Raw genomic sequence first — 72,089 nt, 5'->3', positions numbered from 1 at the left:
AGGTAGCAAAAACTACTATTGGCTCCCGTTCAGATCTTTTGGCTATGTCCAAAAAATTATTTTCTGTTATTGTAAACGCACAGTGGTGTAAAAAAGTATTTGCCCCATTCCTGATTTCATATTTTTTTGCATGTTTGTCACACGTAAATGTTGCAGATCATCAAACAAAAGTAAATATTAGTCAATGACAACTGAAGACAAAATGCAGTTTTAAAATTAAACTTAAGTTTCTTAACTTGTTAAGGGAGAGCCATTTTTAAAGCTTTGGGACTCCAGCAAACCACAGTGAGAGCCCTTGTCCACAAATGGCGAAAACATGGAACAGTGGTGAACATTCATAGGTGTGGCCGGCCAACCGAAATTACCCCACTTGCCTCAGTTAAGGTCAGTGTTCATGACTCCACCATAAGAAAAACACTGGGCAAAAACGGCCTGCATGGCAGAGTTCCAAGACAAAAACCACTGCTGAATGAAAAGACACTAAGGCTCGTCTCAACATCTTGATGATCACCAAGTCCTTGGGGAAAATACTCCGTGGTCTGATGAGACAAAAGTTGAACTTGGAAGGCATGTGTCCCATTACATCTGGCGTAAAAGTAACGCCGAATTTCAGAAAAAGAACATCGTACCAGCAGTAAACTATGGTGGTGGTAGTGTGATGGTCTGTTTTGCTGCTTCGTGACCTGGAAGACTTACTGTGATAAATGGAACCATGAATTCTGCTGACCAAAAAATCCTGAAGGAGAATGTCCGGCCATCTGTTTGTGACCTTAAACTGAAACCAACTCGGGTTCTGCAGCACGATAATGATCCAAAACACACCAGCAAGTCCACCTCTGAATGGATGAAGAAAAACAAACCAACCACCACTTCACTTTAACTTAAACATGTTAATTTATATACATATACAGTATATTTTGATGTATAAGTTGCACCTGACGGTGAGTCGCTGGACCAGCCAATGAAAAAATTATGACCGATAGTCTGGAAAATCTGTTTTTGTTGAGTTTAGTTCCAAGGCAAGAAAGGAGTGACGGTGGTTACATGTCCTTGGTCTGTCCAGGCTCTGGCTGAACTGGTCCAATCTCACCTGAAGTCCAATGAGCCGTGTTCCCGCCAGCTGACCCTGCGCTGCCCGCTGTGCACCAACCCCACCTGTGGAGAGACCAAGGCCTTCTTCGCCAACCAGAAACGAACATAGTAACACACGCACACACACACACACGCGCACACACACACAGCGTGAGTGTGTGCTGCCTGTGAAGACACATGGGGGCTGTGTGGACGAGAAGAGCGTCTCCCGTAAGAACATCGAATGTGAAGACGGAAGGCAGATGATTCCTGCAAATCCACCCTGACATCTTGGTTCTTCTCAACACATTTTTAAGGAAAAACATGGAAAATGAAAAGGGGTAAATAAGCTTTTTTTTGGGGTCTGTCATAAGTGTGAAGTTTGTCTTTTGTTTACACGGACAATACAACTGATTGCCAATGTTGCTCCTTTCTGGGATCAGTAGAAAAGCGGAACACCTTGGAATGATCAAAGTGTTGCTAATCATCAATAAGGTGCGCACTGGCACAGCATCATGAATGCAACACAAGCCGCTGGAGGGATAAGTGCTTGAAAGTGTGCGTAGACGAGCGAACCGGTAATCCACAGAAAGCCGTCATTCAGACGACATGAAAATGTATTGTCATTTTGGTTGAGTTCGCTTTTACATTGCATCATCAACAGTCCTGACACATCCCCCCCCTCCCCGCCTCTTGTAGCGATCCAGATTTGAGCACCGCATCCTTGCTACTTCTCCAGCAGTCAATGGGTTGAAAAATGAAAATGTTGCGTTTTGGGAGGGCACCGTTGTATGGCTCAGGTGGTAGAGTGGACACTGAACCCCCAGTTGGTGCTGACGCCGCATCATCAGCAGGTGAATGAGGAGACGCTGGCAAAGCACTTTGAATACCTTGAAGGTATAAAAACGTTACACATGTGAAAGCCCAGTTACCCATTTTTAACAGGCTGGGTGAACATAAAAATCTAAATAAATATGGCCCTGTGCCCTGCTGTTGTTTTTTTTTTTTGTTTTTGCCATAACAATGTGCCTTTTACACTGGTTGCTTTTTATTTAGATTTTTCAAATGAGGCGACGATGTTTGACTTGCCTCAGTCCGGTAGCTCATCGAAACCACCGGCATACTAGCATGACTTTACCAGATGTTTTTAATTTCGCTTCTATATCGACCATCTTCCACTGAAATGCATTTAGGATTGCACTTTACAGCCACGACTCTCACGTCACTTTGCTCCTGCTTCTGCATCATGTTGCTCAAAATTGCTCAAAACCGAGCAAGTCGTTAAACGTCATGGATATTTTATTTTCATTTTTTTTTACCTGATTGTCAGTGTATACTGCTTATGCAGTGTTTGTGCGCAGCAAAATCCGAGAAAGATGTGCTAAAATAAGATTAACAATTAAGTTATGGTCATTGAAAATATAATTTTCACATTTTGAAAAGTTCTTTTTAAATTGTATTTTTTTAAATATATAATTGAATAATTATAGTATTTTTTTTTTTTACTTTTAAACTTAATAATCAAACTCAACCCAGAGCAGTTGCAAATAACTCTTCACCTGTTCCGCTGCCAAATATTGGGTTTTTGCTGTGCACCTGAGAAGTACATTGAGCTCCATTTATAATTAACATCACCCCGTTTTTTTTTCCAGCACTTGTATTTATTTGCTTTTGATTTCTTCTTCTCCGCTTCGTGTTTCCTATATCATTGAGTCATGGGGTGTCAGTATGTCTTCCTGTATAGTGAAACACAATAAACAGCTGACGACGAAACATGAAACGTGTGATTTGTGATGATTGAGAGACAACCCTCATAAAAAGAAAACAAAAACACCCAGAAATAAAACGTATCCACGAGCTGACCAATGTGAACTGCCACTAAAATGAAACTAATAAAATTCCTTTTATGATTTTGCCTCGACATACGCCCGCAATTGATTTGAAATAACCCATAAAAAAGTACAGTGACGCCTGGGTTTTTGTTATTAATTTATTCCAAAAGTTAAAAAAATTGTTTAAAAACATGCATTTTATACGGAATTATAGTTTTACATACAGAAAAAAATAGTTATAAATAATGAATAAAATGGATAAATGAACATTTAAAATCATGCTTACCTTTTATTTAAGCCTCTGACTGATATTATTGGCTGATATTGGCATAAAAATCAGGTATGGAGTCATACTGATATTGTTTTTTCTACCAATAATGATACCAGCACGCAAGCGATGATGTGCTCCACACAAGTTTGCCAGCTCAGTATGTACAGTATGTGGTCTGGAACTATTTCCAAGTTTCGCCTTTGGATTGTACAGTAAATGTGCAATTTGTTATGAAAGTACTGCTTATGCAAGGGGGGAGTAGGGTGTCTTCCTTTGCTAATGTGCTAATTAGACTAATTTTATAAGAGTAATTCCTGGTTTATTGCAGTTAATTGGTTTCAAATCCGACTGTGGTAAGTGAATTTCCGGAATACTTTTGTAGTTAGAGCATAGAAAACCTGTTTACAACCTTCTAAATACAGTTTTTAACATTATTAGAGCCCTCTAGACATGAAATAACACCCCTATAGTCACATTTACATTCATATGACCCAATATAGTTGACATAACAAGAGTAAATAAGGCTTGTGCTCGTATGTGTTGGTATAAATCTGTTCTGCTGTGGACAGGAAGTGACGAGGCTTTTAGTTTGGCGTTGGTTACGGCCGCAGCAGTAGTCAATGTTAGGGATTACAGTGCCTGTTGTGACATCATTCAAACCTGCAATAAAAGCTTGTCGTTCCGGTGATCAAGTCTGGTGCTTGCGTGTCTCACGGAACATTAGTAGCGTTACTGACACCTAGTGACCAGTGTGGAGTACTACTAATTTAGGCAAAAAATACATACAATTTGCTTAAATATACATATAAAAAAACACATATATTAGTTTGAGGGAAGAGCTGCTGCCTGTATCTGTACTGGTTGATATCCGTATCGGTAATGAAGTCCTGGATGATATCAAATATCGGTAAGAAAGCCAATATGGAGCATCTGCGATTAGTCTAATAGAATGTGGCCTATTTAGACATTTAGTGTTATGGCTTGGATGAGAGGATAGAAATAAATCACTTATATCATCTTGTCTTTCATGTTCCTCCATTATTTTTCAATGGCGTTCATTATTTTTAGACTTGATTAGGTTTCACAACCTCCATCTCTCCCTTTTTTTGCATCCTTCCTTTCTACTCTTACATCACTCCCGCTCCCGCTATCACCCTGATGTCCTATTCCTTCCTTTGTCCTCCATCTCCATCATCCATCAGTCCTCATCCCCCTTTTCTTGGTCCTTTCCCAGGCTTTCATTTTCCCCCTTTTTGTCTGTCCAATCGTTCCCACATCTCCCAGCGTGCCCGCCACACCTTTCCATTCATTTCTATCAGCTTTTCTCCCTCTCACCATCCCTCTGTGTGTGTGTGTGTGTTTTCTCCCCAGCAGCCCCCTGCGGTGTTGCAATCACCTCTGCTGCTGTTGATTAAGCCGAGAGAGATTGGCTGTCCACGACCCAATAACCCCTGAGGGCGCAGGGCCTGGCGCCCTCTCCCCTTTCCTCCCCCCATCCTTCCATTTTGCACACCCCCTCTCCTCCTCAGCATCTGAGCCAGCTATGGTCTTTTTCTTCTTTTTTTTTTGTGGTTCTGTTGCTGTCTTCTCTTGTCTTGCGTCATCCATCTACTGTCCTATGTCTCCACCTTGCATCTTTTTCTTGATACCTTCTTCGCTCCCATCTTTTCTTGTTGTCTCAGCGGATCATCCTTCTTCTTATTGAATCCCTCATCTTCTCCTAACCTGTCTCCTCCTTTCACCCGAGTCTTTTCCTTTTATTCCCAACCTGACTTTCCTGGTCATCTTGTGTGTTTGCCTCCTCCATCTGTCCTTGTTTGCTTTCCTGTCACATCTCCACTGACCTTCTTCCTCGCCTCTGCCATGCGTACTCGCTAACCCTTATCCGAAATCTATCTACGGCAGTGTTCCCAACCATTGTTGAGGCAAGGCGAATATTTTACATGATAAAAATCTTACGGCACAGCACCAAGCATGCCATGACTTCTGTCAACAGGTGGATACACAAGTTAACTGTCTGCCTTCTGCCATCTAGTGCAGAGCATTTCATTGTTCCGCATGCCACTATGCATCACCGGCGCAGACAGATGAACAAAGATTCATAATTTGGAGTAAATAATAATTCATGTGCCAATTAACTCATTCAATCCCAGCCATTTTTTGAAAAGACAACCTCAGTACCGGCCATTTTAACAATTGTGTGGATATTGTGTGTGAACATTTAAGGTTATGTGCGCCTTCGTTGAAGACGTGACTGCTTCCAAAGACACGATGTGGCAGCAAGAGCAACACAGACACCTTTGTGTTTTGTCATGAGTTGTTTCTTGAACTCAATCGTGTTTTTCACCTCCTTTATTGACAGGCTGGCACTTGCAACTTTCTTTGTCTCCGTTGTGGGTTATTTTGCAGCCGTGATCACAAGAAGAGCAGACGCTTCAGGTGAGAAACGCCATGGAATTGAAGAAGTCATGGCAAAACACGAAGCTGCTTTCAGTGTTGACCTCGCTTTGTCAACATTCACATCTCCAATGAAGGTAAAAGTAAGCTTATTATTTAGTATTTTAGTGTTTTAAGCATGTAAAACTAGAATTGTAAAACAATTACAATGTGTTTAGGCTAGTTACTGAGGAGCGAATGAAGAACTAATGAGTAGAGTAGTTACTGAGGAACTAATGAGGAACTAATGACTAAGGCACATACATTTAGACTAGTTACTGAGGAACTAATGAAGAACTAATGAGGAACTAATGACTAAGGCACATGAATTTAGGCAAGTTACTGAGGAGCGAATGAAGAACTAATGATTAGAGTAGTGACTGAGGAGCTAACGAATGACTGAGGCACATAAATTTAGACTAGTTACTGTGGAACTAATGAAGAACTAATGAGGAACTAATGACTAAGGCACATAAATTTAGACAAGTTACTGAGGAGCGAAGGAAGAACTAATGAGTAGAGTAGTTACTGAGGAACTAACAAAGAACTAATGAGGAAGTAATGACTAAGGCACATACATTTAGACTAGTTACTGAGGAACTAATGAGGAACTAACGACTGAGGCACATAAATTTAGACTAGTTGCTGTGGAACTAATGAGGAACTAATGACTAAGGCACATACATTTAGACTAGTTACTGAGGAACTAATGAAGAACTAATGAGGAACTAATGACTAAGGCACATAAATTTAGACAAGTTACTGAGGAGCGAATGAAGAACTAATGAGTACAGTAGTTACTGAGGAACTAATGAGGAACTAATGACTAAGGCACATAAATTTAGACTAGTTACTGAGGAGCGAATGAAGAACTAATGATTAGAATAATGACTGAGGAGCTAAGGAAGAACTAATGAGGAACTAATGACTGAGGCACATAAATTTAGACTAGTTACTGTAGAACTAATGAAGAACTAATGAGGAACTAATGACTAAGGCACATAAATTTAGACAAGTTACTGAGGAGTGAATGAAGAAGTAATGAGTAGAGTAGTTACTGAGGAACTAACAAAGAACTAATGAGGAAGTAATGACTAAGGCACATACATTTAGACTAGTTACTGAGGAACTAATGAGGAACTAACGACTGAGGCACATAAATTTAGACTAGTTGCTGTGGAACTAATGAGGAACTAATGACTAAGGCACATACATTTAGACTAGTTACTGAGGAACTAATGAAGAACTAATGAGGAACTAATGACTAAGGCACATAAATTTAGACAAGTTACTGAGGAGCGAATGAAGAACTAATGAGTACAGTAGTTACTGAGGAACTAATGAGGAACTAATGACTAAGGCACATAAATTTAGACTAGTTACTGAGGAGCGAATGAAGAACTAATGATTAGAATAATGACTGAGGAGCTAAGGAAGAACTAATGAGGAACTAATGACTGAGGCACATAAATTTAGACTAGTTACTGTGGAACTAATGAAGAACTAATGAGGAACTAATGACTAAGGCACATAAATTTAGACAAGTTACTGAGGAGCGAATGAAGAACTAATGAGTACAGTAGTTACTGAGGAACTAATGAGGAACTAATGACTAAGGCACATAAATTTAGACTAGTTACTGAGGAGCGAATGAAGAACTAATGATTAGAATAATGACTGAGGAGCTAAGGAAGAACTAATGAGGAACTAATGACTGAGGCACATAAATTTAGACTAGTTACTGTGGAACTAATGAAGAACTAATGAGGAACTAATGACTAAGGCACATAAATTTAGACAAGTTACTGAGGAGTGAATGAAGAAGTAATGAGTAGAGTAGTTACTGAGGAACTAACAAAGAACTAATGAGGAAGTAATGACTAAGGCACATACATTTAGACTAGTTACTGAGGAACTAATGAGGAACTAATGACTGAGGCACATAAATTTAGACTAGTTGCTGTGGAACTAATGAGGAACTAATGACTAAGGCACATACATTTAGACTAGTTACTGAGGAACTAATGAGGAACTAATGACTAAGGCACATAAATTTAGACAAGTTACTGAGGAGCGAATGAAGAAGTAATGAGTAGAGTAGTTACTGAGGAACTAATGAGGAACTAATGACTAAGGCACATAAATTTAGACTAGTTACTGAGGAACTAGTGAATAACTAATGAGGAACTAATGACTAAGGCACATAAATTTAGACTAGTTACTGAGGAACTAGTGAATAACTAATGAGGAACTAATGATTAAGGCACATAAATTTAGACAAGTTACTCAGGAGTAAATGAAGAAGTAATGAGTAGAGCAGTTACTGAGGAACTAATGAAGAACTAATGAGTAGAGTAGTTACTGAGGAACTAAGGCACATACATTTAGAGTACTTACCGAGGAGCTAAAGAGTAACAAATGAGTAGCGTTTGGGGTTGGTTAGGTTCGTTCCTCATTAACTACTGTAATTTTGGGTACCTTATTTTAAAGTGTTACCCGTGTTAACATTTTTGGCTTTTTGGAATGGTGTAATTGTATTTGCATTAATTCTTATGGTAAAAAAAATATATTTAGTTAGAGTATGTTTTGGTTATGTTAAAAATATGAAAACAAAACTATTATATTGCTCTTATTATTAATATACTATTATATATAAACAAAACTTAAGCAATTTTACTGCCCTGCGATTAGCTGGTGAGCAGTCCATGTTATACCCTGCCTCCCGCCCAAAGTCGGCTGGGATAGGCTCCAGCATACCCCCACTACGCTAGCACTACCCTAACACACTGTTAAATCACCGGGAGTTAAAATGCAGATCCAGTTCAACACCACAAATATTTTTCTGCTAGCCATGCGACACAGGTGTGAAAGTGTGATTTTGTGTGTGTGTGTACAGTATGTTGACTGCAGGCTGCGAGTAATTGAAAAACGGCAAGGCCAACCCCGTGACCTCCTATTGAGAGAACGACCATTGATTTCTACAGAGGGAGAGCGCTATGAAGTCGTGAAAAGAATAAGAAAAAAAAATATGAAAGAAGCGAGAGGAGGGATAAAGACATGAAGGAGGGTTGATGAAAACAACAACAACATGTTTGGGACCTTGAACTAGCGGCTACCTTTTGTGCCTGCATGAGGTGTAACTACTCTAACCAACAGGTGGCAGTAACCTGTAACATCACCACCAGACTATAGAAGAATATATTATTGTGCATTTATTTACAGCAGTCTACTGCCACCCCAAACAGTGTTTCCTTCTCTAATAGACCATACCTGTCAACATTTGCATTATAAAATAAGGGAAATGTTTCGGAAAAATAAGGAAAATTCATCCACAAGAATTTATTTTCGATATATACATAATGTATTTATTATTTTATTTTTTGGTTTGGTTTGGTTTAGTTTATTTGAACATAAAGGTTACAATGGAATACATCTCATGAATCATTTTTTTCACAGTTCCACATGTCTAAAAGGAGTAGGAAGAAGCAAAGCTTATTTAATCCTACCCCCCCATCCATTCTACATCTAGTACAGTACATGTTGTTCACTTCCTGCATTCCATGTCATGTTTTCTCTGATAGTCAGGATAATACATAATAGATAACGGTAAGACACGCCCCCTCCCAAAAAATATATATATGTATACATATACATTAATAATAACAACAATAATAATAATAAATAAATAAATGTTTAAAATAACAGGAGAGACAAAGAGACAACAGGAAAGGAAGTACCACAGCATAGGACCAAAGATCGTTTCTGCTTTCCTGTGAAACACATTTTGATGTTTCACAAGAAAGGGAAAAGATAAACTTCGTAGGTAAATAAAGTCCTCTATTATCGCCCTTTCTCCTCATGTCCCGAGCGAAATTACAAGTAAATGTGCAAACGATGGCAAGTTTAGGTTATGTCGACAGCCGCTTGCGTTTGCGTGAGTCGTGATGTCATGCCATCTATCCAGTGCTCCACTTAAAGGCGTATAATCCCAATAATAAACTCTACATGTTTAAGACTGTACCAAATGAAGTGTATCATTTTCCTTTTGTGATCATTTTTCACTCAATCTCCATCACTTTCGAGGGGAGGGCTCCGCACGATCTGATGAATCACCAGCGGGATGATATCGCAGGACGGCCCACTGGGTTTTAATCAAATTCTGTGTGATGGAATCAACACCCCCAAAAAAACATAGCTTCACAAAGAGGGGCTTTATAGCAGGCTTTCTGTGTAGGAAGCTGTTTAGATCCCTGCAGATTCCTTATCAGTGTACTTACAGCAGTGAGGGTAATATTTATTTGCCACAGTAAACATCCCCCCCCCCACCCTCCGGCTCTCCTGTCACTGAAGGTTGTACGAATAAAGACAACATTTTACAAACGTTTAAACTGAAGTCGCGCTTCACTTTCCCACGCTTTGTCCTCGTTATCAGGCATCTGACCCACAGGTAATAGGAAGACAATGTCGCCAGATTTAACAGCAACTCAAAGTCCCGCTGTTTCCCTAGCAACAGAGCGAGGAACCGCGAGCGGGAGGAGGCGGTGATGGAGTGATTAAAAGGAACGTGAGGGAGGAGGGGGAGTTTAAAGGTGAAAAGTGATGAGGTGGATTGATGGTGGATGGGAGATGCTTGGATGATTACACAGACAGTGTGAAGGGAGAAATGAGAGAAATAAATGGACTGATGGATGAGGTAGATAAAAAGAAGGGAAAAGGCAAACTATTTTTAACGGCTTGTAAAAGTCCATGTAAAGTACAGGGTGGCGTCACGTTTGACAGCGACGAATAAATAATCGAGAACACGCAGTAAAGAACCAATGATTCCTTTTCACTAATACCGTATGTCTTTGTTTTTTATTTTTAATACGTAGTCTGTCTGTCTTCCATTGTTAATTCCCTTTTTTCTTGCCATTTTTGTACTTTCTCCAGTACAATGCTGTGTTCAACTGATGCTCACGAGGGTATAGTACCACAGTGTGTTCCGAACACTGTTTTTATGCAGACAGAGGAGGAAGTAAGTACTCCAGAACACGGAACACCTGGAGGAATGAGTTGCACCAACTGCCAAGGCTTGATCAACCTCCATTTAAATTGGCCTTTAAATTGGTGACCCATTTTGTGGTCCCTGAAAAGGGCCCGTGTGTATAATTCTGAAAAAGACATTATTGTTTAGTTTTGGGTAACCTTACCTTTTCTTTTCTGGCACTAAATAACTTCAAAACTTAAAAATTGGGGTGTTCTAAATCCTTTCATCGGTCATGTATATAAGACGGACTATAAGCCGCGAATGTCCACGTGTTAAACTGGCATATTGTGGCTCGCACGAGTCCATGAGCACCGGGTCGCTCTTTATTTGACAGGAGCCACTCATGAGCAATGAAAAAACTCATGCCAACCTGGTCAACCCATTGGAAATCGCAGGAGGTCATGACCCAATATAACAGTCTGAGTCACAGTGTTATCTTACAAAGAACGCTAAAATCATCACGCGGCAACTTAACACTCAAAAGGTAGCTAAGAAATATACAATATAAGTACCAAAATGAGTTTAAAATAATAAACAACTATTTTAACGGCTTCCAATCATGCATTTCATCCTGGCAAAGCATTTTATTGGACATGGTTGCCGGGGCAGAGGGAGCCAGAGGAGCCTCCCTCTGGGCTCTGGGCTCCTCTGGCTCCCTCTGGTGGACAGAGGCAGCTGATGAATCATCCCAGCACCCCGGCAGCCATGCGTATGATGGGAAGCTGTTAAAATAGATATTGATTTTTTTTTATTTTAAACTCGTATTGGTACTTGTATTGTATATTTCCTTGCTACCTTTTGAATGTTAAGTTGCTGTGTGATGATTTTGGCGTTCTTTGTAAGATGACACAGTGATTCAGGCTGTTATATTGAGTAATGACTTCCTGCGACATCCAATGGGTTGACGAGCTCGTCGTGAGCTCACTCGTGATTGGCTCCTGTCAAAGAAAGAGCTAGCGTTTCCTCACAACGGCGCAGTGTTTAAACAATTAGCAGTAGTTCTGAAGTACACGCACAGCACAGCCAACCGGAATGTGATCTCTCCTCACTTGATACACTTGTTAACCGTCACCTTTCATCACCTCTCAAGACTCAAAGTCCAAATCCACGGCATGCTCATACATTCCCACAAGTGAAAAAGACACAAAGTCAGTTCATTCATGTGATCGCTCCATGATACAAACAGCAGCGGCAGATTGTGAACGTGCGACCATGTAAAGCAGGGGTCACTAACTGGCAGACTGCGGACTGCATCCGATATGGACCTGGACCAAGAGTCAAGAAATGATTTATGTCACGGGGCACCAGCGCTGTCGAAGGTTAGACCCCCTTGAGATTTAGAGACAGACTGCAAAGTACAGAGAAAGTCTTGAATCAAGGACAGGCAGGTGTTGGTACTTACACGATTGGATGTGAAGGCAAACGGCGACAAAAAGCAACCATGTCAAAAAGGCACGGTGGAAGGAAAATACAACAGGTAACTTGTGGTTGTACAGCAGGAAACATCAAATGGCTAGGTATTTTTTTGAGGAATTTTTGCCTTTTTTTTTATTGATCGAAGATCAGAGGATGTTTTTGCAGCAGGGTGGAAAGTAAGCAGAGCCATGTCAGCCGTGTGGAAGTACTTTTTCAATTGAAAATGAAAATAGTCCTTCAGCCACTCTGCAAAATGACAGTTTCAAAGGGTGGTATGAGCAGAGCTGCATTCAATACCACAAATTTGAGGACCAAGCAGAAAGCATAACATAACATAACATAAAACAGAGTTCGAAGTTAGCGAGGCCACCGACGAAATGGCTGCTACGTCAAAGCAGCAAACTCTGGACTTTTGGAAGAAAGACATATCCAAACTAGATGAAATAATGAAATAAGCTTTATAAAACATGTGTTATTGTGTTTACAGTCATCCCTCGTTTATAGCTTCTAATTGGTTCCAGACCCGGCTGCGATAAATTCATGTCCTCCATATCGAATTCAATGTTAATACATGGAATATTTTTGTAGTTAGGGCATAGAAAACCTATTTATGACTTTCTAAATGTGGTTTTTAACATTATTAGAGCCCTGTTGACATGAAATAACACGCCTATAGTCACCTTTACCCTCCTATTGGTCATTGTTTACAACACATCACGCAACTCTTATGCTGCGGCGGCTCAAGATGGCTGCTAGTTAGCTAGCGAGCTAACAAGCTAGCGAGCTAACCAGTTAGGCTCAAATGTATTTTCTTTTAAAGTTTTTAAATTGCTCACTTCCACGCGGAATAGGAGAAGGACTTTTTGTCGGACATGCCAATGGCTGACTTTATGACTTCATGCAGTGTTAAGGTAATGTAATGCCAGGTAATGTCTCCTCAATGTTTTGTGTCATTACTTCCACCTAGCGACCAGAGTACTACATATCACTTGTATTTCAATATGTTTTGACTAATAATAGACCATAGTCTGCCACAAAACAGCGATCATTTATTAATGAATTCATTTCTGAAAAAAAGGAGATCTTGCGAGGGAGCAATAATCGAACCGCGACATTGCGAGAGACGAGCAGATACTTTGTAAATGTTATTATAGATTAAGGTACTGAAAATGCTATTAGCAAGTAACTAAAGGACAAAGTACGACATCTGCTCGGGAAAATCGTATCGCGTTGGAGGTCAAAAATGCTGATCGGGACATTCCTAAGTAGTAATCCATAATCAAATCTATGCATTCCAAGTGCGAGACATTGCAGCTCTAAATACAGAGACAGACGAAAAAGGGGAGAAGTGAATGACTTGGAAGAACAAAAGAGCGATACGAGGAAAGCAGACCTCGTTCACAGCTGGAGTGCCTTCATCATTAAAGTTAGACTTGTGTGTCTGAAAATATTTGTGACAGGAAAAACACGAGCAGGATGACTTGTACATGGGTAAGACCATCGTCATGTCTTTATTGAGTTTTTTTTTTCTTCTTTTATACATACAGTGGAACAACAATAATTCTCCAAATGCCTCCATGTCTGATCAGTTTTTTTCTCCACAAGACACATTTTCAGTCACTTCCCATTTTCTTTTCCCAACCAAATGTAGAAAAAAAAGGCTTCATTTGATTTTGATTTATTGCGTGGGAGCTATGACAAGAATGGTTAAACAAAAATGAAATGAATGGAATTGTTGGGCTCCGATGATGTGTTTTGAGTGATGCTTTGAGATTGGACACCGTTTGTCAAACTGGATGGACGAAACTGCTTGAAAAAGTAAGATGACTCTTTCAGATGATGTTTTAAGAACAGCTAAACGTTTACAGTTGAAAACAAGGGTGTCCAAAGTCTGGCCAGGGGCCTTTTGTGGCCTGCAGCTTGTTTTCATTGGCCCCTTTTCTAAAAATATAACGTCTGCATCAGGACATTACAAAGGCTCACTTTAAATCGTCAAACTGAAAACGACCTATACAGTGGAACCTCAGTTAGCGTCATCATTCCATTTCAGAAGGTCCGACTCGATTTGAAATGTACTCTAACCAAAACAAATTTCCATAAAATGTAATTAATGCGTTACGAATACCCAAAAACATTTTTATAGTTTTACAATGATAGTTTTACAGGCAGAAAAGAATTTGAAGTGCATAAAAAAGACCTAAATGAACATTTAACGTCACTTTTACCTTGATTGAAGACCTTTGTTGACAAAGACGGCTAAGACGAGCAGTGAGAGCGGAGGAGAAGGAATATCCACCTGGATGACACGTTCATACTTTGCTACGAGTTCTTTCTTGAATTCAATAAAATCCATCAATCAAACAATGTGATACTTGTGGCGTCACTGTGTTAGTTAGCAAAGAACTACAGAGCTAACCGCTGATGACATCATAGACGGGGTGACGAAGCTGGGATTTCTGGTTGCTGTTTCCATGCTAACATAATGCTAACAGGGACGTTTTGTGATAAAAACACATTACGAACACAGCTGGACTCATGCAATGTATTAATAACATGACAGGATGCTATTGTACGCTAACACGGAAATGAGGCAAATCGAAAAATACGCTAACGGAGGGTCCACTGTATGTTTAAGTTAAATGGCCCCTGCGATCCAATCCTTTTGTTTGTGGCATCAACTGATGAAATAATGACGATAATAATGTCATGTCAATGGCTAGCTAACTGTAAATACACTCATGCATAAACTGGCCTATAGCACTGCTATGGATGATGGAACTGTGATGCACAGGAAAGATACCGACAATTTAAAGGAAGTAGATATAAAAATACATTTCACTTGGTCGATTTGGAATTAAATCAGCACATAAAAGAAGCCAATATTATTTCAGGGCGGAAACACGTCAACGATGGCATCTTCTTGATCCCAAATGTTGTCAATCGGTGTGTATGCACATGAGGGGCAATGACTTGTCGAAATGGTACAAAAAGAACACATCAACACGAAGTCGAGCATAGAACAAAAGCATTTCTCATTTTTGGTTTTAGCGCACCTTTTTGACAATTACAAAAAAGTATAAAGCTTTCCCCTCCCACAGTTTTTCTTAGAGATAAAAAAAATAATAATAACAGGAAGAAGTGCGAGTGAATAACTTAATGACACGCTATTATAACATCAACATCATCCTAACGCTAGTCTCTATGAGGTATATCTGCAACAGTTCAGTAAAAAGAGCACGTTCTGTGCGCAACACGCCAACGTTGGTTTGGGTGTTTGCTCCACGTTTAAAGCTTTGCAACCATTAAGAAAAAAGTTAAACATTTAACGGGCTTGAAATACAGAATTTATTTATCCCATTAGATAACCCAGTGATTCCCAAGCACTGTGCCGTGGCGGTTGAAAAATAATGATTTATTTACTGCAAATAATGTATTGTTTATGTAACGATGCCAGCGACGTCTAGTGGCAGGCAGAACAATTACATGTTCTTCCACTCGGTGGTGGCAGGTAAATAATTAACCTCTTCATCACAGAATATGTGATTTTCAATGGAAAATACGTGCCTTGGCTCAAAAAAGGTTGGGAAACACTGAGCGAACAGGTAAGCCTACAGGTAAGAAATGGTTTGGCATAATTAGCGTTTGAGCACTAGAATCCTCATGTAATGTATTATTATTTAAAAGCAACTGCTGACAAGCTAGAATTAGTGTTTGCTCGGCCTGTCATGCAGAATAAAAGCTGATATGACGGCCAGGAATGAGTGTAGATTTGGCAGGTACAGTGAATATGTAGATAAGGGTGTTCAGATCTTGTTCACACAGGTAGAAGCACAAAAAATCCCACAAAAAACATACAAATTCTATAACAGAGTTGGAATTTGTTGCAAGGTGTCAGGGAGCAGAGAGCTAACTCAAGGTGAGGGTTTACTGTATTGACTGCAATATAAGACCGCCTGGAAAACAGTTTGAAACAGACGAGTCGTCTTATATTCGGGGTCTTCCGTAGAGCGCTCTGCCACACACACATTTACGTATTTGTCATTTTTGCATGTTTTTAGCTGTACTTTTGATGCCACTCCGTGTCTTTGGTTGATGTAGCGCTCATGGAGCGCTTTGCTTCGCAGATTTGCAGATATCGGGAGGAGACGCACAACAGCGGCGCTATGTAAAAGTATATTTTATTAGCGTTTTGTGAAATCTGGGCTGGCAAACGCAAAAGACATAACCTAGCAGACAACATTTTGTTTGCAATGTTTGAATTTTGTCACGTACATAAGTCACCAAAGCTGCCATGTCCATAAGTTCTTCTTATTTTTTTATACACGGGCTTCGACTCATGAACCAGGAAATGTGATTCATAAAATATAATTCATTTAATATGATTTAAACCACATTTTAAACAGAAAATTCATTTTGCCTTGAATATTGTCTTAAAAATATTGGAGGTCATCTAATATCCAAGGTTGTCTTATATTGGAGGTCGTCTTATATGTGAGGTTGTCTTATATCGGAGGTTGTCTTATAATGGAGGTTGTCTTATATTGGAGGTCGTATTATATGCAAGGTTGTCTTATAATGGAGGTCGTCTTATATGCAAGGTTGTCTTATATCGGAGGTCGTCTTATATGCAAGGTTGTCTTATATCGGAGGTTGTCTTATAATGGAGGTTGTCTTATATTGGAGGTTGTCTTATATTAGAGTCAATACAGTATTACTCAGTGGATAAGTACATCTAAACGATCTAAATGGTCTAGGCTTCACTTTGGCTTGAACCATCCACTCATCCTAAATTGTCTTGTACTTTAGAGAGAAAATCAGTTGTAATTCCTTGTCACAACTTTAGTCATAAAGCTTTTAATACGAGAAAGCAAAATTGCATAACTTCCTACCATGGCCTTATTGGGAAAATCAACAACTATCATGTGACCTAATTGACTGAGAGATACACCTTATGGACAAAAGTATGTGGACAAGACCTTTTCGGTTGCCATCCCTGTTCTTTTCAGGACATTGAACCAGTCGCAACGAGACTAAATCGGACAGCTCTTGTGTAGAGCCGTCCTATCTAGTCGTGATTGATTGCAACTGAACTGTGAAGGTTGTCTAGAAGACATTCCGCCTTCTCTTTGAGCATGAATTTACAAAGTAGGAAGCATGTGATTGATTAAAATGTCATTGGGAAATTGGGAAAATATATATTCAGGTTATAACTAAAGGTGTAGCCTGACTGATTGATGAAGTAACTGTGAGCTATGTCTCAATACTTTAGTCCATAGAGCATAAAGCCTATGCAGAACACAAGGTAAATAAAAAAGTAGTATGTTCATTTAGTAAAGAGATGTGTGAACAAGATCAACAAATGATGTTCTCGGATTGGGTTCCCCAATGTTTGGGGGCAAATCGACATGAATTGACATTACTGACAAAGGAAATCATTTTACAGAATACCAGGAGTCAAGAAAATTCCCATTTTATGAATTAAATTTCATACGGTTGATCAGATCATGACGGAGATCTATTTATTTTGGAAACAATAGGAAATATACGGCAAATGGCTGCCGAATTCACATAGTAAATGTGGTCTCATGTGAGGAACAGAGACCCTGCAAGGCCAAAAACAGAACAAAATCTTTGTTTTCTTTGGTTTCATCAAAACAAACAAATGGACAGTCAGTGAGGTAGCCGCTCTGGTTCTCACTATTCAAATAGATTTTGTTTTACACACACACAGACATAAAGTCATTCTTGTTTCAGGAGCGCCTCGCTTTTTCTTCCTAAAATAAAATCGGTGTGTTTGCATTCACACACTCACATGTCCTTATGAAACGGGGTATTTTAATGTGGAACTGGTGTGTGTTAGCATCACATCCTGTTTACAATAACCTGGATAAGTTCTCATACCAATAAAGATCTTTTTCCACAGAATTTTTACAAATAGAGGAATACTATTATATTTGGACACAGATGTCCTTTTCGTCACCTTTGGCCTTTCATTGAAATGACTGTAAAACGATTATTTTGTTACTTTAACACGCAAGTATTAAGCCGAAGTCTGACGACTGTATCTCAATAAGGTGCATCTCAATAAATTAACGTTTTTGTCAGTAGTTAAACTGAAAAAGTGAAATATAGAGTCACAACACATAAAGTTAAATACCGGAGAGACTTGCAATTCGTTCCAAGACTACTCACAAATGGCAAAACCCTGCCCGTTAAAAATGGCTATTTTTGTCTAATCAAGCCTTGCCTATGCTGCTAATGTCTCGATGCTACGACACGTAATATCAATTTGTTTGCATTTGCCATTTACGCACTTCCTCACACATCGCAAACCAACAACAGTTCATCAACCCAAACGCCTACATCACACAGTGCAGCCGAAAATAACACAAGTAACACATGTGGAACACACAATGTTAACGATTACACACGAATATACATGGAAAGCAGCCCTAACGTTTAAAACCCGCAAGTCATGCTGGGTCACTTCCTGTTGGGGAGGTGTGCTCATGGGCTTCCCAGCATGCTTTACAGTAATCCCTCGTTTATCACTGTAGTGAATTAGGATTCTATAATAATAAATGGAACATTTTCGTAGTTAGAGCACAGAAAACCTGTTCATGACTTTCTGAATACAATTTTTCTACCATTATTAGAGCCCTCTAGATTTGTATTATAATATCATTGTGCCTTTTGCGAGATAAGTAATTCTAAAATAATAAAAGCCTATCGTTGGCAATCAAGTCTGGTGCGTGTTACTAGTGACGCCTAGTGGCCAGTGTAGACTACAGTTCATCAACGTCCTGTATTGCCTTAAACTGTATTTATATTTTAGTTCATTTAGAAGATTTTTATGCTTGAAAATGCTTCATTTATGCCAGGAATACATAACATTTGCTTAAATATGCTTTTTGTGGACCAATTAAAGGCCGTAGTCAACCACGAAACAGCAATCATTTATTAATTTTTATTTTTTTTTTAAACGGAGCCATGTTCAAACCTTCCATGGAATGTATGAGTGTAGTTAGTGTGTACACCTTTATTTCCATACCCACACAGTCCGTGTGGTACAGTTATATTGTGTGTTCCACCTGTGTTACCAGTTGACCAAAAATGTCCCAATTATGTAGATTAGAAGCATGTTTTGATTTAATAAAGTCCGCAAATTTGCGAATTCTTAAATGCTGAATCAGGCGAGGATCCACAGGATTTCAAAAATGTACTTTTTCATTTCTTCATAGTTTTATAGAATTAAAACCCCAAATTCAGCATCTCATAAAGTTTGAAAAATTGTCAAAAAGTGGAATACTGTTAACTACTGGTTCTAACCCGCAAATGAACCACAAAAAGCAGCCCTTCATTGGTCTCTTAGTCTGAATTAAATTCCTGAACTCTTAAAACATTTGCGCCATATTCTAATTCATTGAGATGCACCTGTACACGAGTCGTCTGTATGAATAAGTGCTTAACCAGGGTATGAGCTGCATGGATGAAAACACACACACTTTATTTGCCTCTCAATGATTCCAGTTATCTTTGGTTGTTTACATCAACGTGTGGCCCTCTTTTTTTTGCTTTTTTTTTTTTGTTTAAATCGAAAACATCAGCCTGAAATTCATTGCTTGTTCAACAATGGTCAGCAGAATGCAAAGAAATTAGAGGGAGGGGGGGGGAAATCAAGTAATAAATTAGCAGAAAGAAAAAGAGATGCAGTGCTCATCATTGTTGGGCTATTATGAACTAGTCAAACTTGTTTTTATGTTGAAAAATACAAAATCAGCACCCGGACAAAGAATACTTGATTGGTAAAGAGCAAGAGTGTAGAAGTGTGGACATTCAAAGGTTTGTAAGTCTAGTCTGACATTCCTACATTGTTCTGTCATTCAGTCTAAGCAGATAGAAAACAACATTGCCTTTGCGTTTTATTTGTAAGTAAAGCTAACTACGAATAATTTAAAAGGCCTGGCATAAGCACTGCATCTTTGATGCAACTAACATTCTTAAATACATAAATATTCATTGAAAAACAATTACATCTAATTAAATAGCATTAAATTATCATCAAGTACAAACCTAGAGTGTTCTAAACACCTTATAAATAAATACAGCATCAAACGGAAAGAAAAGAAAATGCACAATGTAAACTTTGGCAAAGCTAAACTTCATCAAAAGGGTAAAGGGTTCAGTGGGAGATTTGGCAACAAAATTTGTTCGCTTAAATTAACTGACAATCAAAAAGAAAACATAAATTACATTAAATAAAAAAAAAACAAGTAGGAATGTAGTGGTAGTAATACTAGACGTAATTATTGGCAAATCATTTTTAAGTACTTCGAGCAAACAAGCAATGAAAACCTCTTTGGGACATTTTTTGGTTTCATACCATATTTTTGGTTTCGCCTGCGGTACATCCAGTCAGAATTGCAAGTGAGAAAGGAAAATGGCCGCCACCCCCCTGCCTCCACTGGGCATTGTCAACAGGAAGGGAGGGCCAGGTGGCTGGCCGCATCTCTTTGGACTAGAAGCTTTACATACAGAAATAGAGAAAATGACGGTTAAAGCTATTTGACCGATATTTGAGCAGTTTATCTCAGTGAGTGTTGATGTTGTGTCATTTTGCTTGCTTTCATTCATTGTTGTACACTACAGAGAGGCAGCAGAGTTCCCCTCCCCTTGAAGAACAAGCTCATGTGCGTCGTCCAAGCTACACGGTCCATCTCCAACATGGTAATGCGGCCATTTGTGCTAACTACTGTAGCCACCTATGCTAACCTGACCTTGAGTTTCAGTACTAGTAGCAGAAAATGCCAATGAAAAGTCAGTTTAGTGTGCTAGTACAGCAAAAAAGTCTTTGGTATCATGAACTGTACACTTCATTGTCACTCTTTTTAGCTGTAGCAAGCGTGGTAGATCAGCGACAAGTCAGACGAAACGTGAACTTTGAGTATGGATGGAAGCATATCATGAACAAGGGATTAACAAATGGCGTTTCCTATTTTTTTTCTTTTTTTCAATGAGCTTTGTCTTGCTCAAATATATCATAAGCAAGAAGGCGGGATGGATACAGTAAATCGTCCCTGCACTGGAGCCTGCGAGCTTGGAGGTAGACATGCCTTGTGGAGAAGATGATGGCTAAGGCTAATGGCTAACATTTTGCTTGGTAGTTATTCTCGTGATTAAAAAAAAAAAAAAATGCTACCATGTTGGAGCAAGTTTCTATCACCAGACAGGTATGTGGGAAATTAAGCTAAGTGCTTCCTAGCTTGCTCATACCTGTCAACATTTGCATTATAAAATGATATTCTGGAAAAATGATCGAAAATAAGGGAAATTCTGATCTCAAACGTGAATTTCCTCCACAGTAGGCGGCCTACTGTTTCATCAAAATGAAAATACTGGAAACTTAAAATGGGTGGGCGCTGGAAAAGAAGGGCAACATACGCTATTATCCTGGTGAAAACATGAGGGTTGACAGGTCTGAGCTAGCTAACGTGTTTGCTCTCCTTTTAATACTCGAAACTTGATTGGACTTAGCAAAAACCCGAAGCTTTGTCCCTAACAAATGTAGGCCTTGTCGAAAAAGTATGAAATGGAAGAAAACCCGAAGCACATCATATGAAGCACAAGCAAAGTTGTGTGATTAGGGAAGCTGATATTCCTTGACAAGAGGAGGAGAACTGCTACTGGAGTTAACAGTGAATCTTTGGTTTGTTAGCTGATGAGGTTTCTGTTGTTCGTTTCGTTTAACCATTTTTTACTTTGAAAAACTGCATAGGCACACGTTAAAGACACTCTTCAACCGTGAGAGACACATTAATGTTCGGACATTTCCGGGCCGGAGGGAAGAACGCCCTTCCCTCCTTCTCGTATGGTTTTACCCTTTTCAGTCCCAGACTTGGCGGGCCTGACGTGACCTCAGCCAGAACAAAGCTACTTCTCCACTCCCTTGATGTCACCCGTTCCTCTGTCCTCCATCCTCGTCCTCGCAATGTCGTCCTCCATCCGTGACATCGCCGCCTTCACTCTTTTTTACATTTTTTAAAAATCTTTTTGTTGTTTTTTTTTTGTAGTAATTCTCTTCCATCTTCAGTTCGCCTGTTGGAACAGTTAGGTGCAGAAAAAGGGATTTCTTTGGTTTCGATTTGTCAATAAATAGAAAAAGTCACAAGTGTCCACTTTAAATCTTAAATCGTTCTTAAGCCTTTGGCTTGCCTCTAACCAGGCTGGGACTCAGCCTGCGTGTTCTAAAGGAGCAGGGGCTGCTGACTGGCGCTTTCGCTTTGGTTTGGTTGCTTTTTTTGGTTTGATAGCTTGTGTAAGAGATGATTGATGAGGTGATTGTGTAGAACAGGCTGTTGAAACATAATAGAGGTGCTGGCGGGGGTATGTTAGTATTTACATCATATGGGAAAGGCTGTACTGAATGATCGTAGAGGATGAATGGAATTTTGGAATCCGTGGTTGCTGAGGGACATTCATATGGACACGAACACGAGTCGTGGCTGCAAACAAATTCTATTTCACATGTTGATGTAGGATCATTTTAAGTCTCTCTACACTATTCAACATGATTTGCTTGCAGCGTTAAGACTTGTCCGCTTGTTTTCCAGCCCAATGACCCACTGTGGGAGACGGACTTGCCAGGCATCGTCTTTAGATTGTCCTCTTTTACTATTACAAAGGCCCTGATTCGCCTGGGCAGTCTGCTCCCCACGGGATCGAAAGGGCTGCTGTTCTACTGTTGGTCTTGGTGGTGTCTTCCAAAAAGGCATCAAAGTTTACACCAAAAAGGAAGAACTAGAATACTTGATAGCCCTCAAGTGTACTGCGTCGAGAGCGATGAAACATATTTCTCACTGGTTGTATGCGTACTCTTCCCAAGAACCATTTCTCTGAAAAAGACATTCGACAATCATGGCCAGGGTGATGGTTCTATCAGGTTTTACACATGTAATACCTAAAATCTAGAATCTAAACAACAGCACAATATGAGTAAAGTGTGACTGCCTTTAAAGGAGGCTCCAACCATGAAGCCTCAGAGTGAAATGCGAATTTACCAGCAATGTAATAAGGTTCTTTGTCGTAGTTTAAGGTTGTGCTAATGCTAAGATGCTAGGAGTACAGCGCTGCCTTGATGTTGTGAGTCACCGTGGTAAGAGAAATGATGGGGGAGCGAAACCAGGGTAGCATAGCGGTTTAGCCTGACCATGTCGTGTCATGTTGGCTGTCATTCTGGATAAAGCGTTTGGGCAATGACTCGTAAAAGTATGTGTATGTGTGTACGTGTATACACTATTGTACAGTACAGTAAAGCGTGTGATGACTAGAACGCAGAGTGGATTTCAGCCACTGTTTAGAAAAATGGCATCCTGAGTTTTCTAAGATGTGAAAACCACTCGGCTTGGAGGTGAGCGCCGGTTCTATTGCAAAGAAAATGTGCTTCGACATTGTGCTCACATACGTTGTACATACAGTATTCATATCCACTGTACTCCACTGAAAACTTGCAGTTGTACATGTTGGCTCAAAGTGTGAGGAAGGTTTCATGTGCCTAGAAGGGTACTCGTGTATGTGTGTGTTTGTGCTTGCATATTTAGCCATTTCCTAATCATTCAACTTCTCTGCTTTCTGTATTTGGTAGGACTGAAGCTTTAAAAGATGCTCGAGAGGTTCAAGGAGAAATGACTTTGGTTTTCTGCCGCTGTATGTGAACCTAAGGGTCAAATGAACCCTGCAAAATCTATGTGAAATTGTGTTATTTTGTCAAAAACGGTTATTTCCGTGGTGGTGAAACTAGGTCACTCACTGGGATGTTGTCATTACATGCTCTTTGGTTTGGTAAGAAATAAACTGAATAAATCTGAGGAATTTCCCTCTCTCATTCCTAGCAGTTATAAAGCTTTCATTGGTCATTCCATTGGTTGGTTGCTAGCTTATATTGCATAATAGAAAACATATATTGTCCTCTCGTCTTTGGTATTCTTGCTAGTGTATCAGTTTCTTGTCCCAGAGGAGAACCCAGCAGTGAAGATTTTTCGTTTTTTTTCCCTTAAGGAAGAGCTTACCCTTCAGCTTCTAAATGGAGTCATGATGAGTTTGAAAAAGGCGGTTTGGCTACAAATAAGTCGTCACAGTGAGCAGCCCCTCTCTCAGTTTGTCATCTTTGACAAACACAAACAAAACAAAACAAAAAAATGTAAAAAGTTTGGTTTCCTTCTACGCTTGGATCAGGCTAAACCTTGACCCTTGCCCTCAATCCCCCAATCTCCGTCGCCCCTACCCTAACCCCCCCCCCCCCCCCCCCCCCCCCCCCCTCCCGCCCCCTGTCATCTCACCCTCCCCTCCATCTATCATCACGCTTTGGTACAAGTGCTGGACGCTGAAGATTGGGCGCCGGGACTGGCTCCGTCGTCTGTCCATTTGTCCAGGCTCCGGCGGCGAGCATTCATGAAGAAGTTGCTGACGGTGGTGAGTTCGAGGCCCAACTGCTGTGAGATGGTGAGCTGCATCTCCTTGGAAGGCCTCTTGTTTTCCTTGAAGATGGCCAGCAGGGTGCGCCGCTGCAGGTCGGTGAAGACCAACCGAGATTTCTTTGGTGTGTTGTTCCGCTCCTTCGCTGTGTCCTGCTCCTTCCGTTTGCACGCTGTGGACCATGGGAAGAGGAGACAATAAATTTGGTTAGTATTGCTTATACTATTTTTGGACAAACAACAGCAGTAATGTAATATTTTGCTTCCCAGCATTCATTTAGAAATCGCATTGCCCTCGGGTGTCGCAGATGTATTCTGTGAGATGCAACTACTACTTAAACATCACAGTTCAGATACCTCAAACTACTACGCAAAACTTTGCGATGAAAGAAGTATCAGCTCTCTTGTAATCACATATTTATGCTTTATACTTGGTGAGACTCTCACAAACGGAAAGACAAAAAAACCCAAAGAGGACTACGATACATGTTAATACATCACTGTTAATAAACAATACTTGTTTGAGTCTTGTACTTGATCTCATTACATTTAAGTCATGTAGTCCAGATGCAAAAAAAGAAGAGCTGGTCATTTGGCTCCTAAGTGGCTCCTCAGATTTTATTGTTGTATTAAATTATTACCAAATTATGTGTTTTGTGTAAAATGAATTACCAATGTAAAAAATACATGATCTCAAATGTTTGTTATTTAAATGGATTTATTTAAACCTCAACGAACAGCTACAAAAATATATTATAATATAATGTTATAATATAAAATACAAAAACAAAGACCCATCTTAGGTCATAATAGGTCAAATCTCTTCATGCAAATTTCTCACGACTGAATCAGCTCAGAGAGCACCACAGCGTGTTTAACCAGGCCCCTCCCCCGGCTCAGTGCGGACACAGAGACGCCGCCAAACATCTTGACCAATGACATTCACCTTTAACGGAAAAAAAAAGACGAGGAAAAAAAAAATCGGCTCCCAAATGGCTCCCAACGAAGCTAACCGGCTCCTGTTGTTCACTTCAAAGAGCCGGTTCTCAAAGCCGATTCGTTCCGGACCAACATATCACTGCTCTCCACACTTCCTCATTATCCACCTATCATGGCAAGCGGAGTGCATACACAAGCCCTGGAATTGTGAACATCAACATTACAACACAAGCAGGTCGTTATACTACCTTCATTTTGCTCGATTAATACAGGACTCTTTCATGTAGGATTAACTAGAAAACACTGTCGTAAAGGTAATCTAACACTGCCACAATTGTGTAAAAATGATCAATTTCTACTCAAAATGTGCAGAATGTATATACTTAAAATACTGCAAAAGTTTTGCAATTTTTTGCACATTCCCTGTGTTCTGTACGGCTGCAGGGTTTTGCTCTAATAATTATGACAATTTTATTTCCTATTAGTGAATGTATTACTCAGCTATAATGTTATTTACATTCATGTTATGTAGATACATCATATTACAGTTCTGTTCAATTTGCAGGTCCCGCCCCGCTCGGTACCCTATACCCTAGGTTTTAGTGATTTACAGTATGTATAGTCACAAGAAGTAAACGACTATATTAGCCTGTATATAAGCCCTAAACAACAAATACAATAACACCTTTCTCTATAAGGTGTCTGCAGTTGTATCTTAGCCAGTTCAGGAGGAGTCGGTGGAGAGGGATTTGATTTGATTAGCTCTTTGAATTAAGTATGCACAAGTCACAAGCCTCCCAATCAATACAAATGATGTTCGGGGCTCAATTCAGTAGCAAAACTCGTATGTAAGAGGAAGCACTCCCTGCGACATCCTTCCTCTTGCCTCTTTTCAGCTTTTTGTCACACTCTTCACCCAGGAGTATAGTTTTGGAACATATCGTGGTTAACTACAGAATGTTTAATCCAATGGGTTTTTAAGATGTTCCATTTACTTAAAGGAATATTTTTCACATTACCCTTGCTTTAAACAAATTGTTGTTGATTTATTGTATTAAATGATCCAAAAGAATAGAAAATGTTTTCCAGAATGTTAAAAACTGTAGTAATAGAGTAGTGTATAGCATGTATGACAAATGCTGGTGTGACAGTAAATACAGTGAATAGTAAATAGCTAAACTTGCTATTGATAAGGCCCTTTTCTATTCCATCTCTCCCCGTTTCTCTGTTAACATTTTTTTTAACACGTTACTGATGAATTTGTTTTTTTCACAGTACAAAAATCTCCTGGTTGTATGGATGAATAATAGTAAAAATTCATGGGAGAACTGTTTCGTTTAGCACAAACAACTACCTCCCTTTAGGTTGTAGTGACATATTCTTACTGAAGTGTGGCACTAGAAAGCTCTCTTTGGTGACTCTGTGTGTTGTGCCTGTTGGGACTATTTGTTTTGTGTGTGTGCTGTGTGCGCACGTGTGCATGTGTGTTTGAAAGCAACCAAAAAGGTATCTGATAATAATGATAGCGCCACAACTGTACTAAACACAACTGCACTACTACTAAAGATGCGATAATACGCAGAGCGGGACTTAATTATGTAGTGTATGTATTATTTGTAATGATTGACATAGTCCCTGTTAAAAAAAAAATAATAATTTTATTTACACCTAGGTCAGAATTTGTCATCAAAACATTAGAAATGTTACAATATTTTTACAATTTTATTTAGCATTGCAATTCTGACCTAAATTGTGACTATTTAAGTCAGCACTTTTCCATGAAGAGGTACACAACGGAATGACGTTACAGACAAACAAAAACGATATGTGAGTCAATGACATAGCTGAGCGAAGACCAAAGGTTGTCCTGTGAACAACATTCAAATATATCTGTCTATTTCCTGCGTACTTTATCTCAGTAAAAATAGCAGCTCAGCAGCAGTTTTCCCCAAACAAATGCAGACACATCTAAGTGTAAAAAGAGTGGCATCACAATCACTCAGCTACACACACAAACACAACCGCTGCCGTCACTGAAGACTGAGCACGCTTGAGTGATTCAATCACGCTTTTTTTTTCACCCGCTGATCGGGGTTACAGCGAGGATCAAATGTGCAGTTATATTATTCAAAAGGAATTTACCTGTCTGAGAACAAGGGGGAGGGTTAAGAATAAAGAGGTTGGGGAGAGTAAAGGGGAGGGGTATTTTCTTTAAAGGTGAGGCTGGGATCGATGGGATCAATAAGGCAGGGTTGCTCTGTCTTTCATCAGCTCTGTGGCGTGAATCGGAGTGTTGCTAAATGCGTCTCTAAGTTCAGATGGGATCAGCTGAAAATATGGCGGCTCACTTGGATAGTCTGCCTCCCTCAGACCTTTGTAGGAAATTTTAAGAACATTTGTACAAATTAGTGAATCAAGATTTTGTAAAAACATAACTTTTTGTTCCTTTATGCTTTGAATTCGGCTTTGAAAAGTTCTGTGTTTGCCAAGAACAATTTTGAAACAAGCTGCCTGAAGACACATACTGTGCATGCCGCCTGCTTGTTGTCCCGGTCTCCCACAGCATATTTTAAAAACACTATTTGTATGCTGTATTTCTTGTGGGTGAACTTTATTATGATGACAAGTGTGGTATTATTATCTCTTCCATTCACAGGAATGACTGTATTGACCTAGCTAACATTTTTTTCCATGTCTGTAGATTTAAGAAAGTTGGCCACCTGTTAATCTGTTGAAGCAACATCCATTAAATCTGGTTCCCTTCTGCTCTGGACTACCCTGGCATAAGAACTGTGTCAGTACCTTTGTGTCACATCATTCATGCATGTGCTTTGCTCCATCTCATCCATTCTAGACTTTAATCACGCTCTGATGAGATCTCCTTCCATAATTCATGTATCTCATTATTGAGCTGATCTGAAATCTCTTCGAATCTCATTTATTATCATTCTTACTTGCTCCATACTCTCTATCTGAATGTCTGCCATCTCTTTTCTTTGTTGTAGACCCTCTTTCTGCGTGTCTGCAAGCCCTTCCGCTGTTGTAACATTTGTATTGTTTCCTCCTTCTGGGATTCGCATAACCTGTCCATCATTAGCCTCCGGAAGGTGCCATATGATTTTATTTCTGTGTCATCCATTGTCTTGCATTCGACTGTCTCCTCGGACTCTTCCTCCGGACCAAATTAGTACCTCATTCCAGACAGTATTCAAGATGAGGGTGTCAGCAAGCAAGATATGGTCAAGGTTTATGGTCGGGAAACACGCTCCATCCACATCTCTTTGATGCCATTCTGCTTTCGATGATAAGAGTCCTTGCCCTCTCTCAGCCTCACCTTCATTTGCTGTTGTATCCTCTTCAACTCCGCCGTGTCACCTAATCTGAAGGTGAGTGGCTCCTTTAGGTCACTGGTGATCAAGGGTTTGTTGTTAAGGAAACTGTGCACAGTCCTGGTGATGTCTTCACAGAAGTTAATGTATCTGGTGATACGGTCCGTGAGATCATCAATACGGTTCCAATGTGGATTAATTAGCACGTCCCAGCTGGTGCACTCAACTTCTTCTGTCCACACCAACTTGAAGCGGTGTATAGACGCATTGACGGAGGTGAAGTCCTTGTGTAGCCATGTCAGACACAAGATGCCGCACTCACTGTACTCCCAAAGAGTCCTCGTCAGTGCTCTTAGGTTGTCCATTTTATTTGCTAAAGACTTCACGATTCCCATAACAGCAGAAGGAATGGAGGTCTTGTGCTTTCTCCTCCTGTCTTAACTGGCATCCTCATCGGCGTCCTGGTAATCTTTTTCTAAGCACAAAGGGAATCGGAGGTGCTCCTGACTCGGGCACGCAGGCACATATAGTTGATGTCTCACAAAAAAGTGTGCATATATCCGTAAGGGCCCCCCAAAAAAACCTTGAAAATGGCTGTAGTACATTTCCACACATTGGTGTAGAGGTCCACACAGGTATAAAGGATAAAAGAGTTGGAGATACAACTATTATATTCAATCTCCAATCTCCTTTGATTGTGCAGGTATCGCCGCAAGTATTATTATTGATGCAATGACAGTAAAATCATTCTATTCTGTTCCATTCTAATCTGTTTGATTGGAACACTGACTTCAACTATTTGAAGGTATGACTGCTTCTATGCAATTTTGCTTTCTTAAACACAAAAATAGATATCTTATGCTGATGCATCTCATAAACAATTCAGTGAATTGCTAAAATAATATTAATTCAATTCAATGTTAAAATATTTGAGTGGAATACAGTAAAATGTTTTTGTGGCTTGGACATTTTTAAAATTTGATCATCTGACACTTGTACATTAGGTATTGTGTTTCAAAAAGCAAAACGAAATACTTTTGCAATAGAATATTGGAAATTAACACTAAAAATACACCTTCAAATCTCTCAGATGAGAGGCATTATTCCAACCTAAAGCTTTTTCTCCATGCACTCATCTGTCATGTGATTGGTCTCGAGAGCTACATACAACAAACACATCAATTCATTTTACACATTTTTAACAAGTCTTTTAGCTAGATGCCGAAAGTGAATAACGAGAAAAAGACCTGCTGGCCAGTGTGGCAGACGTTTTGGGAAGACAGATCTTCTATTTCATTGGATATACCCCAACAAACTACACACCACTGGAAAGCTTAGGGTATCCTTTCCACTGCAGAACAGGTTTTATTTTTGGAGAGTGTTTTGGATTTGAAATAAGGCTGTGAGAAAATTCTATTGCTGGGAGTCAGGAACATATTTTGGTATCTTGTTTTAAATATTTCTGTGTTAATTAATGAGAGATGCAAAACATTAGACCAGTGGTCACCAACCTTTTTGACACCAAGATCCCTGGTCTCGGCCGTGAACCTGCACAATCTCTCTCTAGCCAAGCTCCAGTCTTCCACTGAATGAAAAAGCACCCCAGATCATGATGGACCCCCCCCTCCACTGTGCCGGGTAGAAAACATCTCAGGTGGGATCTCCTTGTCATGCCACGTTGTCATGTAACGTTGGAAGCCATCTGGACCGTCAAGGTTACATTTTTTCTCGTCAGAGAATAAACCTTTTTTCCACCTTTCAATGTCCCATGTTTGATGCTCCCTGGCAAAGTCTAAACGGGCAATTTTGTGGCATTGAAGGAGACGAGGTCTTCGAATTCCTTTTTTGTTTTTTAAACCCTTTTCCCCCAGATGCCGTCTGATGGTTATTGTGCTGCAGTCGACACCAGTAAGGGCCCTAATGTGGGCCGAAGACCGCCCTGTGTCTTGACGGACAGCCAATCGGATCCTCCGGCTCAGCGCAGGTGTGATTTTTTTGAGTCTACCACTTGACTTTTTTGGTCCCTAATGCTCAGGATCTTTAAAAAAATGTAGAATGACTGATTTACTGCACCCAACCTCAGCAACAATGGCACGCTGTGAGAGGCCTTGCTTATGCAGCTCGACAATCCGACCACGTTCAAAAAGAGAAAGCTTCTTAGCTTTAGCCATCAGGAGGGCATGACAGTGTGAATGCCTGACAGAAAATGACAATTTTGAGCAGATTTGGGCTTTTATAGCCTGTGGTCTTAAACTTTTGATCAGATGATAAACAGCCTATTTCAGTTTGTTTTCAATAAATTCCTTTTTCAAAATGTTTTTTGTCTCACTCCCCCTTCTTGCTTTTGCTTATTGTAACTCTACTTAAAACCTCATTAACATCCAAATGTGCAATTTTTCAACTGGTCTTAAGATTTTGATCAGGAGTGTATATAATTATTATTAGTTGTTGGTTTCAACATTTCAGCTTTTTCTAATTGATCCTTTTGCTGTATTTTTATTATTTTTGCTGTATTTTTAATTTTCCTTCGTTTATGCAGTGATGCAATGACAAATGAGCGATGGGCCACAGATGGCCCCTGAGCCGCACTTTGGGCACCCCTACTTTTGTGGCCCTTGGTCTGGGTTGGGGTGAGCAAACCCCAACTATTTGGCTTGTTGCACAGTGTAGTGGACGAGCGATGCAGATTGTAGAGAGAGGGGCTGGTCAATGTGCTACAATAGTCAGCTTCACGAGCGGCGTCGTCGTGGCTCAAAGATTTTTTTGGAGGTGCCTGTCTATGGAGTTATATTTGTGTCCTAACTTTGAGGTAGAAAAGGCAGACTTTGAGCCCTATTAACGTGCAATAATTACTGTTGTGTGCGCAAGCACATAGCTGCAGCGCTGTCACTCCCTCCCTCTCTCGCTCGACCTTTTTGGTAGCCCGCGGGGGGCAAGTCGGTGCAGGAGGCGAGTCGGTGTACTAGTGTACTTCCGGCCGGGTTTTGGGGAATCCTTGCTGGGGCTCGCGGGTTGCTGCCTGGAGAGTGTCGAGGCGTAAGGGCGTGTTTGGTGGACAAAATGCGTGCCTGTTGGTCGCTCTCCTGGAGGTGAGGGCACGGATATGATAATACATTTTTTCGAAATGTTCTCGCGATCGACTGGCAAAGTCCCAAAGATCGACTAGTAGCTCACGATCGACGGGTTGGCAACCACTGCATTAGACAAACCTCCCAATATCTCCTCACAGTATCAATCAAGACTGACCATTATTATCTTTGTAAAGGTAGTATGAATCAAATGTGAATTTAAACTGCCAGCCATATTTTATAATGTATTTTTTGTCTTTTGATGTCCATCACCAATCCTTCAACTCCATCCACTATCTTTTACTCTTTCTTTGTCCCTCATTTTTTTTGCTCTTTCAAAGCTTGTCTTTTGCTTTTCTCTGCCCCATCTATCATCTTTTGTCCCTCCTTCATTTTTTGCTTTCATCATCACTCTTTTGTCTCCATTATCTCTCTGCTCCATTGTTTTTCGCCCATCCTCATTCTCCTCCTCTATCTTTTTACCTCTCCAAGGCTGTTTGCATCAGTCTCCCCTGCCTCTTGCTCATCTTTCGGCCCCTCCTATTTTTCTGACTTGCTTCATCCCTCTTTTTTCCTTTCACCATGGCTCCCCTCCTCTTGCACTCTGTATCATTTTTTTATTGCACCATTACCACTTAGGCCTGGTATCCATTACACTGAGGGCATATAAGTGCAGGGTAAGTAGTAAAGTCGCCCTTCAACATACATTTCAGTGCTGGAGTGTGGCGCCACGTTTTGGCATGTCAAAACACTTCAACACAGGAGGCCAGCAGAGAATAATTCTTTCATGATATCTACACTGTTTTTCCAAATAATCAAAATAGTTAATTGTCATTTAATTCCATTTCACATGCCTTCAAGGAAATCCCATTGCTGCAGTCTAGAAATGTCTTTGTTTTATACAATGGAGTCAAACACTAAGGTCGTGTATAAGTTCACACAGTTTTGGGAAAAACATGATGCTAATTGTCACGCAAGATCAATTGCTAACTTTGTGTGCATTTTTCATTTTTTTGTGTCACTTTTTCAAACAGGACTGAGCCTATGCCAGCTATCTTTTGGCAAGATGCGGGGTGACACATTTTGATCAGCGCTGTCAAGAGATTAAAATAATGGACAGATTAATTACTTATGATCTGTAATTAATTGATCTAATTTATTTATTTTTTAATCTCACCTTAAAAATGGTTGCGAAAACCCCTCACCTTGAGGTATTTTCTTTAAAATACATTTTTGTAGAGGATCAAAATATTGATATGTAACAAAAAAATGGCTCTATAAAGTCTTTTTTTAACAGACTTGAGCATTTGCAGCCATTTACATTCCACTGTACTTTAATGTATTTAATTTCGAAGATTTAATTTAGAACACCAGGGGGGAATATTGCTGTGTTCTTTTGTCTATCTCCAAATAATTTGAAAATAGAAATAAAATGAAACATCAGGTCTGTATAAAGCGCTGAAGTTAACACATCAAAAAACAGTAAGAACACTTTTCTTATGATGAACCCTGCACCTTTTCTGTTGGGTATGTGGGACACAGGAAAACGCAACTTCTCTAAAGCGCAAATAACATTTATAGATCTCAGCTTACTTACTGCAAAAAAATGTGTAGCACTTTGGTGGAAAAGAAGTCAAAGGCCCCATAAATCACATTGGTTAAGACGGATGTTGCCAAATCTCCGCTTGAAAGGATAACGTACATATTGAAGAATAAAACAGGTTAAGTTTTTGAAGGAATTTGGACACCATTTGTTGCATATGTCAAGACTGTGAATATGAATCCCGAAAATGAAGATGATATATAACCGTGTAGCTCCATGTAGAAATTGTTTGTCTATGCTCTGATCTGTGGAGCTATACTTACCTTGATTTTCCTTTACACATGTATGTAGCTTTGTAGATGTGATTTGAATTGTATGTGCACTAAGAACATGCCATGGAAATGTTGTATTAAGAGAAGCTTTGGGTTTGAAGTTTTTGTTGTTTTTGACATAATCTTTCCAAAATTCACTAAAACAAATTGTTGAAAAAAAGCAATACAAGTATTGAACACTGAAGCAGCTGAGGTTCAGTGATCTCCGGCTATAGCAACAAAGTTGGGAGAATCCTCCACCAGAATCAAAACTGTGTTTTCTTTCCGCTGTGGCACATCTTGCTGATTTCGGTCGTCCCTGTAGTCTTACACAGTGGCTTGTATGATGGGTCATTGGATGCAGTTTGCAATACCTCTGTTAACCCCTCGTCTTCCACCATGTTTATCGGCCTGCAGTTCACCGCAGTCCACTTGGCAAGAACATTCGTCAGCCTGTCAGTCGTAGACTCGCTCATACGTAGAGTGTTCTCTTCGAGTTTAGTTTGCCGAAGAGCTTTGGCACGGCTCACTGAATTGTTAATGTCTTCGCTGCTAACGTTAGCTGTGGCTGCACTTGCGATTGGCTGCGTAGATGTGGTAGGCTAAACTTGAAATAAATTGGTAAATTTCCCATTCATTGGACCGACAACTCCCACATGCGTCTCCTTTTTCACATCTCTTCTCCGCTACTCACCGCTCCCCACTTTGCCCTCCCAACTACAATGGGACCCTATCAGCTGATGCTAAACAAGCCCAAACAATGTCCACTTCAGGGTGTGAGGCGGTGCATTTTTTCTGTAGCCCATGGCGTACTGTGTGACATGAAACAGCACGCTTCTCGTGGTGGACACGTAAGAAACGTGGGAAACACGATACCGGTTTGTTGTCCACCAGGCAATGCCAGAGGCAGATGTGGTATGCAAAAACATTTTAAGGCCAAATATATGATAATATTATTTTTTAAATATAATAATAATAAAAAACTAAAATATGAGTACCCCCATTGAGAGATCGTCATCCGCTGATGAGTGCTGATATCAGTTGTTGGCATATGTGACTGAACCTGATGTCATGTTACTGAAATGAATTGCTCAATATTATAATCAGATTACCATACTGCAGATTGGACACTTGACACTAGATGGAGTATAGCAACGTATCAAACACACAATGCACACTATCGCAGCATTTAAACTGATTCTATCTATATTTTCTAAACATAAACACACTTACTGTACAGTAGTATATTAAGGCATGCAATATTTTAGCACTTAGCAATCAGCACTACACAATACGCCTCTGTGTACGCTTGTGTGTGTGGTTGTGCTTAATGCACCGTGATCCTTTCCTCTTTCCATTTTGCCAACCGGAAATGGAACATAAGACTAAAGACGCTCTCTCAGTCTCTGTTTCTCTGTCTCGCTGGGAAAGGAAAACACCGAAACTGCCATCAACTGTAAAGGGATTGGATTTAGAATGTTTGGGTCAGTTTGTTACAGTTTTTAAAAGAAAAAGTAATAAAGGCTTGCAAAAGTAACTGTAAATAACTGATGATTGGGGTGACCTTGCACATGAATTGACCAACAGATCTTCACTTCAATGTGACAACTGGAATGGGAATGAGAAGAAAACAAAATGCATGTTGTAACAAAGCTTGTCGTGCAACGAACATGCTGAAAATACATAAGACAAAAGGTCGGATGTCCTCTATTGTTATCTACTGTGTCGTGTTCCTCTTCTTGGTTGAATTTATTACTGGGTTCTACTTTTTTCCACCGCTATGATGTCACGCTATTATGCAGCTATCATTATCCTGCTGACATGTCCCAAGGTGGAAACACAAATCACATCAGGCTTATGCTTACCAGCTGTGCCGTAATAAACCAAACTGAGCTGTACTGCCTGGTGGAAAGGTGCCTTCGCAATACGACCATGAATTAAGTCAAGCTGGTTATCCTCCTTTGTTAACGTGAACACACACGGAAACTAGTTTGAGATCAATGCCACACACACTGTCCTGCTGCTGGAAATACTCACAGGAGCACTAAAAGTTTAATCACCCGTGGCTTAAAGACGTTTTTAATGTAAAGAAAAATATGGAATTACATCAGCGCTATTCAATACACTTAGCGGCTGAAGCACTTCATCATTAATGTAACTGATTGGAGATCAATATAAGCATACAATTAAGGGTGTAAATGTGCTCTGCAGTATTTCTGGATTTGTGTGCACACAACGCATAATTATGTTATGGAGCTTGTTTTAAAGGAGTGCACTTTTTTGAGGAATTTTGCCCATCATCCAGAATCCTCATGTGAAAAAATGACCACACTTCTCTTTCTCTTTTCTGCGTGCTCTAAAGATATAAAAACAGCTAAAAAGAGACAGCTAAGAACGCACGTAATGGGACACAACTATTCCGCCTATAAAGCCTTCTGAACAAAACTCCAAAAAGCGCCATTCAAATCTCCATTGACGTAATGTGACCACAATGTGCCACTAAGGAAAGGTAACGCTACATATTGGAGCTGCTGCTACTGCTGCTGTGTGTTTGTTTTTGAGTTTGGATTTTAAATTGAATGCTAGGTGTGTAGGTGTTCATTTTTATGTTGCTAGGAGAAATCAATGCGCCCAGAAAGGAAGTTCCGCGAATACTTAAAACGACCTGAATATGGCAAAATACTGTAAGTATTACATGTTATCATGAATGTACCTGTTCTTGCATGGTTACAGCATGGATAGGAAATGATAAAACGTTGGAGGTGTTTCTAGGCGGAATACGTGTGTCCAATTTCGTGCAGTAATGAGCTCCCTCTTTTTTTAATCTGTTTTTATATCTTTAGAACGCACAGAAAAGAGAAAGTCATGTGTTCATGTCTCACATAACGATTGTAAATGATGGGCAAAATTCCCCAAAAAGTGCAGTTTTACTTTAAGGCGAAATGGATTGCAAAACACAAAAGTGCAAAAAAGCGTCATCAACGGTATTAGTGCAAAAGGTGATACTGGAATGCATCGCCCACTGTTTACCAGAAGAAACAGGCCGACCAATCACGGGCTCTGATGTGATGTCACTGAGATGATGAGGAAATGGCTGACATCATTCACCTCACTCAGTCACTCTTCCTCTATTATAGTCCATTTTCTCATCTCATCATTGTCAGTTTTTAATGTGAATGTTGCAACACTGGAATTTAAAACTTCCATTCCATTTATAAATTACTCTCTGTGTTCCATAGGTAGATGTGCAGTTGCCAGTAGAAATACATCAAACATAAAAATGTCAGCAAAGACCTTACTATGCTAGATAATATCAGACAATGTGTATTTTTACGTGAACAAATTGCATCAGTATAACGTTGCGTGATGTAATGTTGTGCTGTGCGTCACACACAATAATGTTCTTGCTGTAATACAGTTGCACTCAATATGATCCAAACCCCATTGTAACTTATACAGGGTGTCCAACTGAACACATTTATTACTAAAGCCAATGAATAGAATGGAAAATAATACAGAATAAGGGTTAGGTATTAATGTTATGGAACAACAACTTTGAAGATAGTACATTTTGTTTGAACCCACCCATTTTTTATGAGTAGAAGTATCAGAGCATGTGGTGGACAGGTGTGTTTTGTTGCCCAGGTGTGTCCTTTTGTGTTGCTCTTTCAATCAGTAAATAGCAATGAATGTCTTCTCTCAGTTTGAGACTGGGTAGGATAGCTTTTGTCTGTGCAGATTGCATTTAGAGGTGAAAAAACATGAATACCAGAGAGCCACCTATGGGTGAAAGCCAAGCAATTTTGAATCTGAGAGCAGATGGAAAATCCATCATAACCATTGTACAAACATCGGTCATACTAAGTACAACCAACAGACGTCAAACGAAAACATCAGCAAGTGATGACAGAAACATTGTGAAAGTTGTAAAGAAAGACCCTAAAACAGCTAGTGACATTGGCAACAACCTGCAGAGGGCAGGAGTGAAGGTATCACTCTCTACTACATAGAAGACTTCATGAAAATTGCTACACCAGAAGATGCAAGCCACTCAGCAAGAAAAATAGGAAGGCCAAGCTTGAATTTACAAAAAAGTATAGAGATGAGTAAGGTTGGGTAATAATTTTTATATACCGGTATAACTTCTTCCAATGATAAGAAAATGACTTATACCGGTAGAAATGATCATTTCAAACAGAAAAAAGCGCGCCGCGGCGCATTGTATTGACGCATTGGCGCCTCACGTCGACCACCAGCTTGGTCCAGCGGTGGCGGAGAAAGCAGAGCAAACAGCAAAACAACCAAAAGAAAGAAAATCAGCATGGCTGAAGACGGAGGAGAAGCGGAGACTATAGACGAAGAAATTGTTGCTAAACGGGGAGGTACCTCTGTGACATGGAAGTGGTTTGGTTTCAATAGAGCAGGTGTAGTACAGACATGTGGAGCGGCGGAGCGACTGAACCATATGTTAGCCTCACGGCCCACTACATACCCAGCGACGGGACTTTGAAGTCGTCCTGTCTTGAGACAAGTTTTTTTTTCCAGAGGAACACAGGTGAAAACATTGCAAGTGTGTTGAAGGGGCTTCTCCAGGAATGGGACTCAGATGAGAAGAAACAAGTGTGTGTAACTACTGACAGTGGATCTAATGCTGTGCAAGCAGCTGCCCTGAACAACTGGAATAGACCGGCTTGCTTTGGACACTCTACACAGTGCCATAGGTTATATCTTCATATCGTGATACATCCCAAAAATACTGTGATACATGCTCAGGTCCATATCGCCCAACCCTAGAGATGAGTATAATATGTCGGCAGATATTATCAGACATCCTAACATTAAGTGGAGATTGTCAATTTGAATATAGCACACGCAACACATGTAAATGTAGCTATGATGCAAATTAGTGATAGTAGGTACCATAGACATAGTATTTACACACCTATGCACCAACCTGCATTAGTTACACCAACAAGGCTGAATTTAGATGGAAACCTGTTTGAGGCAAATCTGGTCTAAAATGGGTTAATTCCAAACTACTGTAAATGTATGAGCTTTGTAAATAAATATAATTTTCAATGGGGGTTTAAGTATTTTGGGCGCACCTATATATACGTTTTAAATGTATTCATTGCATATATTTTTCTTCAAAACGAACATAATTCTTACTTTGACATATGTACAGATACCTTTAGGGTACAATGTTTTCACTAGACTAATACTGAGTTACATTTGTGTGTACTGCACTTTAAGGGGTAGAAATTGACCGACTGTACAGTACACCGTGTCACTCCTAAAAGTTTTAAGAAGTTGGTTTAGACCAGCAAATTGCTAAACCTCAACTTTTAGACGTCGAATCTGCGAAGGGCCATAACAAGGGAATAGTAGTGTCTGCTCATGCCGTGTTTACTTTAACAAGAATGACAAAATGTTAGAAAAAGGGAGGTATATGTTGTTCATTTGAGCAAGTAATTTATCATATGTATATCACATACTGTATATACATCACAGATCCAAGCTATTGCACGACTTCCCTGGTTAGGTATGCATCAGTTCAGTGTTGCATCAGACCTTATTTGCCATTTTTCCCCATTTGTCATCCAAAGGTCAAACATATTCCATCATGGCATATGTACGCATTGCCAGGAAAGGAGTACTGGAGTATTTGTCAGCGTCACCCATCCTGAGGACAGTTTGTGCAAACAAACGCAGGACATGTAAGAAACAGGACAACGTAACAGTTTGACTTGTTATATTTGAAACGTTTTGAAAAGCCTTTACAGATACTATTTAATTGAAAAACAAGGCAAAAGCAGTTGAACGATGTTGCCAGAATAAAAAAAATAAAACATTAAAAATCCAAGTACACTTCATATCGTTGCATATCGTTGGAAAACTGGGCGGCTCAACCTGTTCAAGACATGTTGTGACTGTGACACCCGAATGTGTAAACGGACTTAAAATTGCTAAAAGTTGACATTTACAAACGACTGTCCCCGCATAGACAGAAAGGCTTCACGGAAAACATTCACTAACCTTGACTCACTGGATGTTGACAGTCAGGATAAGTCAAAGGGAACCTCTGTGTGGACATACACACACAAAGACTAATAGATGATGAGTTAACTGGCTTCTCTGTACTCGTTCTTATCAGATATGTTTTTTGGCATCCTGAAGCCATCGCCGTGTAAGAGAGCAGGCGGAAAGCAAACACAGGGAGAAAGATAATATTCTGGAATCAATAGCTTGTATTGTTATCGACGATTGATCAAGAGGAGGTTGGGCAGCTATAAATGGCTTACGGCTGTGCTGGTCTCTATTTCGATCAGTGCTCAGTCATTCAAGTTGACCAGGTTTGTTGTGGTCTTTCAGATGCAAAGCAATCCCAATCTCAGCATTAGAAAATGATAGAAAATTGCAGTACTTGTTCTACATTTACTGGCATTGTAACCCAATTTAGTGCTTATGATTTCAAGTGGGATTTCAACAGTGTGGGGTGCAGTGGTTGCACAATGGCTGGCTTGTCAAAAGTCAATGGATGTGGATAGTGAATGTAAAGATGGATCGATGAATGGTTATGCATAGTGACTGAATGTCTTTCTTGGTACAGATGATTATTGATAGCGAATGGATGGATGGATCGCTGAAAAGTAGGAGAAATCCTATGGGTATGATAGTAAATGAATGGATGCTGAAATACTATGGGTGTATTTGACTTTGAGCAGTTCCGGTTTTGATTCAGATTCCTTGTTTCGATTCTGGTTCCTAATGATTCTCGATTCCTATTCTTTTCAAAGTTAGGGTCATAAAAGTTTGCATGGTTAAAATGAGGGCGCTAACCAAAGCTCTTGGATGTAATGTCTGAATGTCTTCATGATTGTTTTTAAATTTTATAAACATTTTATGAATTACTTTACTATGAACTTATGATGAGGTCTATTCTATTTTTGAAAACCTCATGAAAAAACAATGACACATATCCTGTTGTTTATGTGTTTCAGAGTGTCTTAGACAAATTGTAACTTAACCATGTTACTGACTCAAACAAACTACTAACTAACAAATTAATGGAGTAACACTTAACACGGGGTCTGATCAACTTCCTGGCTACAGCTAGCGTTAACGTCAGGTAAAGTACGCCACCTTACATTAGCAGGATATTTGAGTTGGTATGCTGGAGCCTATCCCAGCTGACTTTGGGCGAGAGGTGGGGTAACACCTGGACTACACTCACATTCATACCAATGGACAATTTAGAGTTGCCAATTAACCTAACATGCTGTGGGAGGAGGATGCCTTAGTGCCCGGCGATAACCCGGAGAACATGCAAACTCCACACAGAGATGCCCAAGCGAAGATTCGAACCCCGGTCTTCCTGATCTCCTCACTGTGTGGCCAACATGCTAACCGTGCGGCCGTGTTATAGGTCATGGTTAAAAATAAATAAATAAATAACTTAAATGTATTATTGCATTTTTTATTTATGTACATTCATAATTTATTTAATTAATATATTTATTAAATGTCCTGTATTATTTATAACATGATATGAAATACACCACTTTTAATATTTACCAGACACATCAGGTAAATTTGCAGAAAGTATCAGTATTGTATTGGTATCGTCGATACCAGCCTATTATTATTATTATACAGCATCGGATCAGAAGCGAAATCAGTGGTATCGCACATCACTAACTCACAACTTGTTTTTTATGGGCCCGCAGCACACTGTAGAAATGAAATATTGAAAAAACAAAAACAAATGGAAAAATAGAGCAAACAGGCGTAATGGGGATGCTGTACTGTTAAGTGGAGATAGTGTACTGTATGTTAGTTAGTTATGGGTAATGAATGGACATTTGGGTATGGATAGTGATAGGTATGACTTGGATATGGTTAGTGAATGGATGCTTGTGGATTACAAATGGAAGGATGGATGAATGGAAGGAAAGTGGAAAAACACATATCTAACTATTCCATCCCGGTAAACCTGCCTTCATCATAGGCTGGCTATTCATCTCATCTAAGACCTTATCCAATATCACAAAATATCAGCTCGCTGAATCCCGTTATGTGGCCGAATCAAATAGAAGAGGATTCCACTCTGTCTAATAATCAAAATACAGCTCCTTTTAATGTTTTTCATCGTCTCAGTTGACATTCAAGTTTGCTTTTGACTTTTCCGCACAAGCAGACATAGGGTCAGCTAAAGAAACACATTCTTCAGAATAATAACCCCAGTGCCCACGCTGCAAAAGCTGCAAAAATACAAGAAAGTCTGTTTTTTTTTAGATATGTATCCTTACAGTACATAACACACGTCTATATTAGTATTACCATAATGGCCATCTGTTTAAAAAGCATCCCCTCTCTGCTTAATACGGTCAGCGCTCCCCCTCTCCTCCCCTGCTCACCGCCACTCTTCCATTCCCTTCCAGGAACCAGTCTAGATCAGGTTCCTGCAGATCAATGGAGATCTAGGTCCGCACCGTTTATGTTATCATTGCCAGTATTAATGCTCTTTTAATCTGCTCTGGATTACAGCCATCGATCCACATACATCCATCCCCATGCACCGGCTAAACCCAAACTGCCGCTTCACAATCAAACATACACACATTACCTACCTACCGACTCGAACATACATACAAAAAAAATCTAAATAAAGCAGAGACGAGACAGCATGTTGCTGTTTGGTCATACTATCTGGCCATCAGCTCAGCATTGATCCACGACAGATGCACATCAGCTCATCTACATAGAAAGTGTTATCAGCTGACAACAAAACCGACAATAACACTGAAATAAGAATGCTGTATTTCACATTATGCTGATTTTTAGCATCACTTCAAGGTTTGCTACCGTCCTGTCAAGCGGCAGTGAACGCTGTTGTGTTATTTCTATTTGAATCTCATTAGAACGTAATCTATTAGTTCATCATTTTGTGCAACACAAGGTCGAACCCCAAAAGGCAATGTGTTTTATTTGTCCTTTTGTTTCTCTACCTGCTGTTTGTCTTTCACCATAAAGCCTGTCTACGGGCTGACGGCTCCGTGCCGCCTGTCTTTATTCATTACACCTGCAGACAGAGTTATTTCAGCCACACTGCAACCCCAATACTAATGAACCTGAGGGAAGCAGAGAGAATAAGAAGACAAATTTAGAGGCAATTGCAGGAAAAGGGAAAAATAAAGCAAAAAAATAAAAAAAATGGTTTTGGGGAGTTATCATCTGTTTCGTACAGGAATTTAAATAAATAGGGAACCAATTGTCAACAAATGTATCCACCAGCTTAATTGGGTCTTGACTAGAGATGCTCAATAATGGTTTTCTTACCGATATCTGATACAACACTTGATTACTGATACCGATACAGCAGCTCTTCCTTTAAACTACTGTCAGGTCACATCTTGACATAAAGGACAATATGCCATATTTATTTTAAACATTTATTAACATCAACAAAGACTTTTAAAAAAATCGGATTGGATCGGAAGCCAAGAAATGCGGATCGGGACATCCCTAGTGACAATACAATTTGGAAAGCTATAAGAACGAGAAAGGATGAGAAAGAGCAAACGGCGGACATACTGAGCTTGCAAGGTTCTTGCTGTGTGAAGCACAACATTATCACTCACGCACCGATATCATTATTGCCAGAAAAACTGATACCAATATCACATTTTATACCAAAATTGGCACATAGCATAGATAGACCGATATTATCAGACACCCCTCGTCCTGACATTGACGCCATAGTACAAAACAAACAAAACAAAACAAATATTGAGAAGAAATGGACAAAGAAAATGGTATTTTGAGTAACTTTAAAGCCCTGGCAGACGGCTCTCTCGACAAGACCAAAGTTACTTGTATGTATTGTCGCTGTAAGTTGAATTGTCACGGAGTTCGTTGAGGCACCAGACTAAGAAAAGTGTGTGTAAAAGGATAAAGTGTGTGCAAAAGAGTATTTGTTTGTGTATATGTCTCTGTAAAAGAGTGAACTATGAGCCTGACTGCGCTACAGTATATGGGCGCAGTCCTAGTCCTAGTCCTAGTAAACTACTGACTGTTCTTGAGCACTTATTTTTTTGGAAGTTGTCAATATTTATTTTTCACCCTATTTTCATGTCACTTAGTTGTTGTGTGTTTTTTCAAACCTTTACTTGTCACGTTAGTCACCATTATATATAGTGAGATTATTTGCTTGAAGAGAATATTTGCATGATGGCCAGTTAACTCACTAATGTCTACTTGTTGTTTGTTTTTTATGCATTGATGTCCATTTTGTGTTGAGTTGTTTAAAAAAACAGAATGTTTAACGTACAAAATTTGCATTAAAAAATGGCATAAAGCAAGCATATTATCCAGTCTAATGTTGATACCCAGCCTCTTGTTGATAGGTGTGTTGATAGGTACGGCTTTTATAGATAAAAACTTCTTTCTATCTGCGGTTAATTGTGATTAATTGTGAGTTAACTGTGGACAGTACCTGATTAATCACAATTAAAATATTTTAATCAATTGACAGCCCTAGTTATTAGTAACATTAGTGTCAGTGTAACAAATGAGAGACAGCTACGACCCATGGATGAGACTGTGGCTGCAAAGCTGCACTTGTTAGAGTATGGCGTTACTAACACCCTAAGTCTAGCTAGTCTAACTTTTACTGATTAATGCTGGATGTTGATTAAGATATGGGTCTTAACACTCCTTTTATTGTATATACTGTATAAGCTACAGACAGGACCATAACCACGACAACATTTTCAGCAAGAGGGGTTTAAAATGTACCCCCATGACCTTTAGACATGAAATCGCTTGACTGCAGTGCAATTCCAACACCGTATTGCCAACTCACAAACACGTCCCCCCGTTCATCCTCCGACAATTGCGAGAGGTGCGTTCACAGACATTCCGAACATCGCAACATCTTTATTACGCATGTATGTGTGGTCTAAATAAACTGAAGGACAGAGAAAAACAAACTTTTAAACTTTTAAGTACAATTTGCTGCACTTGGGTGGTTGGAAATCTCATAAAATACACTGAATACGTAAATTCACTTTAAACTTCATAGTATCTTTGAGCACAACCCCTCACTGCTCACAATAACACGGTTAAAGTGTGAGTCAAATGTTCTGCTAGGATTAAAGAGACTAGTGTTTGGCAAATAGATGTTCACACGTGTTATCTTTTACATGGTTGATTGAACTTTTCAGTTCATTTGGAGCTATTAATACACACAAATATATATAGTTGGGTGCTGTCATTTGTCTTTCTGTTCATAAAATACAGTAAAAATAGGCACACTTTAGACATAGTTGCAAATGGTGACTCATCACGATTAATTCATTTGAGTATGATTAAAAATTGTAATCATTTGACGGCCCTATTTTTTTAAATTTTAACACACTTGTTTTCTTGCACACAGCACACAGTACAAGTAGTCGCGTCTCTGTGCTGAAATAAATCTGTGACATGATGTGCATTGCTGCTGTGTTTATTTCATATTTCATTTCGTTTATTTGAAACAGCCACATCACATTTCATGAACATATAATACACACATCTGTCTGTGCTGACTATAGTCAGATCTGATTTAAAACTGTGGGCTAAGAGTCATGTTCATACTGCTTCCTTCTTCCTTCCTGCAGATGTTTGTGTCTATTCTCCGACCAGTCTGCCTCGATGAGCTCAGAGTACAGATGTCACGTTTGATTTGACCGCCTTAATAAAGCAGTGACAGGGCCATTTTCTTCTCTGAACTCAGGCTCCTCTGTTGTGCCCGGCAACACTTGTACCACTTCAGCACCTCCAGGGCACCCTAATTGTTGCAGACAGCCTAAATAAGAAAATCACTGCACAACGCCGCTGATATTCTTATTGGAAGCCACCGTGAAGATTGTAAAGAGTGTGAACAAGCAGGGTCGATGTTTTCACATTGAAGATATCGATGAGCTGCTGCATTGTTTTCATGCTTGTGTTTACGCCTTTTTTTTCTAACTATGGCCACATCAACTGGAAATATTCTAATTCTGTTTCCCTTCCCTCAAGAGATGGAAAACATATAACCACTTACTGATGCAGGCTGACATGTCTCCCACTCTATGTTGGAACTTGATCTCTCCTGCAGCTTTGCACAGTTTGATTGGCTCTAGTTTTCTAAAGTCACTAACCTTCAGGACAGACTCCACTATCACTATCCTGCATACTGGTTGGCTCACAGCTTGCTGCTTTGACTTTGGAAGAGCTTGGTCCAATGGAGAGTTGCTTTGAGTATCACCTGTTAAATGTCACACTTTCCAAACATCTCTGGTTTGGCTTGTGAACCAAAAATGTAAGCACTGGTAGGAACCAAATTAATTCCTGAGAACTGCTGAGCTGCTCCTGAGCAATGCACTGAACCCGCAACCATCCCGGCAACTGTAAGTTGCTTCAGTCAACAAATGCGTGATGAAGAGGAAAAAAACACATATAAGTCTCAGTGGACTATAAGTCCCATTTATTTATAAATTTATTTAACAAAATTCAAGACCAAGGACTGACATTTAATCCGTTATAAAGTTATTCAACACACAGAACAATAGGTGTCCAGCTTGTTAACAGAGAATTTAAGACATTTAAGATCACAATGAATACAATTTAAGACTGGCAAAAAAGTACAAAAGACATGAAGGAAAACCGGAAAAACATACCTGGGAGGCAGAATAGTCTAAATTAACACAACAAGCCATAACCGGCAAGCAACTTCACCAAGCTCCTGATCTCATTCCATATCACAGAATCCTTTGAATTCTTCATCAACACATAGTTGTCAGGAGCCGAGAGCGCCATCTCGCAGCTGCTAAAGCTGGACAAGGACAGTATTAAATTAAAATGTACGCTAAATTACACGTATTGATATCTGAAACGTACTGTAAGTCAAATGGGTCCTGCAATGTGCACTTCCATGCCTGAAGCCAATGACAATACATTTAAGATACATCCAAAGCTACTCTTGATGCCACACAGTTCACTCTCATTAAGACGTGATATGATTTAAACATCGAGAAGTTGAAGAGACATCCCACCAGGACCCCACTGGAACACTCTATGGCTGGATGATTTCGCAAATGAAACAAGCAATACGTTTGTTATTGCCTAATAACAAGCTGCTCTCTTGTGATGTGTGAGAAAAAAGTTGAGATCCATTTTTCATGCTGGAGACACAGCCGGAGCTCGTATTGGTAGCAAACAGGTATTCACACTGTTTCACATGGGTGCTTAGGTTGGCTGTGCTGCCAGTTACTGGTGCAATTATACGTTTTTTTCAGGAATTAATCGTGGCTAATTGACACACCCATAAAAATCTCCTATTCCTCCAATTTTCTCAGATTTTTTTTGAGGAGGCATTTGTGTGATGCAAATGCATTACTCTTTTGAACGCATATTGTTTTGAGAAGCCAAACTCTTTACTTAAATGACCCAGCAACCTAGCAGAACTACGTTCCTCGTCACGGAAATCCGACCAGAACTGGACTCGCGGGACCAAATGGTCCACTGCTGATGGGGATGTCATACAACTTCATGTCAAAAAATCTAAACTATCGCATGAAGTCCTGAAGTCAGCCATAGCATGTCCGACAGCATAAAGTGATAAAACGTTCTCCCGTTCCCATAAATTCTCCCATAAATTTGAGACTACCTGGTTAGCACACTACCTCGCTTGCTTGCAGCATAAGTAATGTGTTGTAAGCAATGAATAATAGGAGTGTAAAGGTGACTATAGGTGTGTCTACAGGGCTCTAATAATGTTAATAACTGCATTTAGAAAGTCATAAACAGGGTTTCTATGCTCTAACTACAAAAACTGACATTGAATATTGCAGAAATTCATTTACCGTGGTCGGGTCTGGAACCAATTAACCGCTATAAATGAGAGACGACTGTATGTCTTTGATCACTCTATACGGCATTGTTTACCGCATGCACCTCAATTAATGATGTGGAATACTCTTGAGAGACTACAAGGAGTAAGGTGACATGACAGCCTGGCGCACTGTTAACTGGAAGATGACGCTGTATGATGATAGCAGATGCATTTGCACATGTAATAAATTAACATTTCATCTCCCTGAATCCTGATGCTGCATTGTGTGCGGACACATGCCTGTGTGCTTTTCCCCCCGCAGGTTTACGGGTTTAAAATGCAACAATTTCTGCTTCATAATCAAAAAGAGACTTTGTCAAATCATCCCAAACTGTCACATTAAAGTCTCTTACATCTCCTCCCAGCAGCTTAAAAGCTATGACTATGGATCTGGTGTCCAGAGAAGAAAAGCTGAAAACAGATGCAATCTGTTTTCCCACAGTCTTGAGTCTTGAACTGGAAGACCAAACACATACACAACAAAAACACAGGCAGAGTAACTGCTGGTAATCGGTGTGCCATAAAGCCAGAGTCCAGCTCATTAATAATGCACTGCATCTGCTCGCAGCAGGATGCATAAAATGGAAAATATTAGAGTTCAGTCATTTGGATGTTCAGTGCTATTTGACCCCGAGTGGACTCTCTAATCTCAGTGTCTCCAGTGACATAACAGTTCAAATTCCATTCCATGGAGGGAAAACATCTCAAGGTTGATCCTATGCATTGTTTGTGTAGCATATTAGTGCTTCGTCATTCATGTAGCCAATCCATACTCTCTCATACGTCCTCCCCCGGCGTTGTCGTTAATTTGTTTCCAAAACGTCACAAAATGTTTGACCCCTTGTTGTATTGATGGAATTGTTTGAGTGGAAATACGAGCTCTCCTATTCTAAAACTGATTTGAGGATCGCTTTCTTTTCATCCATAATTCACTTGAAGTCAGGCAACCAGGCAGCATCCTCCAACCAAACAATGAGCTCCACGCTTCCTCCCCCCATCTTGTTCCCTCCCTCCATTTTGCCTGGTTAACCCGGCTGTGAGGTGAAGAAGAAGTGAAGTGAGCGGACCGAGGAGGGTCACGCCGAGATTCCCATCAATAATTCATCAGGCTGCTGCTGCCTCTGCTCTTGTGTTCAATTCCCCCGACAATCACATAATACCTCCCGCCCCCCCCGAAAAGAGATAAAGCTTCGGAGATGTTTCAAAGCTGCACCTTTAAGCATTTTCCTACCGTAGGAACTAACCCAAGAATCTCCTTGAGGAACATTTTTCTGGAAAATAAATTCACAATGAGAGCCCTAAAAACGTCTGGGTGGGGCTTGATATGGTGTGGATCTGACAATCATTTTGCAACAGCCTTAGGCCATGTCCACATGAATACAGATATTTCTCAAACACAAATTCATATGCAAATGTAGGTCTTTGTCCTCAGAAACGGAGCTTTTGGAAAACTCAGTCCAGAGTGGAGATTTTTAAAAAACTCTGGCTTCAGTGTGTGGATGGAACGTGCACACAAACATGATCTCATGTTTTTAAACCTTATTTAACAACAGAACATGTAATTATTGACTTTTATTATTGACATTTCGTGGAGCGGGAGATGCACTGGCGACTAACGTTCACGATGTTTCCTTGGCTCCATGGTAGTGTGTGCTGATCTTAAAGACAACGTACACATCGTTATACATCTAATATAGCACTGTGTTGATGTCCAGACACGTTATTATGTGACCGTGCCAGTTGTGGTAGCTTTTTCAGGCTTCTGACTGGTCAAAATGCGCATGGCAGCCTGTTAATGTGTTTTTATGTGGACTGAGCTTTTTTTTTTTTACACTACACTCTTGTGGATAAAGATTTTTTGTTTAACACTGGTGGGGTAAATGTGTGACTTTGAAAATCTCTGTGTTTGAGGGGATATACCCCTAAAGTAAACCAAACAATAGAATTTCTAGCCAATGGTTACTTTATTAAGTTTCTTGATGGGTTCTTCTGCTTGTTCGATGTTGTTTTTGGTAAGCTTCGATACAGACCTTCCAGTCAAAGCCATGCAAAAGTAATTTCCCAAAGGTCTGAGTCAGCAAGTGACACAGGTGAGAGGAATGACAAGTTTAAATGCATATAATTGACCAATGAAAGGGATAAATGAACATTAGGTCACTTTTTCCTTCGTTGTAGATGTGACTGTTGCCAAAGACATGATTTAGCTGCAAGATCAACCACCACCACTTTCCTGTTTTCAGTCAAGTCAAGAATCACGTCTTCAATGAAGGTAAAAGTAACCTTAAATGTTCGTTTATCCTTTTCATTCATTGTTTATATGTGTTATACGCATTTCAAATTGTTTTTTGCATGTCAAACTATAATTGTGAAACTACAAAAACATGTGTCGTGGTAACATTTTTAGCTTTCTGGAATGGACTAATTGGATTTACATTGTTTCTTATGGAAAAAATGTATTTGGTTAATGCCCGTTTTGGTTAGAGTCAGACCTTCTGGAATGAATTAATGACGCTAACCAAGGTTCCACTGTATACCTGTCACTCAGTACAACGGTAAGCATTGACTATTTCACTGCTGCCAATAAATTGGGTTTTTTCTTGGTCGTCAACTCTACAAAGTGTGTGGAAATCTGTTTGTATCTGCTAACTGTGTGAGTCTGACTCTTAAAACAGCAAAGCTAGCGGTAACTAAATAACGACTGTTGATTGCTGTGATCACGAATGCACTGGTAGAAAATCTGATTTTCACAGCACTAAGAAACTTTGGGTTTTAGTGTCTAATTCAATGGATTATGGATCAAATTCTTTTATATTTTGCGGTATCGACTCATCAATTCCTAGGGGTGAATGAGCTAGCCACTGTTAATCCTACACACATTAACGTAATGGTGCCGCTCACAACCTAGCAGCGTGTACGGTGTAGTAATTCTACACTTGTTTCTTTTAAATCACAGTTCTCAGATTAAACACGATCTCTTCTGTAAACATGTGCGGACATTGATAACTTCCTACGTCCATATGTGACGGATCATGGGAAATGTAGTCGATTCAAGCCATTAGGGAACAAATGTTTACTAAAAATGTTGTATTTTTTGCATGATAGTCAACCTCCATTAGATTGAATAATAAAAAGAACTGAGGGTGCATGTGAAAGTACATGCATATAGACTTTCCATGATTATTTTATTTCCCAGCTTTACTGCCCTTTTGCACATCACCTTTTTTTTCATTTATTTTATGTTGAAATTGTTCACACGCTGTTACATACAATTTCTGATAGGAAAAATATTTGAAAATAGTCAAATGTTCTCCCTTCAATCTATATCTTTGTGACAAGAAAGCTATCAAAAGCCGGTATTATATCTTTTTAATTGAAAAATCTAAAAATGTCATCAGCCTACATATAACTTATCGTAATTCTGTATTCCCTAATGGCGGAATCGGAGTAGGCCCCCCAGCAGTTATATCAGTTGAGCCCTACTTATATGTAATGCCTCTAGTGTTGGATATCAATTCAAATAAAATGAAAAGGAAGGAAATGAAGTCCCAGTCAAAGCGATGCTGAGGTGTCTAAGTCAGCAAAAGATGACATCTTAGATGTTCCAGGACATTGACAATAGTCACTGAGAGTACAAAGATTAGTTTGAAACTGCACCCGGTAGAGTGCTTAACAAGAACATGTACCTCCAGGTGACCTCAGGTACCACTGCCTCTTTCAGTCAAATATTATTCACTTACACTTGCTTTGAGAGAAATAGAATAGAGAAAGTTTGGCAGAAGAGAGTGCTGACTGCAAACCCAGTGGACGTAGTGGAACAGGCCATACATATCCAGTCCAAGTGCCATTATTACACCACAAAGGAAAGGGGTGGTGCCTTTTTGTTTTTTGCAATACTGCATTCCGTTTCCAAGCTGCAAAATGTAAACTGTCTTCCCCCACAGCTTCTACATTTGCCACATCTAATAAAACAGTGTTGCAGGTCTGACCTGTGACCTCAGCTCTATGAGGTGGCTGTAGCATTGTTGATCAAGGATTTGCTGCTCCCTGTTGTCCCACAGTCTTTCAAAAAAAATCACATCAGCAAAGAGAGAGTGCAATGAAATAACCCTTGCACGTCCACGGACACAACAACGACAACTGATCATCTCCTTTGACAGTATCGACTTATAGTACATGGATGGTATAATAATAACACATTTGAAATTGCTATTAAATATAATAGATATGCAACCAAGTGACACCGTCAGTGACAATAGCTTGTAAATTAGTTCATTGCATGGAAAGATAGTGGAAAAATACCATATCCACTCAATGTACTGCTGTTTGCCGATGTAAGTGGTTGAACAGGCCGTCTTGCACATGCAAAAGTCAGCTGAGGGGAAGCAGAGAAGGTGCATTTCCACCAGACAGCAGGAGTAGGATGCTTCTCAGTGTGTGTCCGCATACTGCCATTTTACAACACACATACCACGAGAGCGCCTTCGCCAGCTCACCCCTCCTCCATCACTCAAGGCATTTCCTGTTAATCTATATAATCAAACAACAGCTCTCAAAATCAAACAACCCCTGTCACAGGGTCAATAGACGGGAATCAAGGAATCAAAGAACAGTGTAATTGTGCGGAGATAATCTCATCCGTCAGAGCTCTTCAGGTAAAGCTTTCGTACTGAGCGAATATGGATTATTACGCACTTGTCTCTTTGGTTGGATTTTTCCGATTTCAATGTATTTATTGACAAAGTACTTGCGCTGATCATTGCTAAAGAGTCAATTTAGCAGTAAGCTGCTCTCCTAGTGAAATGACACTGGCTTTTTACTGCCTTAACACAGCCATTCATGAACGAGCAACGATATTGTCTGCCGCCATCAGGCCATCATAAAATAAATACAATGTTGGGAATTCCACGTCACATTATATCAATAAAAATAATTCTAAAATACACTGTAAATACACAATTTTAATACTTCCACTCAAGGCCGACGTTCCAATTACAGCTTAACAAAAATAGATTGTGGCTAACAGTTGTTTTTCAGGTATCAATAATTGAATTATGATAAAACCGTACCGATACGGTTTGGATTTTTTTAGCTTTACTGTAACACAGAGCCCTTTGATGAGGAATTCAATATTTGTTTTAAAGAACTACAAAATGGATTCATTTAAAATTGGATAGGAATATTTTGAGCTCAAGTCAGAGGATAATATCATGGGCCGTTTGTGCACGCTGAGTCGCAAATCTGAAACCAAACCTTTATTGAAAAAAGTAAACATTTGCAGAATACATCTAACGCCATCTAACTATTTTATAAATTAAAGATAGATTTTGCAAAATAATTTAAATTTGACATTATTTTATGCAATCAATAATTACATTCCATGTCTGACACTTTTTTTTTATTTTTACATTTTATCTTGATTACTTTTTTTGCATGATACTGGCTTGGAGGACCAGACATATTGATGGTCTGAACAACAAATACTTTTTCTTGGTCTTTAACTTGCGCAAGGCACAACTTCATTTTAAAAAAAAAATGCATTTTTATATTGCCCACTGACAAAGTATTCAAAGTGAATCAAATTTAGCGACCAATCGCACATCCACATTAACATTTCACGCAATTCAATGAAAATATGACGACTTAAATGAACTTTACATTTTTTTAAATAACTTTACCGTATGACATATTTCTATTTCTACATTTGAAATAATAATTTTTTTCTTATTTTATTCTAACTTTACTAAAAGTACTTTTTTATGCTTTTCCCATTAAAAAGGTGAAATGAACTTTGAATGGACAGTAAAACACTGCTTGTACAGCAAACCTCTGCAGCATCACTCAACTGTTTTCGTGGAATTAATAGTATACCGCCACCATCATCATCATCATCATGTCTCCTCTCTCAACAACCTGATCCGTTTCTATGGTCCTCACTGCTACTTCTGTCGCCTGCAGACAATAGATGATTTTTTTTTTTTGGGACACAAACCAGGCTCCTCACTAGAGGGGGCCCCAAACCCACTCAAGTGACAACCTTTCAGTCCCAATCTCCTGATCCCCTCAAGCCTTCTGACTCTGTCAGTGTTAATATGCTCCCCTTTCACCAGGGGCGTTCAAAGTGCAACCCGCGGTTCCTTTTTTATTAGACCGTAAAATTAAACTGTAAACATAGGAAAAATAGAGCAAAAAGGCACAATGTAAAAAAAACGGTGTCTTTAAATATACTGTATACTGTTTTTAAGTGTTTTTACAAAATTCAGTGCCCCCTGCATCTTTTTAATTTTAATTATGCGGCCCTCACTGGAAAAACTTTGACCACCGCTGCCTTCCACATACAGGTTGAGATGATAGCACCTATCACTTCTACAAGTACTCCACTAAAGTTTGAATCAACACGTGATGATTTAATCAGTCATGATGCACTTAACATACTGTGTGTTTTCCCCGTAACACCAACACAAAAGTTCCTTCACTTTTTTCAAAGTTAATTTGGGTGGCTTTGGATTAGATTTTTTCAGAATAATATTTGACTTTTTCTCAGAGGAGAGCGGTGTGTTTGTAGGGAAACCCCCCTGCCCTTTTTGTTGTTGCTCAATAACGGTAAACATGCCAAATAGAAGAGACGCTGGGAACCGCCACAAAACAACAATATTTTGGAGTGACGTCTTACCTGCCAGTCTGAGAGCCGACATCCTTTGAAATTCAGGCTCCTGCAGCCACTTCCACATCCTCCTGAAGGTCTCCCGGCCCGACTTTAGTTTACTCCAGGGTTTGGGGTTCCTCAGCAGGTCCGACAGGGTCCCTTGGGAGCGGCACAGCACCCTCTGGGCGAAGATGGCCTGAGGGATGCTGTACCTCTTGAGCTCCGCAGTGATCCTCTGCGCCACCTCCTTGGTGTTGATCTCCTCCAGCTGCCCCGAACTGTTCATTCCCTGCGTCCCGGAGGAGGAGGGCGGTCTTTCCCGGGTGGAAGCCAACACTGGCCCGTGAGATGGAGAATGAAGGTGGGGGTGGGGGTGGTGGCCCGTGGAGGACGCGGGGTGTCCCGGGTGATGCATTCCGTTCAGGTGCGGCATCATCCCGCCTCCCGGACCACCGAGGCCTCGGTGCTGGTGGTGGTCTCCTCTGGTGAGCATGGAGGCGGTGTGGTCAAAGTTGAGCATCTTGTCGTGGCCTCCATGCGTCGTGGTGCCGTAGTTGTGAAGACCTTGCTGGGTGTTATGGAGGGAGCCCAGGCCGTTGCCAAGCACCGGGGACAGGCTCTGACCCATCCCGGACATGTGATCCTTGTGGTATGGGCTGTAAAGGTTGTTCATGCCCGGTAGTCCCCGCTCGTCCCGCATCAGAGTGAAGCTCCCGCTGACGTTCCCCGAGAGCCGCTGGTGGTGGTGATGGTGATGGAACTTGTCTGACACGGTGGAGATGGGGGGCAGCGGCTGGAGCGGGGTTAAGGTGGTGTAAGTGCCGCTCATCCCCATACCGGGAGAGGACGTGTCGCAGGGGACGCTCATGGCGTGGTGCAGCGGGAGGGACAGGTCTGGACGGTACTCCCCGCTGCCGTCCAGTATGGTGGCCATGCCGGACACCATGGCCGAGCGGGATGACGCGGCAGCGGCGGCCAGGTCCTGGTGGATCCGCAGGGCAGCCGCCGCCGCCGCCCCATGCCCCCCCACCGCCCCCGAAGAGCCTCCGCGGCCGTGATGCGGGCTGTGGCCGCTCATCAGCTCCGCCTCAGGGGCCACGGAACTCACCGCCACCCCGCCATGCAGGTTGCCAATGCCATCTATTGTCATGTCCGTGTTCATGGCGTAAGCGTCCAGGTCCTTGGCCAGGCATCTATAGGCGTTAGTGTAGGCAGTCTTCATTCATCTGTCCTCAGTCCATCAGGTCGAGCGGAAATATTTCTCCTTCTTCTCCTCCTTTCTCGCTCCTCTTCTCACCCCTGATTCGCCGGGATGGGTCAGCAGCCGTATCCCCCCTTTTCTTTCACTTTCGCGGTTGTTTCCCGGTCCTCCTACGGCCTCTCCACGTCGGTCTCTTTGTGTCTCTTCCCCGGTAGGTGCACATAAAAAGTGTTTTTATCTTGATCATACGGGCCTGTGCGGTGGCTCCCCCATGTCCAGCCCTCTCCTCCTCCTGTGTTACTCTGCTCCTCAGACGGGAGCTGTCCACGGTCCCCTAGCCGACCGCTCAACCCAACGTGCTGCGGGAGAGAGGGGGTGGAGAAGCGGGAGCGAGTGACTGATCATGAGGTTGACCAATCAGAGCGAGGGTGCAGGGTTCAGTGGGCGGGTAGAGCACCCTTCTAACTAAATAACTGCTCTGTTATGGAAGCCGTTATCCGGAGAGATGGGTGATGCTCCACACTTAAGATATGAATCCGATAAAAAGTAAAGTATTGCAGATATCGATACTAACACCGATACTTTTTATTTTGAAATTTGTCAACGTCATTGAATAATTTAGCGATTTTTGAATTTATATTTACCAACAAAGAACAAGTATGTACAATATGTAAATCCAACAATATACAATAATGTAACAATATTAACAAAATAATACAATTATTCCCTTTTATTACATACAATTGTTAGAGCAAAATACACTTTTCCTATAGGAGATAATGTAAATATAATGACACCCTTCCAGACACCCAAAAATATTTAAAAATATATATTTTACAGAGAATAATTATAGTTTTACATGCAGAAAACAGTGCAAAATAATTACAAATGACGAATGAAATGGACAAATGAACATTTAACATCACTTTTACCTGAAATGAAAAGTCTTGTTCACGAAAGATGGCGGGGAGCAGAGAGGGAGGGGGGGAGGAGTGGAGTAGAGTGTGAGGAGGGGAGGCGAGAGGAGGGTTTCTCACCTTCTTTTATCAAATTGCTGGCACTTGCAACTTTCTTTGGCCCTATTTTTTAAAACAAACGTAACTTAAATGGAAATGGGAACGCGTCATTGAGGGAAAGCATTGCTTTAGAACGTCAGGCCACGCCGGCTGGAATGTGGAATATTTCTTTTGTATGAATTAAGGCAAATACTTTCAGTCATGTTTTGAGCTGTTAACACACTCACAGCGTTGAGTGCAAACTGCTGCCGTGTAAATGGTGTGCATGGGAATGTTATTGACAGTCTCGGGGTGAATGGATGAGCGTGGGAGCTGCAATGAAAGAGCATTATGGCCTGTAGCCTGTTTACTGCACAATTCATTACACTTCCAAGGACAAATGAGGGCTAAATAACTCTGTGTCCCCAGCTCCCCCTCTGCCATTCATCCATCAACTAAGACCAACATGAACACGGATAAAGACAGTTTCGAATCGCATTGTCTGTATTTTATTGTATGACACTTAAATCAATATTTTACAGAAAATGTGCAACTAGTATATCGTGCTGGCTTTTTGATAAGATCAAATAAAGTTCTTTGATTGGTGAATCGATTTTGAACAGGAATTGTCACTGTATTTCAGTATTTCAACTTCACACACTTTTAGCTGATACACATCAAATCTGGGCGTTAAGCAAAAAAAGAGTGAAAGTGTAAAATTTGCGGAAGTTATTCTTTGCCTTTGACGCTAGTTTGTGTTGAGTGATACTAATTGCCAGAGTAATATTTGAGAGTTCATTCAGAGGGTGTTCAGGAGCGTAATTTAACCCCTCTACTTGGAGTTCATGTTTAACAGTTGCTCCATGACTTCACCCCGCGGACAGCAAGCTGAAACTGGACCTTGTAGTGGGGGAAAGACTGAGCTTGTTTTTTGCTTTGTCCTTTAACTGTCTTATTATTATATAATGTTCGGCAGGTACAGCTTACACAGCATTTTTGTTGAAGTTGGTGCACTAAGTTGTATGCTTATTTTGAATTTGGTATTGAATGTTGCACAGCTCTGTAGTTCCTGTGTCATTCAGAGTATGCTGCATTTGGTCTTTAGCGTTTTTTCTCGCTCTGCTGTAAAGGAGATCAAGTCTAGGAAGACGTTTTTTCTGTTGAACCTTTCAGAAGAGTGTGTTTTTCCTCTCCCAACCTTTCTTGAGTAACGTGTAAAGACTGTGCAACGTCAGTCCATCCCTGAGGAAAGTGGTCCTTAAAGGAGGTCTCACATCCACAAGAACCCTCCATAGTTATCACAGGGGACCAGCAAATGGCAGATGACTGCATGGAAGCCTTATCTTTTCTCCACCACACAATAATAATGATGGATTATTTTATATAGCACTTTTCAAGGCACCCAAAGCGCTTCACAATGAAGTGAACGCATTATTCATTCACTCCACAATGGTGGTGGTTATCTACATCTGTAGCCACAGCTACCCTGGCGTAGTCTGACAGAAACATGGCTGCCAATACGCGCCTACGGCCTCTCCGACCAACCTTCGGTTTCTGGACGACCTGCTCAACCTCCTGAGCCGCTGCCGCCTGTGGTTTTGTTTTTCAGAAAATGAGAGAAAACTTCCACTACCGTCAGCAAATTCTGCACAATCCACAGCACTCACCTAATGTGCTACAGATGTTTCCTCGCTTCCTGGACACTAAAGGGCTGGTAGGTATTAAAATGAATTTGTAAAAGTTGTATTCAAATATTAGGTTTTTAATTTGATTTTGCATAACTTCTCACTGTTTGGAAAAGAGGCCCCATCAAGGTTCCTGCAAAAATGGAACACCAGTTTTTAAGACAAAGTCATCCAGGAGGCCAAGAACCTAAAGGAGACCTCACTTCTAAAATGACATCTGCTCTAAATCAGAGACCTGACACCACTAATGATCCAGGTACATCATCAAAATCAAATACACTTTGCAACTTGTTCAGTGGTCCTTGAACGCACCATAATTGTGTGCCGTGACTACACCGTGACTCTGATTCCATCTGTTCATTTATCGTCTTACGCTATAATTTATTAGGGTGAGTACGTTTTATAGTTAAAATGCATTCTATTAGTGTGTGAGGCATATTTAAACCTGGAATGTGCTTAGCATTTAGCTTGTGTGCATCTATCACGAGTGAACAATTGAAGAGAGTTGAAGAGAAAGAGAAAGAGAAAGGTTACTGGAGCTGAATTTAATGTAATAATTCTAGCAGTCGTGTGTCATATGAGCCGTGGTTGGAGTGGGCGTATGGTTTTTCACCATTTGCTGGTATGCGGGGAACATAACCCCCGTGAAAAACCACTATCTGCATTTGTACTCTCTTTTTTGCACATTTGCAAGTCACTATAAATGACCAATTGTCTCTTTTAACTTGATAACATGGTTGGTTTAATAATTCTTAGACCAATTAGCAACCTTGGATGAGTTGAGGATCTTTTGGTTTAGTATATTTTTGTCCACATTGTTACATGTATAAAAGTGAAGGTGTGCTGACGAAAACAGATTCTATGAAGGTGATCTACCAAATGTCAAGGGGGTCATTAAAATAATAACAGCGTTCACACCAAGGACCACACCCAGGTGGTTTTGGATTTGAACCTTGGATCACATCTTTCTGGACGAGGATCGCATGTTGTCTTTATGCTTGCGTAGTTTATCTCTCACATTTCGTTAAAGGTTAATCGGAGACTCTAAATTGTGGTGTAAATATGAGTATGTATGGCTATCTGTCTATATGTCCCCTGCGATTAGCTGGCCACCAGTCCAGGTTGGGGTAGGCTCAAGTACATTTGTGACCCTAAACAAAATAAGCGATAAAGAACAAATAAATAGATAGATAGATGGGATAGTCACATAAAAACAAGCATAATACAAATGGGACATGGGATGTGGACCTGGAAGAGATGTAAGGGGAAATGTAAAGGTGTCGTCACCATTAGACGCAGAAGAAACAGCGACAAGAGACAGTATTCGTCTTTCCACATTTGTATTACAATGTGCACCAAAATTTAATAGGTTGTAGCTACACATATATCCTACCTATCTACAAAGTTTAATGGAAATCTGCATTGTGTTTTTTGTGTAATCCTGCTAATTAACTAACCAACGAAGGGGGCAAAAACCATGGTTCTCACGTTTGCGCTTTTATCCGAAGTGGACGACATTTTATGAAACAAAGAGGAAATGACAGCACTTTATTTCCTGTCAAGTTTAAGCAAGAGACGCTGCCTATTCATCAACCTACCGTTATGTACAGTAGTTTGATGTTACGATGTGCTGTATGTTTCCTTTTCCAAAGAGTCACTGTCGGCCCAGATGGATTTCTGCAACTCTTTTGAGAAACAATCCATCTGGTGTGTCAGATTAAGATGTCCCCCCATTCTAAAGCCTTCCAGCTCTAATTGTAAGGAAACATCGCACAAAGAGTTAAACAGATGAGCAAAGGCAATCCAAAAAAAAAAAAACTATGACTATAATCTGTTTCTTTTCCAGATCCACAGGCTAAAATTAACCTTGATCATGCAGTTATCACTTGAACGCACCCTTTGCTCACAGGTCCACTGAGAGGGAATGAAATAATAGGATGTACTTAACAGGAAGTGAACACCGTCTTTAGAATCTTCACCAATTTTGGTCTCTCTTTAATTGCTTTCTCCTGAAAATGGCCCGAAAATCATTCAAACAACAAAAAAAATTACCCATATAAAATGTTCTGAGCTTGGGTGATAAGAAGGATGGGGAAAGGACGCAAAGAGGCAAGATGGAGGAGGAGCAGGGTGGGTAGTTGGGCAGATGTTGCTTTGTTTAAAGACTGTTGTGTAATTAAGGGCAGAGGAACAGAAGCCTGACCCATTTTCATCTTTTGATCAGCTGTCAGAGAGCCAGGCAGGGGGTCTACTGAGGAACAACCTGTCTGCCTGTTTCCTCTTCAGAAGTTTTGTCTCTTTTGCAGAGAAAAGACTGGAGCCGATTGGATAATTGCTGCTATATGTTGATTCAAAACGAGGGAGTCGTGAGGAAAAATTGAAGACAGTTGATTCCCGTTCTACGCGGTAGTTACGTTCCACGCCTACCTACCAAAATCGGTGAGCAATTGATGCGCCCATAAAATTGTTTATTTTTAACACACGCCTCACTCCTCCTCCTCCAAACCCTCCTGCTAGCTTGACGTTGGCATTCTTTTTTTTAGATTTTGGATCAACATTTGCAATAAAAGTGACTGAATTCGATTCATCTGCAGACCCCAGCTGCTGTGTATGTGATGTACACTGAAGTGAAATGTTCAAATCAATCAAATCAAATCAAAAACCCTCTCTCTTCAATTGCCATTGTTCACCAGGCAGCTAAACATGCCTCACACGCATATTAAACACATTGAAAGTATAAAATGTCTAGGTACTCACGACTAATGATGATAACGTAGATGATGATAACAGAAGGAATCCAGCCAGGCACAGCACACAACTATGGTGCGTTCAAGTGCGATATCTCAAAGCCTGAAGAAAAAACCTTGTCAGCGAAGCAAAAAGACATAAACATGTAAAAATTGTGGGCTTTTTTTAATAATGGTACATGTATTTTGTACATTTTAACTGTATTGTCCTGTATTTATAAATTATTACCGACTGGGGGTCAATGGGATTTGTTTTCTGCGGAAAAAAACGTCCTATTTTCCGAGAAAACAAACAAAAAAATCACCAAACAAGCAGCCATGCATCCACTGAAATGTATGATGTAAAGTGAAATTGGGAGTACATATGATAAATATCATGAAGTGGGTGCAAGTTGAAGGGAAATGTGACATGATGAATGGGAGATATACTGTAAGCCAAAAGCTGAAAAGAAAGAGACGGGTGGAGGGATGATGCAGGGGGGAATTTAAGGTGGAGGGGGAAGGCCCAGGGACCAGGGGTTGAGGAGGAGCAGCTGTTGTGGGAGGAAGAAGAGGCGGAGAAGGAAGTGGCAGAGATTGGTAACAATATGGCGACGGAAACAAAACTGCTGATGCCACTTTCAGCCATAATGCTAGCCCCCCCCCCCCCCCCCCCCCCCCCCCTTCTGAAAAAATGCATAGATTGGTCACTGCTGTGCAGGTTTTCATTGAAAACATTTTCCTTCCTTTGGATATATTTTTACTTTAACATCTTGGCTTCTTATTTTTATTGCACATTGCACAAGCTATATACGGTCTTTTTTTTTTTTTTTTACTCATATGTGCTACTTCAACAACATCTTTTCTTTTCGTCATCACTGCATAAACATCCTTTACGACACATTCTCTATTCTTTACTCTTTATTTAAAAAATGGTGACACTTAAACACATGGTACGAATCCATGATTTTTCTGCGAACACCTTGACGAGACCTTGGTTTACATGATCCGACATGTCGTTCTTTTCTTATTTTTTTGCATTTGCTGTGTACTAAAATATGATGTACTAAAATGATTGAAGAAAAACACATGCGCACATAAGGGAAAGGCACGATATCCTTAAAACTCAGCGTAGCTTTCTTTTTCATAGGTTAACATGGTTCCATTATGTAATGCATTCCAATTAAAACAAATCAAGCTAAAAAAAAGTAGTACAATTGTATTTGTTTAAGAAAAAAATTGTACAAAATTGTTCAAGTGTCCATTAGAAATAACAACGATATACATTAGATCATCACGTGTTTGCATTTTCATTTTTTAAAATTAGTTTTCTCCCAAAATAGGCCTTTTTTTTCAGCAGAAAACAGATCTCATTCACGCTATGTCAGCCATAGTTTGCAAATACTGTACGGGATAATACTGGTAAAATGCACAGCATACATGTAACCACTGTTTAAAAACCCACAATTTTTACATGCGTATGTCTTTATGCTTCACTAATAGTTTTTTTTGTCAAACGTTGAGATTTCGCACTATGTTCAGTGGTCATGGAACGCATCAGCTGTGAGATGCGAAAGTGAAACTGTAATTTCTACACAGTGACTCCGATTCCATCTGTTTGTCGATCATCTAATATTATCTTTGGTTAGTGGTGAGTACCTACAGTATATATTTTATACTTTAAATGTGTTTCATAAGTGTGTAAGGCATATTTCGGGCTTAAACCTCGATTGTGTCATGAGTGAATAACAGCAATAAAAGAGAGAAGGGGAGACAAGAAGGGGAGCCAAATCTAATCCCATAATTACAACAGACACTTTTATTGTAAATACTGATCTGAAATCAGAGGAGAAAGCCAACTTCAAGATGGCAGGAGGTTTTACTGTCCTAAAAACAGGCTGTTTTGCGTCTATGAACTGTACAGAAGCAAGGATGACGTATACGTGCTGTATGTGAGTCAACACAGCAAAAACATACAGGGGTGTGAAAAAGTGTTTGCCCCCTTCCTGATTTCATATCTTCATGCATGTTTGTCACACCTAAATGTTTACACTGGGCAAAAACAGCCTGCACTTGCAGAGTTCCAAGACCAAAACCACTGCTGAACAAAAAGAACATTAAGGCTTGTCTCAATTTTGAGATGAAACATCTTGATGAGCCCCAAGACCTTTGGGAAAATACTCTGTGGTGTGGCGACACAAAAGTTGAACTTTTTGGAAGACGTGTGTCCCATTACATCTGGTGTAAATCATACCAACAGTAAAAAAATGGTGGTGGTAGTGTGATGATCTGGGGCTGTTTTGCTGATTGAAGACCTGGAAGACTTGCTGTGATAAACGGAACCATGAGTTCTGCTGTCTACCAAAAAATCCTGAAGGAGAATGTACGGCCATCTGTGACCTCAAGCTGAAACCAACTTGGGTTCTGCAGCAGGACAATGATCTAAAACATACCAGCAAGTCCACCTCTGAATGAAGAAAAACAAAATGAAGACTTTGGAGTGGCCTAGTCAAAGTCCTGACCTGAATCCTATTGAGATGCTGTGGCATGACCTTAAAAAGGCGCTTCATGCTGGAAAACCCTCCAATGTGGCTGAATTACAACAATTCTGCAAAGACGAGTGGGTCAAAATTCCTCCACAGCGCTGTTTTCTCCCTAAATAATAAAAAGTTTCATTTAAAAATTGCATTTTGTCTTCTGTTGTGTTGTCATTGACTAATATTTAAATTGTTTGATGATCTGAAACATTTAAGTGTGACAAACATGCTAAATAATAAGACATCAGGAAGGGGGCAAACACTTTTTCACACCACTGTATGTTTAACAAGAAAAATGTCCTGCACGTTTATCAGATTGCATATGTAATAAATACAATTAAAAAAATAATTTTAACAATAATTTTAATTTAAAATTATTTTAATTTTAATTTTCAGTACATTTTCAGAAATATTAGTCTTTTTTACATATTTGTTTTACTCCTCATCCATGTATTTTTTTTTAAATAAAAGTTGTGCCTCTGGGTTTTCACTCATTCCCGTCACCCTAACACATTGGGTGAAAAATGTGGAATGTTGTACAAGTCACATGGTCAACAGGAAGTTGCATCATAGTTCCATGTGATCATATTTGTTATCAGATTTAGATTTGAAAAAAAGAGACACATTCTACGTGAAGTTTATTTTGAGGGAGTCACAAGGAGCAAATGGCACCGATTTGGTGGCGTGGTCCCGTCACAGTTATATGAGGCCTTATCTAATATCAAATAGTGAACTGTCAGAGGAGTCACTGGATATGGAAGTCAATGTTTGGTCACTTTGTTGCTACTTGCCGACACAAAGGCAGATTAGCTGGCTGACTGTTGAGGTAATCAATAGCCTGTTTATTTACACTCTGTTCGGAGTCATGTTGCTCAACCACAAAAGGGGAAAATCAAGACAGATTATGTGTGTTTCTGCGAGCTTTTTTAAGATTAGATGATTTAATTTTTATACCGTTTCAAACACGTGAAGCCGTGCTGCAACTACTGAAGAGTTTAGATACAGAGGCCACGTGTGTTCTGGTGAGTCGTGTTCAACGCGGCAGATTGTAAAATGTGAATAAAGCTGCAGGTTGATCGGGACATTTTATCCTCCTCCTATCCTCTCTCACTCTTTCTGTGTCTCTGTCCCGGGCCATCTGCTGTGTGTCGAGCAGCGGTATTGATCTGCAGCTTTGTGCTGGAGACCACATGCTAATCTATAGCGTTAGTGACAAACACCGCTCTGCTTTGCCTTGCATCTGTCCCACTGAGTCTCGCTCTCTTTTCTCCCCGTATAACCGGAGTCATCCTTCCCTCCCCGAATCGCTGCCTCTCTCTCTCTTTCTGACCGAGCATTTTTCGGGACGGGTAGCCATCTGTCCGCCTGTAAACTCATCTTCCTCCTCCTGCAGTGGTTGGGTGCTGGTGAGTTGTGTTCCATGTGTTCTGGTGTTTGACGGCAGCCATTTGCAGTTTGCAGAGGGAGAGAGACGACCACAATAGAGCATAGTTCCAAAATATACACACATTCAAATCTTTAACGATGCCATTTTTGCTCTGTTTGTGTTGATTTTTTTTAATGAATCTATTTTCATATTGACATGTAAACTCGGTCTTGATATACATACCCTATATTTATGTTCTTAAATTGTTTTAGACGGCATTCATCTCAACAGAACACAGTATATTGCTCTCTATGCTGCACTTATGTTCCCTTTTTACATAAACAATGAAGTTTATGCCCATAAAATGTTATTTTTCTTTAAAATAGAATTTAAAATCCAATTTTATGGACATGCAAGCCCCATCTACATTTACTGTATTTATGTTAATAGATGGTAATACATTTAAAACATCTGAATAGAACCTATACATGTACATGTATACACACAATTACATTTATGTTCATAAAAGGTAATGCAGTTTTTTAGATCATATTTATCTACACATTTATTGATAGGGTACTCATGAAATATGTTCATGATGCAGTTATATGGAATGATGAACAGAAACAGTGTATTAGTTTATTGTATATAATTATATTCCCTTTTTACATACACACTTATATTTATGTTCATAAAAGATACCATTATCTAAAGATGGTATGTACTGTATGTACTACCATACGACCATATGTGACTTGTACCGCTCTATAAGTGACAATAAAGGCCATTATGATTCTGATATGGACACGTTTTTAAAAATATCTATTTAAATATGTGCATTTTGCAAACAAAACGTAGTTTTCCCAATTTTCCCAATTTGCATACACAATGGTAGATGTGTACGCTTGGTAATACAGTACAATTTTAAAACTATCTCGACATATACGTACAATCACTGACTGAAAGCGCCTCTTCATAATAATATAAAAATAATATCTTTTCATGACACCTCGAGAGTTACAGTGCATTTTGCCGCCCTGAGGTTCATTTTTTTTTTATTATTGTGGAACAAAATAAAACAAAAAGGAGTAACAGAGCAAAAGAGAAGGCTGGTGTTGGTTAATGTAACGTTAGCAAAGAGTAAAAAGATAGGAATATTGAAAGAAAGACACACACTGGAGTGTAATAACAAGGTAGTAAGAGTGTAATAATGTATCATCATACTATCCATTGGCCGTTGTGCTCTGAGACAACGCTGAGGAAAATAAGAACACCTCCTCTCCTTGCACCTTCCTCCTCCTCCTCCTCCTCCTCCACTTGCAGCCCCTCCTCTTCCCCCTTTATTCTCTTCCAATCTTTTCAAACTTTTCAGACCTGCTGCCTCTTTTGTCGCGGTTCTGTTGGCCATGAAATCAGCTATTAATGACAACACAATGGCCGCGTGCAGAGCCGCCCGCTGTATTCAAATGTGACCACACGCCCTCGTCACTTGTGTGTCCAAGTCTAAATAAACACTCACTTAACCGCCTTTCATCTCACGCTATATGAAATATTAGGTTCATCATCATTTCCTCAACTTGGCGACAAAAAGGGGTTAGGTTAAAATTACATTTGCGTTCTATTTGTAAATGTAGATCTTTTTAAATATACATGCCAGCTTGTTGCCATTTGTCCACAACGGTGGTGTCCAAAGTGTGGCTTTTGCGTACCTGCGGTTCGTTTTATATTGGCCTGTGGCACATTGTGAGAATAAAATTAAACCAAAAAAATAGAGAAAATTAGAGCAAAGAATAGAGACAAAGCTGAAATGTTGATACTAACTGAACGCTAATTTAAAAAATTCTATTTAAAAATGTCACCTGTGGTTTAAATGATACTAAATTAATGAATGCTTGATTGAATAACTTTTTTTTAATGCATTTTGTTACATTTTACTACTATATTATTAGTACATTGTAATAACAAATACATATGAGTCAACACGTAAGGGCGTACAATTTTGCAGGTGTCGGAATATGTCTAGTGAAATAGCAAATATATATCATTAATTATTTGCACAATATACTTATACCATATATTTCCCAAATACAGTTTTTGTTGTTTCGTAGCAATTTATTTGTGGTTAAAATACAAAAATGACTTATTACGCTTTTGTCGCCTAGTAGAACAAATGCTGTTCTTGTTTTATGTACACGCAGCCTTTGTGGCACCGTGATCGCAGACAGGACAAAGTTATTTATCTCGAAAGTGAGCTAAATATAATTTTTTTCAAAGGTTTGTCATCCCTTCTAATTAAACAAGCTTTGGGCCCACAGCTGCGTGCATGCGTACACACGTAGAGTACAGTATGTTTCAGTAAACATTCCAGGGAACATGACCACGGGCGAAAAGCGCTCATGCTAATTCAGATCAATAGTAGTGATGAATTTTCACAGGAGTGTAGTTTCCTCCCAGAGAACATGCACCGTGATGTGGGGGCAGCTTTTATTCCTCAGTCAGCACCGCTGAGGAAATGAATGCATGTGTGATTCGCTTTATTTACATGTCAGTGTCGCAAAAAGGTCAACATTGATATATTTTGTGATTTAAAAAAATGGTCTTGCACATTCCAGAAACAAATAAATCCCTACTTTTTTTTTTTACAGCCACATTCATGTTAAATAGGAATGTGATTATTATTATTATTATTATTTTTAATTATGCAAATTGTAAATATTGAAAACATTATGACAGCACAAGAAGCACATTTTACTGATGCAGGACACATAAATGAGAAAATGCCCGCATAATGCATGTCCTCTTCATAGGTCATTTTCATCACATTTCTATCATAAATGTCATCTTTCATCCATGTTTGAATCCTGGAATGGACTTTGGCTGTCTGGCAGTTATTAAAAGCAACTTTATATACATGCGTATATAAAATTATATATGCACATATAATATATACATGTATATATATATAATATGTATGTGTAATATATATAAATATAAGTTTGTATATGTATAATATATCTCTATATAGGTGTGTGTGTGTGTGTTTATATCCATATACTTTGCTTATGAAAAATAAAATAATAACAAATATAACTATATTTGAAATGGATTTCAGTCATTCAATTCAAAAAGTGAAACTCTTATATTCTGCAGAGTCACAACACAGAATGAAAGACTTGTGCATGTGTTTTTAAACTGTGTGCATGCATTTTCCATGTCATTTAAATGATTCTCATTTACAGTAATAATAATCATGAATGAGCAATTGCAATAAATGACCGGATGTTCTTTAAAGTGCGGGACATTTACGGGAAACTATTAAAAGACGGGCAAAATACGGTCGTTTCCCGTTGACAAGTAGGACTATAATTGCTAGTTAAAAATTTGCTATAAAAAACAAATAGGAACACACATTTCAATACTTAAACTACAACCTATTAAATAGAAGTTTATATCTAAAAAAAACCCCATAAATATGCCAAAATATAAAGAGGAATTATTAAGAGGGCAAAGTTAGTTTTAAAGCGAGCGCAGAGTCATCATTCATTAACTAAAGAATCAAAGGTGGTGTCGGGGAGGAACATTCACTCTCCTCCTTTTTACATGATTATTTCATGTCCTCTGGAGTGTTGCTCTTTTCATCGTAACGTTTGATTTACCCCATTGATTTGCTCTCGGCCTGAAGACCTACAATCAGTGCATAAGCTGCAGATTGAGGCTCTCCTGGCTTTTCAAACTTTTGATCAAAGAGAAGAAGAAGAAGGGAAGAAACAGAAGGAAGTATCATTAATTCACAATTCTACACGGCTGAATTAGAAATGACAGCAGATTAGTGGAGCAGCTTTAAAATAAATATTATTCCCAATAATCAATGATATGCTTTTTTTTTTAAACCCTATTTTCTATTGCTATTGAAGGCCACCCCCATGAATGCCATTAAAAAATGTATACATGCCGTATATTGTGTTTTTTATTTCTATTCCATTAAATAAAGTGTCTGATATTATTTTCGCCAACATGAAAAAAAAGCACCATTAGATATTTTGTCACAGCAAAAATTGTACAACATTAAATGGGGATGTTAAATCCAGAGGTTGACCCGTCCACGTTTTTCTTTCTTTTTTTTTTTTTTTTACCAGATGATGACATAAATCAGTGGGACGGGAGGGGTCAAAGGTCAGAGGTCAGTCTCCCCTGGCGCACGCCTTCTGACCTCTCTCATTTGCATACACGCTGACCTACATTGCAGGGCCTTTGTCTTTGTTTCACTTCCTGCAATAAGTACACTGGATGCCAGTTTAAGGGCAGTGGATTTCTATGGGACAATTCAAACCCAGAACTTTCCAAAAATGATGATTTAAGATGAATTTTTTTTTTTTGGCAACATCGTATCTTAAAATAATAACATAATAATAAAAATAAAGCAAGAAAGAAGACTTTCTTTTTTTTTTTTCCCCTCACATTACTGATGAAGTTTAATCCTTGACGGACGAATTAAGTATTTAATTAAGTACTTAGACTTCATTTTAAGTTTTCTTTGTTTTCAGGTTTCCTTTCCAGCCTCTGTCCAGCTGTAGTGATAAAGCATATTAATGATCATAATATACTCAGAGGTGAATCAATTATTAAGTATGTGAGGTGCCCTAAGTCTCTCCCATTTAGACTGGGAAAAGGCCTTTTTGTGTCTGCAGCTTTAATTGTAATGAGGTGTGTTAGGCATGTCTCCAGGACGTGATATTGTGCTCTTCATCCACTTTTTACAGACGTGAGCTCGCCAGCTTACCAATGTCAAGTAAAATTTGCTTCAACTCTTAGTTCAGTAACCTCTCGTCACTTTGCGCTTCCAATTTGGTGGCTTCACCCTGTCACCCATCCATCCATCTTCTATGCCGCTGATCCTCACTAGAATCACAGCCTGGAGCCTATGCCAGCTGACTTTGGGCGAGAGGCGGGGTGCACCCTGGACTGGTCGCCAGCCAATGGCAGGGCACATATAGACAAACAACCATTCACACTCACATTCATACCTATGGACAATTTAGAGTCCCCAGTTGACCTAATATGCATATTGTAGGAATGTGGGAGGAAATCGGAGTACGCACGAGGAAAACATGCAAACTCCACAGATTCGAACCCACATCATCCCGGTCTCCTGACTGTGTGGCCAACATGCTAACCACTAGGCCACCGTGCGGCCACCCTAACTAATATAATGCTGTTTTTCAAAAATCTGTTAACTAAAAAATCATGTTGTTTCGCTGTTGAATACAACATATTATTATTAGTAAAAAAAAAATGCATATTTAAACAAACTTTATGTATTTTTTTGCCCAAATGAACTATGATCAAGCATAAAGATAAATGAACTAAAATACAAATATAAGGCATTCAGAAGATGGTATGTAGTATTCTACACTGGTCACTAGGTGTCAGTAATGTTACTGTAATGTCTGGTGAGACACACAAGCACCAGACTTGATGGCCGGAACAACAGGCTTTTATTGCAGGTTTGAATTATCTTACAACAGGCACAATAATCCCAAATAAAAAACTACTAGTACTACTACTGCTGAAACACATTTACAGCAATACGCACAAGCACGGGTCTTATTTATGTTTAAATGGCTTATTTTCTGTTATTATGTCGACTATATTGGGTAATACGAGTGTAAAGGTGACCATAGGGGTGGTATTTCATGTCTAGGGGTTTCTAATAATGTTAAAGTATGTATGTAAAGTAATAATGTATGCTCTAATTATGAAAATATTAGATTTATAAATCAGTACTCGTACTTCGTGGAAGTTCACTAATTGGTCCGGAACCAATTAACTGCAATAAACGAGGGATTACTGTATTTTACTAACTGTTCAATTCAAACATGATTTCCCTTTTTATTGACAAATGACAACAAAATAGCATAATAGAAAATGGAGGAGGCAAACTTGACAACAACCACACTGTTTGAGTAGAGAAAGTAGAACTTAAAGTAGGGGTGACACAAGACACCCAGCTCACAAGACAAGACACGAGATTGGGTCCACAAGAAAGAGACGAGATGTGAGCTTAGCATTAATTTTAAGAAAAGCATAAGGACAAAATATGACTGAACAAACAATCATTTTTCTTTGACTCTGTCTCACAAAACAGTGCAGGTTTGGAAATGTTTCTTGTCCCACAATCTGACACTCAATAATATTATTGTCAACCAAATAAACCGCTAATATTATGGTAATATATACAGTGATAATAATAATCATGAAATATTTCTTTTAACATGTCACCTTTCACTCTGTAAAGTTGTGAACTTGGTGTTTGTGTATTTTCTCACAGGCAATTCATGCTGTCTGTCGAACGTTTGGAGCATTTCTTAAAATGCTGCTTTCTCAACTGTAAAAAAACAACAACTGTCAAACGCAGCATTTCTATTGCGACGTAGCAAACTACACTTTCTGTGAACGCACACCATTTTGCTCTCCTCCGTTTGTATTTACTTTGCCGATTAAACGTCTCAGTGAGTTTTGACTGGCGGGACGAAGGCTCAGCATCTCCATTTGTAGTTCTTTCCCAGGTGGGAAAACTGGGTCAGGTATGTTTGGTATAGGTTTGAGGTAAGTCTGCCAGTCCATCTGTGTTGTTGGGCTCATGTTGCTCATTCGGTTTGAATATTCTGGAATATTCCCACAAGCGGGATGTGGCATTTTGCTTTGCAATTATCTATTTGCCCCCTAATTTCTACTACTTTACGTTGCATTGCTCCCCACTAGACTTACTTGCTGTACTCTGTGTGTGTGTGCGCGTGTGTATGTGTGTGTGTGTGCTAGCGGCCCCGCCTCCCTCACTGAGATAAAGCGACTGCAAGACTGACAAGAGGTCTCACTCCTTTCAGAGCCATTGTATGAAGCGTCTGAGTGCTGAACTAATGCACAAAGTGAACAAACATGAGTGACATTATGTGTTATGGTTGTGTTTTCTACAGTATATTAGGCATAGGCCAGCAAAGGCATGACTTGGTGTGACAATGGTGTAGTGAACAAGGAAGTGTGCTTAATGTTTGATGCACATCAAGAGCTAAAGCGCTAACATTAGTCACATTTTAGCATGCAAATAAAGTGATCAAATTTACAGCTCTCATATCTGATGGATGGTCGCTAGATCTCCAGGCATTAAGATGTGTAGTGAAGCCTGCTTTTTTTAGTGGGGGCATATACGGTATATGTAGGTTTTTCCTTCATGATGTCATAAAAATGCATATATTGTTTGAGCTCTTATTCTCTTCAAAGTAGATCACATCTGTTGTGCATAAAACAGGTT

The 72,089-nt window shown here is 39.7% G+C and overlaps 2 protein-coding genes across 4 annotated transcripts in view; one reads left to right on the top strand and one right to left on the bottom strand.

The window, feature by feature from the left end:
• Positions 1 to 2,990, top strand: part of fech (ferrochelatase) — a 19,022-nt gene extending 16,032 nt beyond the window's left edge. The window contains exon 11 of one of the 3 annotated variants that reach the window (XM_054757987.1): positions 1,064 to 2,990. In XM_054757987.1, the coding sequence (XP_054613962.1) occupies positions 1,064 to 1,201 (138 nt within the window). In that variant the 3' untranslated portion in view covers positions 1,202 to 2,990. The other 2 variants (XM_054757989.1, XM_054757988.1) reach the window with 2 other exon arrangements.
• A 21,403-nt stretch (positions 2,991 to 24,393) lies between these two features.
• onecut2 (one cut homeobox 2) lies at positions 24,394 to 55,821 on the bottom strand. The gene is made up of 2 exons (XM_054757595.1): positions 54,298 to 55,821; positions 24,394 to 24,695 (listed from the first exon to the last, which is right to left on the bottom strand). The coding sequence occupies exons 1-2, from the start codon at positions 55,490 to 55,492 to the stop codon at positions 24,406 to 24,408; spliced, it is 1,485 nt and encodes a 494-aa protein (XP_054613570.1). The 5' UTR covers positions 55,493 to 55,821; the 3' UTR covers positions 24,394 to 24,405.
• Between the last annotated feature and the right edge of the window lie 16,268 nt (positions 55,822 to 72,089).

Source organism: Dunckerocampus dactyliophorus, chromosome 17 (assembly GCF_027744805.1).
Source record: "Dunckerocampus dactyliophorus isolate RoL2022-P2 chromosome 17, RoL_Ddac_1.1, whole genome shotgun sequence".
Classification (NCBI taxonomy): Eukaryota; Metazoa; Chordata; class Actinopteri; order Syngnathiformes; family Syngnathidae; genus Dunckerocampus; species Dunckerocampus dactyliophorus.
The sequence above is the reverse complement of the archived record's forward strand: the minus strand, read 5'-3'. Positions and strand labels throughout refer to the sequence as shown.

Bases quoted from the DNA above. Each gene is read 5' to 3' on its own strand.
- onecut2 (XM_054757595.1), bottom strand. From the start codon at position 55,492: ATGAAGACTGCCTACACTAACGCCTATAGATGCCTGGCCAAGGACCTG. The intron at 24,696-54,297 runs GTAAGACGTCAC...CATGGTCCACAG, and splicing joins GTCGGCTCTCAGACTGGCAG to CGTGCAAACGGAAGGAGCAG.